Below are 70704 nucleotides of genomic sequence, written 5' to 3'. Positions count from 1 at the left end.
CAGGCTACCCATTGAGGCCAGGTGTTCCTGTATAAACCTGCCAAAACTGCTAATCTGCTTCTTGTGAGTAACCCACCAATTGTCACGACTGACCTGGGGGAGTCAACTTCAGGGAGGTAAATAGGGCAGAACTTAGGGAAGCACGATGAATAGAGGCATCCCTGTCCTGCCTCAGCAGTGCCGCCAACTGCCTGGAGGATCCTACCAATGGGTAGCGGAATGTGTGGTTGAACAGGCTCCTGCATGGAATCACTTACAAGATAACTCAAACTGCAAAAATTCTGGCCTTTAGTGTCTGGAATCGGGTTATTCTACATGTGCGATTTCCCTGTGAGGAATGATCGCAGAAGATATGGAGTCTGCCAGCCACCTAGAGCTTCACAAGACCAACTGTTGATGGCAGCACAGCCTCTACTGGATCACCTCATGAAGAGTTACGTGGCCTTTTGCAGTGCCTGCCATTGTCTTGAGGGACCCCTTTGCTGTGTGCTTTTCCAACCATGTCAATCATCAGCGAGCCATTCCAATGGATGGATATCATAGGTTGCCTTCCCAAGCCCAGTAGAACGCGTAAGAGGCAAATTGCACAATTCAACTGAATATTCTGCCGCTACATGAATGTTAAATTCTGGGACATATCCAATTAGCTGCGGGATTTCACCCATGGCTAATTGACAGGCAGAAGTCCTGCGATGCGGGGTTTAGCTATTCAATTAAATAGCTATTTCCCCACGTCATTAGACCGAGACTCTCGTGCGAGAACTGCGGAATCAGTGTGTAATGCCCTCTCGCGCGAGGCTGAATAGGAAAGCCTCATGCTGATTTTACCTCGCACCTACATGAGGTGCGAGGTAGTCAAACAGTGGGGTCTCGCGCGCGGGGTCTCAGTGACACCCGCGCGTGGAATCCCCGCTAATTGAATCCCGTACAGCGAATCCCGTACAGCGCGACAATTAGCCGCCGGGTAAACCCCGCGGCTAATTGGATATGCCCCTCTGTTGCACTATGGGTCCGATTCAGAGATGAACGCAACTGCAAATCGCGTGCAGATCAATCGATTGTTTGCCATTTCGCATGCTCATGCATCGCAGTGCGATCGCCATGCGTTCACGGAGGCCCATTGCAGTTTGATTGACAAGAATTGACCGTTTGGGGGTGTTGATAGGGGGTGGTTAGCGAAAACGCAGGAGTGCCTGGCCATTTAAACGCCGTTATGTGGGCGTGCGTAAATTAGCCACTACAATTGCATACGCAGCTCTGCGTAGCAGAAGAGCTCCCTGGACTGTGGCAGGTCAGACCTGCCGCAAGGGTAAAATGGTCCCAGATGAACTGCGATGTTTATGTAGGTATGCATAGTCGCAGATGAGAAGGCAGTAGTGGGCGACTTTATGCTCAGGTGATCTTTGCTAACAGCATATTTTTGAAACTGCATTGCGTATGGAAACACAGTTGCGAGCGCATTAACGTCCATCTCTGAATCAGACCCTATATCCCCCAATATAACGAAGGTCATAGCTCTGTCATCCGTTGATGTGAGCATATAGTGCAATCTCTCATAGACCTCTGTAGCAAGTTACAGAGGGAAATGCAGTCATACACATCTGTCACATTTCAAGAAAAAAAGGGCGAAAACTAGCGGGCTATTTAAAAGCTGACAGCTGCCTCCAAAGGAAGTGATAACTGTAACCTTCTAGAAGATAAATATTAAATAAAGATCGCTTGTCTGTCACAGTTTTATTTATAGCGAAATAGCTCAATGATCTCATTACATGGTCGGTGAGACCTAAAACCACATATACTACACAAAATACTAAAAATTCAAAATAGCCTATTGCTGCTCAGTCCAGCACTATATTATATTGCACGTGATAAAAGAAAAGTCCCGGACTATAAATAGTCTTTACCATTACAATTATATGGCACAATAAGTGGATTAGTATGTATTATTCTGCTCATACAGAACACTTGCAGTTGTCCCTTTAATTGGTACTTAAGTGTTAAAGGACTATAGGTAATGATGTAATCCACTCATGTCTGTTCCATTCAATAGCAGCTGGTTGGGTTAGTGTAGCATTGGTAAGCAGAATATCTCTGAAGCAAGAAGCGTTGTTTTTCCCGAAGTAATCTCCGCATTTGCTGTATTTCGATGCAGCAAATCAGGTTAATAGGTAGAATATCTCGGGGGCAGACAGCAAAGCTCATCCCAGCCAAATCCCACATATGCTGTATGCAGTTTATCTGGTTTTAAAGCAAGTAAAGTCTATCCAGACTACTGGTAATCCCTATAATGCAGTCATTGGGAGGGCTGCTCTTATCCTGGAGAATGTAAATGCAGTCCAGCATGGTATTGTAAGTCTCCCATTGGTAGCTCTCATCGAGCGAGTGTACTAACGCGTTTCTCCACCTCCAATACCCTTTTGGTGGCTTCCTCAGAAGTCGCTGAGTGTCAATAGGATATTTTGAATAGTTAGCAATGTTTTTGTGTAGTATATGTGGTTTTATGTCTCACCGGCCATGTGATAAGATTGTTAAACAATTTTATTTTTAGCAAAATAGCATATTACATTTCCACTTGTGGCTGAAGGGGGTAACTGGGCTGATACAGGGTGTTCTCATTTAGGCTAAATTGAGAGAGGGTACATGTTGACAGAATTGTGGTCTACACAGAGTGGTGTGCATGTGTAATTACGTCTGTTCTTTTGCAACAGCGATCGGGCTGGTGCAAGTGCTCACTGATGACAGTTATCAAACCAGGCGAACAGATAAGGGCAGTCTGGCCACAGTGATGTATACATCTCTGCATATGGTCAAATATATGCATTTAGTTCCGTACACGTAGTAAGGGAGCAATTACAGCCAACTTGCATTTAAATCTGTATAAGCCTTAGGCTGGGTACATGCAAAGATTTTCTGTCCAACCATCCAACTAGTTGATTGGTTGGAATGAAAATCTGGTAACGTATGGGAGTAACTGATGATCAGCAATTTGCTCCTAAATGCCAGAAAACAGATGAAAATGTTCGTTCAGACAAGTTTGTTAAATGTTTGATCTAAACAATTTGTTCAAACAAGTTTTTGTCCATTTTCCAGCATTTGGGAGCAAATTGCTGATTGTCATTTGCTTTCATACCAACCAATCAACTAGTTGGATGGTTGGACAGAAAATCTTTACGTGTATGCACCTTGAATGTAAGAGGTCCGTCAGTAACCTCTAGCAATTGCTGCTGGTATACATCCACTAGGAGAAGTCCCTGAGAAAGCTGTTCACACACCGAAACGTGCAGCAGCTATCTACCAAATCTCACCATTTGAGCTGTCATATGACTGTTGGGTATGAAGACTTCTAGACTTGGTCTGTAGGATAGACATAGAAAAGTTACGAGTGTGACATAAACAGCTAATTTATTTATTACCAGTTATTTATATAGCACACACATATTCCGCAGCGCTTTACAGAGAAATCTGTGCCTGGAGCTGATTCTCTCCAGCCTCTGGGTAGCGCAGAATCGCCACAAGTGGGGCTAAAATATTCAAACCTGGGGCTATGCATTGGCTCTAGTATATAAAGTTATGGTGCTGCCAGAAATAATAAACTATAATTTACCTGGGCCAGACCCCTTACCTGGTTGGTAACTGTGTACCTAACTTTGGCTTATCTCGTGACCTCCATTCTGTCTGGTAACTCCACTCTGCCTGATGACAGCATACAGAATTTTGTGTTCTCCTGACATCCGTCTGCTTAAAAACTATGTGCTAAACTGTTGCTTTCATCATGACCACTGCTTTAACTGCTGTGAGCTGAACTTTGCCTTACTTCCTGACCTCTGCTTGTTGATCATCATGCAATTGTCTCATTTTAAGTTTCTGAGTATTCTATGTAAGTATGGATCTAAGGCTCTTGCCTCAGTTTTGCATACTCTGCAAGTTTAAAAGTTGCATGAAAAAAATTGGGTTGACTGAGCACAATATCACTCCTTCCAGGCACAGTGTCGCCTGGGGTTTCAAATGTGTCCACGCTCATACAGGTCAGAACCTTTCAAGTATTTGGGGGGTGCATAGTTGATTTATGTCCAATGTCATACAGGAGACCTGCCCAGTTATAGATTGTGACCGAGTTTCATCAAATGAAAGATGATACGGACTGGATTATGGCAGCTATGGTGAAATTAAATATTAATTGATGGGAACAAATTGACATTCCATAGATTAACCAAACATGCAAGAAGACAGCATCAAACCAAACCTACTGTTAACTTGAATTATCCAAATTACACATTTGACCCTCAAGAATTCAAAATCCAATGTTGAACCCATGTTAGTGGTCAGAGAACCACTTACATCTCGAAAGAACAGATTAGCCTTTATTTCCCCGGAGCTGTGAACTTTTGTTTTAGAGATGTTTGTTATGGAGAGACAAAAGTAGCATTCTGAGACATTATTGGACCCATGTACCTTTCAAGGAGAGATTCTGCTTGGCACTGAAATTTTTCCCCACCAAATTAATCAACTGAGTTTTGTAGAAAACGTACCACTATACCAGTAACCCTTAGAGCTGGCCAATGTATTTCATGACATATACTCTGATACAGAATTAATAGAGAATTTCAAAGATATAACATTCTTTTTAAGTGACAGCGATTCCACTAGAATCTATTGAGGGCTCATTCAATGCAACCTGTCTATTGAATAAAGAAACCATTACATTTATGGTACGACTGTTAAAAGTACAGCTCAAAATATGAACCTTTGATGTTATCCAGTCCTCTAAGTTTCTTATAGTTCTGGGAACGCCCTGACTCTCTCTAAATAGCTCTTCCATAAAATGCAGACTAAGGTCTTATCTCGTACATCTTTTTGCAGTCACTACTACACTCACATCAAAGGAGAGACCATTTCAGCTATCCTCCAGATTGCAAGTTCAGAAGTTCCTTTATGACAAGCTGATACCCTAACACAGCATTGTCCCTATGATTGCCCAAGTGCTTAGAGCTTTTATTCCGTTTTGCTGAATTTACTCTTTGGGGTAAATTCACTAAGTTGCACTTTTCAAAGCCACCCCCTCTTTGGCTGCTGGTTTTAAAGGGGCAATGATGTTAAATACAACACCAGGTGTGTTTAGTACAGTGGTTCCCAAACTGTGCGCTGCGCCACCCGGGGGGGGGGGGCCTCGGGACACTTGCAGGGGTGCCTCAGGTTGGTGGTCCAGCACCAAATCAAATTCTTTATGGTCAATGTTATGTAAATATGTGGACAAACAGAAGAGCAAACCTGTCTCCATCACATAAGTAAACCTAAGAATGACAGGTAAGCACAATTTACTACATTTTTTTCTGAATTTCTCAATAACAAACATTTGGCTTAGGGGTGCTGTGAAAACAATGCTGATACACTAGGGCCCCGTGATTCAAAAATGTTTGGGAACCTCTGGTTTAGTATTTTGCATGATTTTGACTAGCATGCAGTAATCTATCTAGACAACATAATTTACTTTGAAACCCTGTCTGAAAACTGACATCACCTCCAAGTAGTCCTACAGTGTTCTCCCCAGCCTGTTGTTTGCAGGTGCACCACCCGGCAAGAAACAGCCTACCACCCGGCACTTTGAGAGCCTTCAAGTGGGGAAAGTATCGAGGAGCTGTATAAAAAGGAGCAGATTCTACAGACTTTGCAGCTTTTTCACCATCAGACGACTGGGCCTCTAATAAGAGAATATATAAAATGTTATTTCAAGTTTAAATAATTATAAGGTCAGGGTTTAAAACATTTTATTATTGCAAAGGCCCCCACCCGGCTAGTACTTGATGCCACCTGGCTGGAAAAAAATTCTGGGTAGAACACTGTCCTAGAGCATTTAGTAACTTGTGTTATACAGTCAGGTGCATAAATATTGGGACATTGACAGAATTTTCATATTTTGGCCTCTATTCACCACCACAATGGCTTTGAAATGAAACAAACAAGATGTGCTTTAACTGCAGACTTTCAGATTTAATTTGAGGGTAATTACATCCAAATCAGGTGAACGGTGTAGGGAATTACAATGGTTTCTATATGTGCCTCCCACTTTTTAAGGGGCCAAAAGTAATGGGACTATCAACTCAAAAGCCATTTCATGGACGGGTGTGGGCTATTCCCTCGTTATTTCATTATCAATTAAGCAGTTAAAAGGTCTGGAGTTGATTCTAGGTGTGACATTTGCATTTGGAATCAGTTGCTGTCGACTCTCAATATGAGATCCAAAGAGCTGTCACTATCAGTGAAGCAAGCCATCATTAGGCTGAAAAATCAAAACAAACCCATCAGAGAGATAGCAAAAACATTAGGTGTGGCCAAATCAACTGTTTGGAACATTCTTAAAAAGAAAGAACGCACCGGAGAGCTCAGCAACACCAAAAGACCCGGAAGACCACGGAAAACAACTGTGGTGGATGACAGAAGAATTATTTCCCTGGTGAAGAAAAACCCCTTCACAACTGTTGGCCAAATCAAGAACACTCTCCAGGAAGTAGGTGTATATGTGTCAAAGTCAACAATCAAGAGAAGACTTCACAAGAGTGAATATAGAGGGTTCACCACAAGATGTAAACCATTGGTGAGCCACAAAAACTGGAAGACCAGATTAGAGTTTGCCAAATAGCATCTAAAAAAATCCATTACAGTTCTGGAACAACATCCTATGGACAGATGAGACAAAGATCAACTTGTACCAGAGTGATGGGAAGAGTATGGAGAAGGAAATGCTCATGATGAAACATGGTGGTGGTAGTGTCATGGTGTGGGCATGTATGGCGCCAATGGAACTGGTTCCCTTGTATTTATTGATGATGTGACTGCTGACAAAAGCAGCAGAATGAATTCTGAAGTGTTACGGGCAATATTATATGCTCATATTCAGTCAAATGCTTCAGAACTCATTGGACGGTGCTTCACAGTGCAGATGGACAATGACCCGAAGCATACTGCAAAAGCAACCAAAGAGTTTTTTAAGGCTAAAAGTGGAATGTTATGCAATGGCCAAGTCAATCCCCTGACCTGAATCCGGTTGAGCATGCATTTCACTTGATGAAGACAAAACTGAAGGGAAAATGCTCCAAGAACAAGCAGGAACTGAAGATATTTGCAGTAGAGGCCTGGCAAAGCATCACCAGGGATGAAACCCAGTGTCTGATGATGTCTATGCGTTCCAGACTTCAGGCTGTAATTGCCTGCAAAGGATTTGCAACAAAGTATTAAAAAGTGAAAGCTAGATTTAGGATTGTTTAGTTTGTCCCATTACTTTTGGCCCCTTAAAAAGTGGGAGGCACATATAGAAACTGTTGTAATTCTTACACCGTTCACCTGATTTGGATGTAATTACCCTCAAATTAAATTCTGCAGTTAAAGCACATCTTGTTTGTTTCATTTCAAAGCCATTGTGGTGGTGAATAGAGGCCAAAATATGAAAATTCTGTCAATGTCCCAATATTTATGCACCTGACTGTATGTATACTAGTTCAAATTGAGTAATCTGTATTAAATTAAGAGACCATACAATGCTTTCTTACATACTTGCCAAAAGCAGAGAACATAGTTTGGTCACTTCTCTGCTGGCAGAGGAGTGAAGACCTTATGGCTTTGTGGCCAGGACAGTGCTCCAGGGAACATGGTCATCTCAAGCCAGGTACACACTAGACGATGTGTGTACCGAGCAATGGCCCATACACACTGCACGCTCTGGTGAACGACTACCTAGAATATCGTTCCCCGCATCCCGAGACATGGTGTCTGCCGCCAGATCACCTGCCGTGAATGAACATCAAATCAGAAGATGCGACGAACAACGCACAGGAGCGCCCAAACACACTGGGTGATGTAGCCGATATATTCCGATCCATGTCAAAACTATATATTGCTTAGTGTGTACGACACTTTACCCTTTTTAGGCTAGGTTTGAGTGTTGGGCTCCGTATGAGGTGAGTTTCCTGGCTTTTGTTAATAGTGTGATATGCATTGCACCTCTGTAAATTCAGACATGTCTCTTTTTGATATAAAAGTATTCTAACTTTTCAGTTGTTTGCCAAAGAGATTCTAAGCTTTTGGAGGTACCAGGTACTCTCAGGTGGCACTTTCCGGTTGTCATACAGCATTGACTGCGGAAAAATGGCTAAACAGAAGCCCGGGATCCAGAAAGTTTGCCACACCTGAAAAGTAGGCATGGTGCCCTCATGGCCTGGTTTTTTTTTTGGATAAGCTATCTCTGTGGCATCTGGACCCTGACTGCTCACTCCAATATCCAGGTGCTCAAGGCTAGATAGATGACCAGAGTTCCCGAACTTTGGGCCTAATTCAGAGATTACGCTATTTGCATTGTTGCTACGTCTTTGGATGCCAGAAGCGCTGCAAAAAATATGCTGTCACTGAAGGCATATGAAGACAAGGCACCTACTGCCAGCATTGCAGATCCGAAAATGTATCGAATAACTATCACGACCATCAGATGTGGCATGGGTCACAAGAATAAGTCTATTCAGAATGGCCTCATCAACGTAGTTGAGGCAAGTAAATATGCTTTGGAAGGCACAGGCACCGGCCTTGGTACTTCCACAAAACAGAGCCAATACACCTCCATTTTGGGAAACGGTCCTCGTCGCTGTCTCCTCCCCAAACGGCTGCAGTATGTCAATCATGCTGCGGCTTAGGGGGCACTGCGAGGGATCTCGTAGTACAAGATCTGCGCATGCGCAAATCAAAAACCAGCAGAGCTAAAAACAAGCCTTCAGGTTTGTGTACATCTCTGAAATTACCACTTTGCCAGTAAGATAGACTTGAGGAAACCTCATGCATCGGATTTGATGGTAAAGGAAAATCACTCCCAATCCAGGAGAATGATAGTCATCCATAATTGAAGATAGTCCTATTGCCATATGTGTGAAACCCATCATTGCAGGGAGGTGGAACACCCCAAGAGATAAACAGATGCAATCTGAAGATACCCGAAGAGTCCAGTTCCACAAATGGATACATTCATTTTGAAGGGAGTGAATGTCAAAGTGTAGTCAACCTGTAGCTTACAATGTTGATTTTGTTGCAAACTATTTTCATGAGTTATTATGGTATAGCACCAGTTGGTAAGAAGTGGATATATTAGCTCCTGTACAAAGCAAACTTTGTTCTAATCAGGAACACTCTCCGACAGACCACGTTGCAATTCTATCCTACACCAAACTTATGTGTGGAATTTTGTGGTACCACAAACAATAATATCTACTGGTTCATCACCGATAGTCAACATCGGCCATGGAGATCCAATATCAGATGGTGGCCGCGGTCTGCGCATTTGTTTAACCATCGATGGGTGTACACAGAAGTTCAACATCAGCCATGGAAGGCCAATGTCAGATTGTGGCCCCTGGTTGCGCTTGTTTTGCCATCGATGGGGGAATCACGGACAGTCAACATAGGTCCACTGTTGGATGGTGGCCGCATTCTGTGCGTTAGTTTGACCATTGATGGGCGTTCATCAGAACTCTGTATCGGCCATGGAGGTCCGATGTTGCATGGTGGCTGCGGTTGCGTATCCATTTGAGCATTGATGGGTGTTCACTGATAAGACAACATCTGCCATTGCGATTTGATGTCAGATGGTGGTCACGATCTACGAACATGTTTTCGGGGGTCGTCCATGGTTCAACCACCAAAGGTTTCCTCCAGATGGTTAGAAAAACCCCTCGACAATAATATAGACCAGTGGTTATGTGTTCATCCTCATCGTTGTAGACCTTGTATAGTCTCCAGCCCCTTCTCTGTATCCCATGCACATGAACATCCCTCAGAATAACGTGTAATCCGTTAGTAATTCGCTTAGAACTGTTCCCAGTATCATCTAATCCCAGACCCCTCATCATCTGTGTCACCTGGCGTTTAGCGCGGGAACTAGGTCGCGCGTAAGCCCCGCCCCACCGCTGCCGCCCATTTATCCGGCGCCGCCAATCAGGGAACGGGGGCGTTGCTCCGTTTCGAGCGTCGCCCTATCGGCAGGCGGGCTGAGAGACTGGGTGGAGCTCCGGCAGTGCGTTCCAAGCCTCTCTCTCCTCCCCCGTCACGGATTCTGATCGGGGAGTTTTCCCGCCGGACCGGAAGAGGAAAGAAATCAGTTTCCGTTTCCTGCGTCGCTCCCGCCCGTTGCCCACTGATCAGCGAGAGTGAGAGCGGAGGGCAGGTAAGAGGATTATGGTGGCGGTGACGGGAGCTGTTGTGGGTGGGTGTGCGTGCGTCACAGGGCCCGGAGGCTGGGGAAGCCTCTGTACCACCGTCACCCCCCCCCCCCCCGGGCCTGTGTGTTCTCCTGTGCAGTGGGTGTGACACCCACCCCTTAGTGCTGTATACACTGATGATGTGGATGTCCTAGATATACTATCTATGCCACCCTATAGGATTATGCCTACTGTATACCTACTTCTGCACCTCCCTCCTATTGGCAGCCCTTATAGATGGCATAGGTGGCAGTATAGGTCATTCCACAGGGTAGATAATTTTAGTAGTGTCTTTGGTTTATTAACCAGGCAGAACAGGATTGCGGGATATCACACGATTAGTGCAGCAAGTACGTATTACGATTACACAGCGCTCCTGCGATGTATGTTCCATATCCTTTCTGGAAAGTATAGGCGGACGCAGGTAGTGTGAGACTTATGAGAACATGTGTCTGTACATACAGTGCACATTGACACTATGGGTGGTATTCAGTTGTTTCTACCCCCTTTCGCGCCTGACGGAGCTATTCTTTTGTTGTTCCTGTCGGTTGCGATCAGCTGCTGGAGCACCACCCAGGGGTTGCGAGCTGAAATGGGCAAAAAGTGACCCATTTGGGTGCCCAAATGGCACGCTTTACGATCGCGCCCACCATTTTGGTCGGGGTGGCCGTTTTGCGCTGCTAAACCCAACCTCTTTGGGCACGGTCAGCACCATCAGTTAAATAGCGCCCGCGATCTCCTGTCACTTTAGATCGGACACTCTAGAACAATCGAATATCGCCCTATACATGTAGTGTTACGGTGGTGGTGATGCAGTGGATTAGTAGCGTCACCGGCCTCTAACACCGTCTCATGTATCGCTGAAGACGTGCTGTATAGCGGTGAGCAGTAAGATAACCAGGTATCCGGTTTAGGAACGCTTATCATCCTCATCTGATTCCCAATAGGCATCACAGAAAGCCTGTAGATCTACACTTCAGTTTTCTCAAACGTTAGTTTCAAGGAACTTGTGCTTTTCAGGTATCTCAGGATTCACACAACAATAATCCAACGCGCTCTTCCAGGATTGATAGCCAATTAGCTGACACGACTGACTGCATGCGTGATGTCTGGATGTGTATCAATGCTTGCATACATTAAAATTCCACTCGCACTTTGATAAAAGCAATTACTGTAATTTCCTCCTTCACTGCCTCTGAAGTTGGACACAATCGTATGAGGATATCTAAAGCTTTGTCAATTGGTGTCCGGACTGGTTTAACATCTTCCATGCCAAATTTGTTGAGTATTCAAGATTTTCTTGATTCTCAGACCTAGTAGTTAATATGCTGGTCCAATAATTTTTTAGTTTGAATTTGTTGAAGTTTGATGTACCCGCAGTGGCCACTTTGTTTTAGCCCAAATGGTGCATACACACAGTCAGATTTAGCTGGTCTATATAAACGATAACGAGATTGTTTATATCGTCCATTTTGGAGCCGTTTCCAACCCCCAAACGACGGACGATGCGCGGACACGGATGGTCGATAACGATAATGACCATCGCCCGTGCGTGCAGTCCAACCTTGTCGATATCGATCAGGTTATTATAGGGACCCACGATTGTTGATTGCAGCTTGTTTAGTCGTTTGGGGGTTGGTGCTTTGCTGGATGTTCGATAACGATTATCCAGCACTTACAGGACGACCAGACAATGATATTTTTATCGTTGTCTGATCTGACCGTGTGTATGCACCAATACAATGATTTCTTTAGTAAGCATTTTTCCTCTAGAAATGTATTTACGTTATAACAATCCGGTGGCTCCATATAAATCTCCTCAGCTAGCTCACCGTTTAAAAAGCCTGAATCAAAGTCCAATTGGTATAGCAGTGAATCATACCTAGCAGATGTAGGAATGACCATATGCAATGTATTGTACCTTGCAACAGGTGAGAGGTTGTCAATGTCAAAACGACTGATTTCTGGGTTTAACCCTTGACGATAAATCGGACTTAGTAGCAAGCAAGACTTCAGTCTGTGTTTAGTTCCTTGCAGAAGACCCACTGCTCAGCCTGTCCATAATGCTCCACGTGCTTGCTGTCTAAGGACATAATCTCATTGTCTGTAGCTGATTTCCACTCTGTCCAGTTATTGCTTGACTTTGCTTCTTGTATAGTTTCAGTTTAACAGTAAACAAAGTTGGCCAACTTCTTGTTATACCTCTTATTTTGCGTACACACGGTACGATTTTAATGAACAATAATTATATCGTTAATTTTCTTTGTGCCTTCCAATCCTCAAACGACCAGCGATGCTCGGGCACGTATGGACGATAAATATACCGTCCATCGGCCATGCATGCAGGCCAACCTGGACGATATTGTCCAGGTTGCATAGGGATCGCGGGTCGCTGGCCCATCGTTGGTGGTGTGCTGGATGAACGATTTCGATCACCAACACACCGGGAAGGTGCAGGGAGATGAGTCAGCAATATCGCCGACCGTCCCATGTGTACGCACCATTAGGTGGTCTACCTTTGTTACACCTGCTCTCTGGTTGATCACTTGCATCTATCTGTAGTCTCAGTTTCTGACACACTTCCAGCTGTTGGCATGTCCAGCATCAAAAGTCCTTGTGGTGTTGCAACATTCAGGTTACTTTTGATTGAAGCTGTCTCACGAAAGACTACGTCTCTTGACTTTTGAACTTGTGATTAACAATGTTCCACAAACTGTGTCCTTTGCTTCGTTGACCATATCCAAACATAATACATGAGATAAACTTGGGATCTGATTTGCGTCTTTTCTTCTTTAGGAATATGGGCATATGCTTTACATTCAAATATACGGAGATGGTTGACACGTCTGTGTGCACTTGGAAATGGGCAATGTGTTTGCTTACCCTTCATGCAACGATCACATTCTGGTCTGTTAGTATTGTTCACTGACGACATCTAGAAATTTTTGTATAATGCCATTGTTAGGTGACCCAGAGATCTATTTACTAAGCCTTGGAAGGAGATAAAGTACCAGCCATTCAGCTCCTAACTGCCTTGTCCCAGACTGTATGTGAATAATGATAGTAGCTGGTTGGCTGTTACTTTATCTCTGTCCACTTTATCTCTGTCCAAGGCTTAGTAAAGAGACCCTCCAGTCTCCTCTGCCATAGTTCCATAGAGTGCTTGGAATCTGAAACTGCCATCGCACAGCACTCCTCATTGTCTATGATATACAGTTGTCGGCATCCGGTTGCCGTTGCAATTATAATCCTTATTTTATTGTACACAACGCACTGTTCCTCTGCAAACTGAGCCTTGTATCACTTCTCAAGTACACTGATAGCAATCAGATTGGTTCCTAGATTTGGTGCCGATAGTACGTTTTCTATGTCTGACAACTTTCACCTTTAATTCTCACGTGCACAGTAATTGTCCTAACTTTCGTGGCATTTAGGTCTTTATCGCCTAATCTTTTGACGTTCACAGGATTACATGACTTAAGTCGTTTGAACCAACTCTCGTTACATCTGAAGTGCCTTGTGGCTCCTGATTCCATTTACCAGTATTCTTTGCGGAGACTGCTTAGTTTAAAGCTGACCCATTCTTTCTATCACTTTTACATGATGAAATACCACTTGGTTCACGTGCTATATATTCTAAGGCATTGTGTTCCATTTTTGTGACACTTGAAGCATTTGTACTTTTAGGTTTTGTATAGTCTCTGTTGATATCTTGGTAGTGCATGACTAAAAAGTTACTGGGCAAGGCTGGAAGTCGTGCCTCTAGTATTCTGGGATCCTATTTCCGGACAGAGACATCACAGGGTGCTGACTCCCTGAACCTCCCTTGGGCTCCACTGAACACTGTGTCCTAAACAAACTGTATGCACTGTACAGTACTTCCTAAATTTATTTACTCTCCTAGTGTTCACTCTAGGTCCGGCAGCAGGCAGGGCGCCGGACCTAGCGCTAGGGCACTTCTGCACGCGCCGAAATAGGGGGCGTGGCCAAAGAAAAGGGGACGTCTCTTTATGACGAGTCCCCTGTTCGTCACTCCTGGGGGCGTGCCTGGCACTTATGGACATGCTGGGCAGCCCCCAAGCGCTGCTGTCACAGTGAATAGATGCCGGGCGGCATCCATTCACCGCCGGTGACCGCTGCGCTGGAGTTTTGACCACCCACGGGACACTGATCCGCGGGTGGAGACAGAATCTGCAGGCTTGCTCAGCAGGGCGCCGCGCTGGAGGGTAGGGTGCAGCGTACCGCTAAAACAGCCTAGCGGGAACGCTACTGTCCCCTCTGCTCCCTAATTATACTGTGTATGCTGTGCCCTAAACATGCTGTAAGTGTTGCTTCCTTCCACTGTGTGCGGTTTCCTAAATCTGTTCACACTTCTTCCTTCTGCTGTAACCTGTACCTTACTGTGTGTGCAGATTCCGTCCACAGTACATTCCCTAAATATACTGTATTTGCTGCTACTTCCTGCTTTGCTATTACCTATACACCTCTATACTGCTCCCTTTTGCTGTACCCATTTCTTTAAATATACAGAGTGTTTAGGCGCAAGAACAGGCATTCTCCGACTAAACTTCCCGGCGTGATGCTGTTTTCCCGGCGCTAATGGCAGAAAACAGCATCGCGCCTGGACTTTTGTCGGATTTCTGCTCGCATTCCCGGAGGGATGTGAGAAGGAATTCTAGTCGGGCTTAGCAGCGCATGTGAATTGAAATGCTCCAGGAGCTGATTCCGGGCGCTATTGACTTCACGTTGAATAGAATCGTGCCCTAAACACACTATTTATGCTACTCCCTTCCACTGTGCCTTAAGATTACATTTTACTCTTCTCCCTTCTGTGTGCTGTGTAATAAACATACTATATATGTTGCTGCCTTTCCTACCACTGTGTGCTGCTCTTTTGTACCATACACACCCCGCCCCTCCACTCTATGCTGGCCCCTAAGCCTAATCTACATTAGATGCTACGTCCTACCATTGTGTACTTTTCCCTAAGCATTATCATACTACGCTATTCCTTAAACTATATACACTGCTCCCGTCCTTAGTGTTCACTCTAGCTCCAGTGGCAGGCAGGGCGCCGAAGCTAGAGAGGGCACTTCCATGTGTGCCCCCGATAAGGGGGCGTGGCCATTGAAAAGGGGGCGTGTCTATAAGACACGTCCCCTTTTCGTCACTCTTGGGGGCATGCCCGGCACTTATGGACACGTCGGGCAGCCCCCAAGCGCTGCCGACAGGGAGAATAGATCCCGGGCGCCCGGCATCTATTCTCCAACGGTGACCCGGTCACCGCACATTTCCCCACCAGCAGGACACTGTGACCTGCGGGTGAAGACGGCACCCGCAGGCTGTGAGGGCAGGGAGCTTTCTGCCCTCCTTCTGGAGGGCAGGGTGCTTTTTGCCCTCCAGTAGGGAGTGCAGGGCGCCGCGTCCCGCTAAAACAGCCTAGCGGGAAATCTACGTTCTCTCTACGCTGTTCTATAAAAAGTTATACCCTGCTCCTTTTCTGAATACACTACCCCTTTATCATACTGTATGCGCTACATTCTTACACTGTCTCCGCTGCTTCTCATACATATTAGCGTTCCCGCTAGGCTGTTTTAGCGGGGCGCGGCGCCCTGCCCTCCTTCTGGAGGGCAAAAAGCACCCTGCCCTCCAGGAGGAGGGCAAAAAGCGCCCTGCCCTCACAGCCTGCGGGAGCCGTTCTCACCCGCGGGACGCAGTGTCCCGCGGGTGGAGAAACATGCGGTGACCCGGTCACCGCCGGAGAATAGACGCCGGGCGCATGCGCCCGGCATCTATTCTCCCTGTCTGCAGGGCTTGGGGGCTGCCCGGCGTGTCCGTAAGTGCCGGGCACGTTCCCAAGAGTGACGAAAAGGGGACGCGTCTTATAGACACGCCCCCTTTTCCGATGACCACGCCCCCTTCTCGGTCGCGCGCGCACAGGCATGCCCTCTCTAGCTCCGGCACCCTGCCTCCCGCCGGTGCTAGAGGGAACACTACATATTGATGTGTTGCTCCCCTCCACCGTATGTTGCTACTTATAATATACTGTATATGCTGTTATTTTCAATTGTATGTTGCTCCCTAAATTTAGTGTATGCACTGCTTCCTTCTTACAGCACTTCCTAAACAGTTGTCCCTATATGAGCTGCTCCCTAAACCTTTTATATGCACTAATCCCTACCACAGTATATTGCTCCCTAAACATTCTGTATGTGCTGATCCCTACCATTGTCTGCAGCTCACTAAAGCCACTGTATGCTTGCTGATCCCTACCGCTGTATGCTGCTTCCTAAACATACTATATTAGTGTTCCTTCTAGCTTCTTGAATCGGGCAGGGCGCCAATCCAGAAGCAGGGCACATATGCGAGTGCCGAAGGCCTCTTGGGGAGGTGCGTGACCGGGCCCCCCCCGTTTCCATCATTATAGGGGGCATGCATCTGCCAAGAGGCAACTAATGTATTTGTGTTTTTATCTATTTCACTATTTTATTATAGATGCTTCCTGGGAAAACTCCCATGTTCACAAATGATATATTGATGAAAACTGAGAATTTATGTAATGTTCATATTTACTGTGTAGTTGAATATCTACGATTTTATGCACATGGAGAATTGTTGCGTTGTCTTTCAGTCTATTTATTTCTATTATTAAAATGTTTTTTTCAGGAAGAACATTGAGGGTTACTTCGTACTGGGTACATTATTAAGTCGTTTGCCGTGGATTACTGGGCGAACTGCGTGTGTTTTGGCTTTTCTGGATACCCAGATTCATGTGTCAAAATCTTGACTTGTAGGTGAATCTAGAATCCAATAGTTAATGTATCAGAAACGCAGACATACTAATAGCCTTTTAATTTTATATATCGTGATACAATTACATTTCTTAATAGTCCGTGTAATTAGATTTATGAATGGCATTTGGCTGCAGAGGAGGTTTAGATATAAGTTTTCCAAAGAAACATTGTGAAAGTGAAGGAGAGGATTATATAATTAGAGGTATGATTAGATCCTGGCTAACCTATTTTCTTTTATTACTTTTCAACTGCTGTTTTAGGAAATAGTAAATATATATTAGGAAGTAAGGTGTAAACATTTGCAGGGGTTGTCCTCAATGTAGATATTTATTCTTCTGTATTATTTTTATGACCTTGATACAAAGATAGTATCTGTATACATTGGACTGGACGCTGTTTTACACACTGGGCAAGTCCTTGTCCTGAATATTTTGCCCCTTTCATTAATTTGTGTGGAAGGCTTTTCTCACTTTTTTATATTCTTTGCAAATCTGTATATTCCATAGAAGTTACGCAGATTTATCTGTTGCATGTTTCATAAATTAGCATTTTACTTTGCTACACAGTTACTTGTTCCAATGCGTGATGTCCGGATTATTCCAGTGAAATGCGTTGTGTTTCTACTTCAGGGTCCATAGGGGGTCCACAGGGTTGACCTTGGGGTATAGCTGGATCTGGATCCATGGGCACCACGCAGTTAAAGCTTTAGTTGCTCCCAGGATGCACTTGGGTCCGTCCTCCTCTATACCCCGCCCCCGGCCACAGCACCTTTGAGTTGGTGCCCGGCCGGAGTCGGGTCACCTGCGCAGGGGGGCTGCAGGAGCAGCCCCCAAAAGCTTTCTATTTTTATTTAAAAAAAAAAAAGAGCCTGTTAGATTTTTATTTTAAAACAGAGGCTCTAGTGTGGCAGCGACAGGCTGTCTATGCAGACGCACACGCTGCCGCTCTCCTTCCCCGCTGGCGCCGCGACGCCAGTACTGCACTGGGGATCGCGGCGGGAGGCCAGAGTCCGTACTAGCCGGACTCTGGGTCCCTCCCTGGACTGCTGCCGGAGTCGCCGGGGACAAGGTAAGCCGCGAGTCGCCGATTAGCGGCGGCTCGCGGGTTTTGCCTGCAGATGCAGTCCTTTGCCCCCGGTCCTAGGGGACAGACCGGGGACCGCTAGCGGTGGCGGCGGGCTCCCCCTCTGAGGAGGAATAACCCGTGGGACCACTAGACCACCAGGGATATATGGCAAGCGGGATGCCGGCAAGCCCTGGGGTTAATATGCTAGCCAGGGGAGGAAGCCTTCCCTCAGCGGCTCCTCCCCTCAGCTCAGCGCGCCTTTCAGCACGGAGTCTGGCGTCGCTGAGCTGCAGCTACTCGGCCACTCCTCCTCTGAGGTCTCCAGCGGCCATTTTCTCACAGTGGCAGCGCAGATATTCAGGGAGCACGCGGACCGGTCCCCCTGTGTACCTCTCCCCTGATTAAGGACAGCGTACACAGCACTATAGCCCTCCCAGACACTGAATCTGGGCAGGTTGATTGTAGTGGAAAGGTGCAGTGAGTATATCTTCCTGCATGGTATGTGACTTTTGCTAGTGCTGCCTGTCTGTGCTTTTTTTCTACTTACTGTCAGCTTATACCTATCCCTTTACTTCTCCTATAAGCCCTACAGGTGTGTGGGGGAGGGGCGTTTCTACTGACCTCACTTATATAGATCACGTATTTGTGAGGTCCGTCACATACAGTTGTGTGCTACTCAGTGCCATATTGTGGGCTGTTGTTCAGCACACCGGTGAGTGCGTTTTACTTCTACCCTGGTGCCAGATATATAATATATTCTGTCATGTCAGACGAGGAGGTTGAGCGCTCAGTGGCTCCGGTGTTGGCCTCCTGCGGACGCTGTTCTGCAGGAGTAGATAGGGAGGATTTGTCACAGGATGGCCTGTGTAGTCGATGCCAGGTGGCTCCTGGCCCATCCAGACCTTCTCTGGCGCAGGAACCACCGTGGGCGATGTTTTCTCAAGTGCTGGTGTCTATTGCGGACCGTCTGTCGGTCCCGACTGCTCTCCCTACTAGGTCGTTGTCCCAGCCGACCATCCCCCATTCCCCGGGTGTCCCGCAGTTATTGCGGAGTCCTCCTGGGTCTCAGTCGGTGGGTCCCTATGCGGGGTTGCCTATGTATATACAGGCTTCCCCTGTGCCGCAGCAGCCTGTGGTACCTTTTCAGGCCCCTATGGTGACTCCTCCACCCTGGGTGGATGTGCTCTACAACTCCGTGCAAAATTTGGCGGCCGCTTCCTCAGCTTTTCAGTCAATGTTGCAGACTGACATGCCTTCTAGGATTTCAAAACGCCCACTCATGACACGGGCTGCTCAGGTATCGGACTCAGAGGGTTCCTCAGATGATGGGGAGGTCCCTGATGACACTGACTCGGACGCCTCGGTCCAGGAAATGGATACCAAGTCGTCCATTAATGTGCGAGCACTAGTTAGGGCGGTGCGAGCTATTCTTCTTATAGAGGATGAGGCACCGGTTCCTAAGTCGAAGTTTCCTAGTTTCAAAAAAACTAAGGTGGCTTCTGCGGTGTTTCCCCTGTCGGATCAGTTGACGGATCATATGGCGGTAGCTTGGCAGGCGCCCAGTAAGAGATTCCTTCCTCAGAAGCGGTTGGCTTCTAATTACCCCTTCCCTGAGGCACATTGTAAAAAATGGGAAACTCCACCGGCGGTGGATTCCCATGTCACCCGTTTAACTCGGGGCGCCACCTTACCATTACCGTCGATATCCTCGCTGAAGGATCCCACGGACAGGAAAGTTGAGACTTGCTTAAAGTCTATTTACTCCCTCTCCGGGGCGGTGGCCCGACCGTCCATGGCCATCTCCTGGGTGGCCAAGGCCATTGAGGGGTGGGCCAATGCATTGGAAGATACCTTCCCGGACGACGCTCCGGATGTCCAGCGGGCGTTGTTGGGACAAATGAGGGACGCTGCTTCTTACATTGGAGAAGCTTCTTTAGATGCTAGTCTGCTGACCTCGCGGGTATCGGCTGCAGCGGTGTCTGCCCGCCGATCCTTATGGTTGCGGTCCTGGAGAGCGGACTCTGATTCAAAGAAAGGTCTGGAGGCCTTACCTTTCAATGGGGAATTACTATTTGGTCCGGACTTGGACAAAATAGTGGACACCCTGGCTAAATCCAAGTCGGCCTTCCTCCCTTCGGCGGCACTGCCTGCTAAGGTTCGGAGTTCGGCTTTTCGTTCCTTTCGGGTTCAGGGTAAGGCGAAAGGTCAGTCCTTCCCGAGACAGTCTGCGAGTAAGACGGCCTCTAAACCCAAGAAGCAAGCCTGGAGTGCTTGGCGCCCTTTTTCCAAGCAGGAAGATAAACCTGCGGCCTGATGGGACGGGCCTCCCTCTGGGGGACCACAGAGTGGGAGGCCGACTTCTTCTATTTGCCCAGTGCTGGCACAATACCACCACGGATGCCTGGGTTCGAGAAGTGGTCTCCCAGGGGTACGCCCTGTCTTTTCGGCACAGACCACCCCACCAGTTTTTCTGCACAAGTCCTTCTCAGGACAAGACCAAGGCGTTACAGGTTCAGGAGGCTATAGAGTCCTTGCTGAAAGCAGGGGTCATTGTTCCCGTTCCTCTATCACAAAGAGGGACGGGGTATTATTCGTCTCTGTTTCTGGTGCAGAAACCCAATGGTTCTCATCGCCCTATCCTCAACTTGAAGTCTCTGAACAAATTCCTCAGAGTTCCCAAGTTCAGGATGGAAACGTTACGTTCCATCATTCTGGCGATGGAACCGGGGGATTACATGGTGTCCCTGGACATCCAGGACGCCTACCTCCATGTTCCGATAGCATCTTCACATCAGCGGTATCTGAGGTTCGCTATCCTTCAACACCACTATCAGTTCCGGGCGCTACCCTTTGGTCTCTCCACGGCACCGAGGGTGTTCACGAAGATTATGGCGGTCATGGCCGCACATCTTCGGAACCAGAATGTACGGCTGCTGCCGTACCTGGACGACCTCCTGTTGCTGGCGAGCTCCCCGGAGGTACTGGTTCAACATCTCCACCTGACGATCGCTTGCCTGCAAGCACACGGGTGGTTGATAAATTGGAAAAAGTCCTCCCTGATTCCATCACAGCGGATGGTTCATTTGGGAGCCCTGCTGGATTCGCGTCAGCAAAGGATCTTCCTGACTCCGGAGAAGGTCGCCTCCCTACAGCTGCGGATACGCAGTTGCCTGAGCAGTTGCCGCCTGTCGGTCCATTCGGCTATGAGAGTTCTGGGGTCCATGGTGTCGACATTCGACATGGTGGAATTTGCCCAGTTCCATTCCCGGCCCCTGCAGGGGCTGATTCTATCAGAATGGAACGGGTTACCTCACCGGATCCGCTCTCAGGTGCTGGGGTTGTCTCCGGACGTTCGGCTATCTTTGGCTTGGTGGCTTCAGACAGCTCATCTGGTCGAGGGGCGCCCATTTTGGATCCCGGACTGGGTCCTGCTCACGACGGATGCCAGTCTCCGGGGTTGGGGGGCAGTGACCGGCTCTTTGTCGCTTCAGGGTCGTTGGTCAGCGGAAGAAGCACTTCTCCCCATCAACATCCTGGAACTGCGGGCAGTATACAGGGCCCTGCAGTCATCCGGCCCCGCTCTTCACGGAAGGGCGGTACAGGTGCAGTCCGACAACGCCACCACGGTGGCGTATATCAATCACCAAGGCGGAACTCGCAGTCAGGCAGCGATGTCGGAGGTGTCTCGTATCCTGACTTGGGCGGAGGGTCACATTCCAGCGATCTCGGCGGTCTTCATCCCCGGAGTCCTCAATTGGGAGGCGGACTTCCTCAGCCGTCACGATGTGCATCCCGGGGAATGGTCGCTTCACCCAGAGGTGTTTCAGCTACTCGTGGACAGGTGGGGACTGCCGGAGCTGGACTTGATGGCCTCCCGTCACAATCACAAGTTGCCCGTTTACGGGTCAAGGACAAGAGACGCAGGTGCAAGTCTGGTGGACGCGCTGTCGGTGAAATGGACGTTTCACCTGGCGTATCTGTTTCCTCCGATATCCCTGCTTCCTCGGGTTCTGCGGAAATTCAAGCAGGACGGCGGCATGCTCGTGCTGGTAGCTCCGGCGTGGCCCAGACGTCCTTGGTACTCCGATCTCAGGAGCCTCTACATCGACGCTCCGTACCTTCTTCCTCAGCGTCGGGACCTGTTGTCTCAGGGGCCCTGCCTTTACCCGGATCTGGGTCGGCTGTCTTTGACGGCGTGGCTCTTGAGACAGCCGTCTTGAGGTCTCGGGGCTTCTCCAGTTCGGTTATTGGTACCATGCTCAGGGCACGCAAGCCTGCTTCAGCACGGATTTATCACAGAGTGTGGCACACTTACTTTCAGTGGTGTGAGTCCAGACATTATGATCCTCAGGTGTTCCGAGTTTCTAGGATCTTGGAATTTCTTCAGTCAGGATTGGATCTCGGCTTACGCCTTGCATCTCTGAAGGTTCATGTGTCCGCCTTGTCCGTGTGGTTTCAACGGCGGATTGCAATACTACCAGACGTTCACACCTTTTTCCAAGGTGTTCTCAGGATCCAGCCTCCCTTTGTGCCTCCTGTGGCTCCTTGGGACTTGGCGGTGGTGCTACGGGTCCTGCAGGGTCCTCCGTTTGAGCCTCTTGAGGCGGTGGAGCTCAAGTGGCTGACATTTAAGACGGTTTTTCTCCTGGCAATTGCTTCGGCCAGGAGGGTGTCTGAATTGGGGGCGCTTTCCTGTCGCCCTCCTTTCCTGATTTTTCACCAGGACAGAGCGGTGCTCCGCACTCGTCCTGAGTTTTTGCCCAAAGTGGTCTCGAAGTTCCATATTAATCAGGAACTTGTTGTGCCAGCTTTTCAGTCCCCTGATCTTTCAGCTGGTGAGACTTCCTTAGATGTGGTCCGGGCGCTTAGAATTTATGTAGACCGGACGGCTTCGGTTAGGAAGTCTGATTCCTTGTTTATCCTCTTTGGTTTTCACAAGAGGGGTTGGCCTGCCAACAAACAAACGTTAGCCCGTTGGCTTCGTTCCGTTATTTGTGAGGCTTATGCACAGGAGGGCTTACCTGTGCCAGCCTCTGTTAAGGCTCATTCCACTCGTTCTGTGGGTCCCTCTTGGGCTGCTAGACGTGGCGCTTCTGCTGTTCAGCTGTGTAAGGCGGCCACTTGGTCTTCAATTCAAACGTTTTTGAGGTTCTATGCGTTTGACACCTTTGCCTCTCAGGATGCATCCTTTGGGCGCCGGGTACTCCTTTCAGCACAGGAGCGTCCCCGCCCTTAGTTGTACTGCTTTGGGACATCCCCAAGGTCAACCCTGTGGACCCCCTATGGACCCTGAAGTAGAAAACAAGAGATATGGTAAGAACTTACCTTTGTTATCTCTGTTTCTACGAAGTCCATAGGGTCCACAGGGCGCCCGCCCTGACGCACCTGGCTTCAAATGGGCTGTGTGGCTGGTCACCGGTTTTCCGTCTCCCATTTCTGTGAGTATGGTTTCTTGTGTGTTCCAGTCTTCCTTCTCTCTGTTTAGTCTCCTCCTCCGGCCTTGGCTGCTTACCAACTGAGGTGCTGTGGCCGGGGGCGGGGTATAGAGGAGGACGGACCCAAGTGCATCCTGGGAGCAGCTAAAGCTTTAACTGCGTGGTGCCCATGGATCCAGATCCAGCTATACCCCAAGGTCAACCCTGTGGACCCTATGGACTTCGTAGAAACAGAGATAACAAAGGTAAGTTCTTACCATATCTCTTGTTTTTTCAGTACATACCATTTTAAAATACAAACAAACATAAATTGGGTGCTGGATATGTATGAATTGAACAGCTCCGGGAGCTGACTCCCGGCGCTATTCACTTCGCGTTGAATAGAATCGTGCCCTTAGTGTTCATTCTAGCACCCTGCACCGGTGACAACCTGTGCAATTACTTTTACCTCTCTGGGGTGCTACTCTTTATGCTCTGGTGCTTCTAGCACACTCAGCTAATGTAACAAACCGTTGAGATGCAGACCAGAGTGTACTAGAAGCATCAGCGCAGAGAGCGACACCCCAGGCAGGAAAGAGGAACTGCACAGGTTGTGACACATGCAGGGTGCTAGAGTGAACACTAAAGACTGATCCCTTGACAGCACGTGTGTAATTTTTTTGCTTATGGTTTTTTTTTTATTATTGTACAAATTTATTATTTAAAATTAGTTTTCAAATTTAAACTGATAACGCACCAAAGTCTGACCCAAGCGTCAGGCCTGCCAAGAGGTCTGAAGAAGCTTTGCTAGCATCCTAAAACACTGCTTTATCAAAGTCTGTTTTTAACTCGGAATTTCACAAGTCAGATGTTTAATGACTGTTGTCTCTGACACTGATGTTTTGTCTGTCACTTGGTCTAGTTGTAGTCTCAAAAATGCTAGTTATAGAGCCGATATTAGGTGATAGGAAAGCGAGAGCTTTGATCGGCGTGCGCTGATTTCCCACCAGTAGGATGTCGTCCAGAGAGGGCCAAGCCGCAATACCATGATTCCCGAGGGCAGCCATTATTTTAGCACCTTGAAGTATGAGAGGCCAAACGGCAATCATGTAACCTGGAAATGATTTCCAGGCAGAAGGTGGTAATGGCACGATGGCGAGGCGGTGCCACTTGGATGTGCAGATAGGCATTCTGTGTATAGACGGAAGGAAATCTTTCTCTGTTGCATTGAGTTTACGGACTCCATGCGGGAACGCCTCGCATACAGAGACGGAGTCTCCTCAGTTTGAGAATCGTTCGTTGAAAACCTTCTGACTCCTTTTCTGCCAGACAGTTAAGCTGCCCATCCACTAGGCGATTAAACCTAGCAATTGAGTGATAACGACCGTCGTTATTGCTCAATCGCTTGCTAATCGCCCGCAAATTGGGCAGTTTAATGTAAAAAACGACCAGCGATGCGCGTGCCCGCTGGTCGTTCTTTGCCATCTATCATTGCCAGTACATGCTGGTCAACCTGACGATCACGTCCAGGTTCAGCATGTACGGGGGGATGATGGGTGTGCATACACTGAATGACTGAATGTTCAGTGTGGGCACATCAGACATAGAAACGACAGCACGATTACATGTCGTGTACTGGATGGGCAGCATTAGGCGTAGAATCCGTTTCTTTCTTGAGACCGATACCGAAATTACTCGCTCTTACGACAGCATCTGTACACTAATGTGTAATGGTGGCAGTCAGAGAGATTATAAAATAAAAGTTCTCGCGAGCAACACTGAACATTATCCTGTTTGTGTCATTTATAATATCTTGCACCCAGTAATCTTGTCTGCAGCCTGTCCAGGCTTTCGCTTACTTGTCAATTTTGACACCCAGCAAACTGAGGCCACAGAAGCCAGGAGTCATTGTGAATTCTTTTGATCGTCGTCCTCTGCTGGGACAAATGGGCGGTTTAGATGCAGTTCCCATATACTGTTAATTTCCTAGATAATGGGTACGAGCTTCTTTGAACTGTTGTGTTGAGGAAGCCAAGAAAGTTTTCCTTTCCTCTTATGGAATAAGAGGAACTTGCATTCAGTTGTGTGTTTTTTTTTGTTGTTTTTTTAAGCTGGGCTCATTAATGGGCGCCCAATGTAGCAATTCAATTGTTTTGGGCGCCCATTAATTATCACGCTTGTCGCAGCCGAATTGGATCGGGTTTAGCCGCATAAAACGACTAAACCAGTCTAAAGTCCAGGTTAGGTCCTCCAAACCACTGACTTATCGCACATTTCTGCTTGCCACCTCAGGAGGCAGCAAGCAGAAATACCGGCGCCTATCGCGCCCGAAGGACGCAACAGTTAAATTGCTCCGTTGGGCACCCATTAGTCAAAGCTGCCAGAGAAATCAATTGAATTGCCCCCTGGGAGTTTTAAATCCCTGTGTGCAATTGCCTTCTAAACAAAATATCCTCCAAGGTGGGAAGTGTAGGTAAACGATTATGAAGCCTGCCCGAGTATGCAGCCAAAGGGCGCTCTCCTATCCGCTAGTGTTGAAGCTGTGATTGTAGCCGAAAACCCGACAGTATCTAGCGATACCTCACAGGGAACAATTCAGCGCCTTGCTTCACTATTTCCTTGCTCTTCAGTAAGTTTTCCCGACTTATTTTCACCTTATCTTGTTACGTATGGAGATCTGTTCCAGATTTTATCACACAATAGTGTTCCTGCCAGGCTGTGTTTAGCGAGGCGCCGCACCCTGGCCTTTTAGCGGCACCCCGCTAAAAGCAGCCTGCCCTGTGCCTTTACCATCCGCGGGCTGCGGTGTCCTGCGCGTGGCAAAACTAGTGTTGACCGATCGCCTGATCACCCTGAGGGCAGAGCTTGAGGGAAGCTCAGCACCTCCATAAGTGACGGGCACCCCCCCAAAGCGTGACAAATTGGGGGCGTGTCCCCTCCCCGGTTGGCCACGCCCCTTTTCCAACTGATCCCATTCTATTTGTGCCTATATCGCTATGAGGGATGAATCGCAGGAGCGGGCCGTAGGGGAAAGTGAATTACAGGAGGTGATCGTAGAGAAATAAAATCAGGTGATAGTAGGAAATGAGTGTTGGGGGGGGGGGGGGGCTCGCTGTAAGTGTTGCTAGGAATCAAATACAAGAGAGGGTGGAGGGGGACATTTCGGGGTCAGTCACACAGGCCCTATACCCATTTTAATATGCCCGCAAATGTGTGTTATTGGCCGCAGGTCCGGGAACCGTGGGTATCTACAGCCTCTCAGTCTTGAGAACTCTGGGCCTGATTCAGAGACGCTCGCTATTTGCGGTCGTTCGTTCAAAAACAAGGGGTGGCTATTCAAATGAACCGTTCGCTCATTGCGGTCTGTTCACGCCTCTAAGTCTGAACGAGCGAGCAAAACTTGCGGTTGTAATTTTGAAAAATACGCCCCCTGGCCGCACGCACCATACGTCATGTCCGCTATTTATTAGATTAATCGAGTACATCGAACAGCGTTTGAACTGCTCGCTATTCTTGTGGTTGGTTTTTCCTACCACTATATTGCGAGCAGTTCTGACTATAAAATAACCCAGTGACGTGGTCAGTGACGCTGCTGTTTTAATTATGCACACCCATAAAACGCCCGTTTTGACCTTTAAGCACGCCTGCGTTCTTAATTCCACTCCCCGTTTTCAAGCTCCTTCCCCTGTTACCACCCACATACGCCTCCTCCTGTCACTCAAAATAGCAGGCATTCGCTATATAGCGAACAAACGATTTTCGGCGGCACTGACTGGTTCGCGCATGCGTATTACAGTCCGTACGCATGCGCAGATGTGCGAACATCGGTCAGAACGAACGAGCGGACGCTTACGAGCGGCTCTGAATCAGGGCCCCTGTACATGAAACTATTAGGCACGTTGGTCTTGTGTCGGAGAACCATTGTCTTGCCAGATGTTTCACTGTTTGCAGCCGTGCAGTGACCAAGATTGATGACTTCACTGCTCTCCACAGGAAGGACATTTACTCCCTCTCCCATCCGTTTATAAATCCAGGTTATTGGAATCCCCTGCCTGCTGTGTTCTGTGCGTCTCTGCACGTGTGCATTCTCTACGCTGGAGCAGATGCTCACGATTGGTTGCTGGAGCAGTTTTACTTTTTGTAGCTGCCTATCCCTGCAGAGTGAGTGCAGCAAATAGGACGCTTAACATGGCCTTCAGAATCCCCTGTGTGTGCAGGCAATGTCGTGTGCTGGTGCATGAACGGCATGGATTGACCCCGGGGGGGGGGGGGGGGGGGGGATGGAAGAGAGAGGCTGCCTGCTGGTGTCATTTCTCTGCTTTAGATGTCAGCGCATTGCAGGGTGTTCCCTGCCTGCTGCACTTCCTCCCACAGCAGTCTGTCTCGTGGGCCGGGATACAAGGAATGTAATGAGTCACAGATTCTAGCCCAGGGTAGACGAAAAAGAGCATCCATGTGCGTCCCCGATGTGACTGTGCCCCCCGCACATTACGGCAGCTGCTCCAGGCTCTGTGACAAATCTACCCTCTGCTCCTGTTTCAGTTCCAGGCATTTCCCGTCGCCATGACCGAATGCTGGTACGACTGGCCTATTCTGGGCCCCGGCTGGAAACGACGGACGGTAACCCGTAAATCGGGAGCATCATGTGGTCTCTCGGACACGTACTACCAGAGGTAATGCTGGACGGAATCTTTATTTTGTTGTTCCTTTGTTTATGGATTTTATCGCCTAGCAGCTTACCTAGAATTGTCAGCCAATAGGATCATTTGCTGTCGTTTGTCGCTGTCATTTGTGAGCAGGATAGGCCGGAGCATAGCTTATGGATGAGATGAGGATGTTGTGCTCAAATGTAACTGTGGCCGCTTTATGTTGTTAGCCCCACTGGAAAACGCTTCCGAAGCAAGACGGAGATGTCAAAGTACGTAGGGGATTCCATCGACCTGTCTTTCTTTGACTTTAAGAACGGTACCGTGTATCCACATGGGAAGGTAAGACCCGTCTTCGTTCACTGGCAGAGTAACGTGCGCAGTTCTGTCCAGTCTGGCACACTGGGGGGTGTTTATGAAAACTGTTCCACGGGGAACACTGTATAAAAGATGGCGATGAACTTGGCAACCAATCTGAAGTTTGTCTTACTTTTTTTTTTTTTTTTTTTTTTTTTAAACTGCCCTGAAAATATGACCGCTAGATCCTGGTCACGATGGCCAACACCTCTTTTTTTACACAATCACTTGCAGATTTTTTTTTTATCGTCTCATGTTGTCTTATTTCAGCGGAGACCTCCTAGGAAGCCTTGCTCGTCCCCCAAATCTGCCACTGAATCCCCAGCCAAAAAGCAGCATTTGTCCTTTCCACTGACTCCCACCCAAATCCAGGAGAATAACCAGGAGAAGGAGCCAGTGGACATGTAAGTTCAGTAAGGCCTGGGAGAAAAAGACCCTTTAGAGCAATATTGCAGGAGAGGGATCACTATAGAAGTACAGCGGAGGGGCAGGTGGTCCAGATGCGATAAGAGAGCAGCATTATCGGGTGGAATGATGGCAAAGAGGATCAGGGTTTATGTATGAGTAGTATATGGTGGAATGGTGCAGTAAGAAGGGGGTATATAGTAAGAAGCAGGAATTGGTATAGGGTGGAATGATGCAGTAAGAAGAGCGTATATGGTAAGAAGCAGGAATTGGTATAGGGTGGAATGATGCAGTAAGAAGAGCGTATATAGTAAGAGAAGCAGGCTTAGCAGGAATTAGTATAGGGTGGAATGATGCAGTAAGAAGGGGGTATATAGTAAGAAGCAGGAATTGGTATAGGGTGGAATGATGTAGTAAGAAGGGGGTAATATAGTAAGAGAAAGCAGGCTTAGCAGGAATTGGTATAGGGTGGAATGATGCAGTAAGAAGGGCGTGTATAGTAAGAAGCAGGAATTGGTATAGGGTGGAATGATGCATTAAGAAGGGGGTATATAGTAAGAAGCAGGAATTGGTATAGGGTGGAATGATGCAGTAAGAAGGGGGTATATAGTAAGAGAAGCAGGCTTAGCAGGAATTGGTATAGGGTGGAATGATGCAGTAAGAAGGGCTTGTACAGTAAGAGAAGCAGGCTTAGCAGGAATTGGTATAGGGTGGAATGATGCAGTAAGAAGAGCGTATATAGTAAGAGAAGCAGGCTTAGCAGGAATTGGTATAGGGTGGAATGATGCAGTAAGAAGAGCGTATATAGTAAGAGAAGCAGGCTTAGCAGGAATTGGTATAGGGTGGAATGATGCAGTAAGAAGGGGGTATATAGTTAGAGAAGCAGGCTTAGCAGGAATTGGTATAGGGTGGAATGATGCAGTAAGAAGGGCTTGTACAGTAAGAGAAGCAGGCTTAGCAGGAATTAGTATAGGGTGGAATGATGCAGTAAGAAGGGGGTATATAGCAAGAGAAGCAGGCTTAGCAGGAATTGGTATAGGGTGGAATGATGCAGTAAGAAGAGCGTATATAGTAAGAGAAGCAGGCTTAGCAGGAATTGGTATAGGGTGGAATGATGCAGTAAGAAGGGCGTGTATAGTAAGAAGCAGGAATTGTTATAGGGTGGAATGATGCATTAAGAAGAGCGTATATAGTAAGAGAAGCAGGCTTAGCAGGAATTGGTATAGGGTGGAATGATGCAGTAAGAAGGGCGTATATAGTAAGAAGCAGGAATTGGTATAGGGTGGAATGATGCAGTAAGAAGGGCTTGTACAGTAAGAGAAGCAGGCTTAGCAGGAATTGGTATAGGGTGGAATGATGCAGTAAGAAGGGCGTGTATAGTAAGAAGCAGGAATTGGTATAGGGTGGAATGATGCAGTAAGAAGAGCGTATATAGTAAGAGAAGCAGGCTTAGCAGGAATTAGTATAGGGTGGAATGATGCAGTAAGAAGGGGGTATATAGTAAGAGAAGCAGGCTTAGCAGGAATTGGTATAGGGTGGAATGATGCAGTAAGAAGGGCGTATATAGTAAGAGAAGCACTCTTAGCAGGAATTAGTATAGGGTGGAATGATGCAGTAAGAAGGGGGTAATATAGTAAGAGAAGCAGGCTTAGCAGGAATTAGTATAGGGTGGAATGATGCAGTAAGAAGGGCGTATATAGTAAGAGAAGCAGGCTTAGCAGGAATTGGTATAGGGTGGAATGATGCAGTAAGAATGGGGGTATATAGTAAGAGAAGCAGGCTTAGCAGGAATTGGTATAGGGTGGAATGATGCAGTAAGAAGGGGGTATGTAGTAAGAGAAGCAGGCTTAGCAGGAATTGGTATAGGGTGGAATGATGCAGTAAGAAGGGGGTATATAGTAAGAGAAGCAGGCTTAGCAGGAATTGGTATAGGGTGGAATGATGCAGTAAGAAGGGGGTATATAGTAAGAGAAGCAGGCTTAGCAGGAATTGGTATAGGGTGGAATGGTGCAGTAAGAAGGGGGTAATATAGTAAGAGAAGCAGGCTTAGCAGGAATTAGTATAGGGTGGAATGATGCAGTAAGAAGGGGGTATATAGTAAGAGAAGCAGGCTTAGCAGGAATTGGTATAGGGTGGAATGATGCAGTAAGAAGGGGGTATATAGTAAGAGAAGCAGGCTTAGCAGGAATTGGTATAGGGTGGAATGGTGCAGTAAGAAGGGGGTATATAGCAAGAGAAGCAGGCTTAGCAGGAATTGGTATAGGGTGGAATGATGCAGTAAGAAGGGGGTATATACTATGAGAAGCAGCCTTATCAGGAATTAGTATAGGGTGAAATGGTGCAGTAAGAGAAACAGGTTACCTAGCGATGTGGAGGTTATGTAACCAGGACTAGGTAATAGCGGGACATGCACATTTAATGATCTCTCTCTCTCTCTCTCTCTCTCTCTCTCTCTCTAGCTGTTGCACTGGTTGCAACATCTGGTTTACCGTTGAGTTTGGTAAAGTAAAGCACACGGTGTGGTACTGTTCTGACTGCAGAGGTGAGTGGTCACTACAGAGTAACAAGTAATATAACCTGCTTTGTACAGTTTGTTTATTTGGAGGGTGATGTGTTTGCAGATATCCTCTTCATACTGCATTCTTGATGTTGCTGGGGTAATTGTAGGCCCAGAAATACACAGAAGATGTTACAGGGGTGGATGGAGACCCGTATGGGCCTAGGGTAGTATACAGGAATGACCTGCTGGATGTAATCACTCCTCTGTTACCCGATAAGGGGGGACTGCAGTAGTCTCTGTATATTTAGTCATAGCGTTAGACAGTGGCCTTGAAAGTTGGGGCTATAGAGTCATTGCTGTGACTAATGTTCCAAGCTGTGTGATGGGAAGTGACTGGGGGATAGCAGCATCCGAATTGCCCCCCACGCTGGGATTTATATCGCCGTGCTTCCATTCAAAGCAAACAATGCCTGTGCTCTGCTGCTGTCAGGTGGGGGGAGGCGATGAGCCTGAAAGGACATTGCCAGAAGATAGAGAGAGAGGTCGCAGTACAGGCTCCCGAGTCCCTGTCCCCAAATATAGTTAAAAAAAAAAAAAAAAATGGAGCAATTTGCACCATAGTAAATCCATGTTGCACTGCAGGCGGAGCAGAGCTTTATAAGGGGTATATTTACTAAATTGCGGGTTTTTAGAAGTGGAGATGTTGCCCATAGCAACCAATCTCAGATCTAGCTATTATCTTCTAGAAGGTGCTAGATAAATGATAAGTAGAAGCTGATTGGTTGCTATGGTCAACATTTCTAAAAACCAGTGCTTTCGTAAATGTCCCTTTCCTAACTAGGGGGTATGTGTCCTAGCCTATAGCTAAAATACAGTTTGCTACATGCAAAAGCTGCCGGTATTTTCCCTGCATGCAAAAAAATAAAGGCATTTGCACCCCCCCCCCCCCCCCCCGCATTACAACAGATTGCGCCTCTTTCTTTTTAATTTGCTCCTAACTGTGTGTTCATTTTTACGGCAAGGTGCAGGCTACATCCAACCTGCAGAGAGAGCGTCTTCCTAGTTTGGTCTCATCAGTGCAGGGCGGGTTATCCTTACCGTGGTTCATTTTATGCCGGTGACCATATATTATACTTCTTATTTTCAGCTTCCAGAAGAGCTTTAAAGAAACATCAGAAGCTTTTAAAGGTTTGTACACTTTACATTGTGGTTCATAGCTGTATTAGAAAGGACAGTGCTTACATTAGGTGTCTGTTGGCTTTTAATATGGAATGGTTTGTGTTTGGGAAGTGACGAATGCCGCAATAAGGTTTTGTATTTAAATCGTCCATAAGTATCGGTATCTGGCAACCGGTACGCCTCCCACTGTTACGTAGACTTTTCAGTAATATACACCAAGCCGCCATAACATTCAAACCACTGACGGGTGAAGAGAATAACATTGATTATCTCGTTACAGTGGCACATGTCAAGGAGGTGGAATATATTATGCAGCAAGTGAACCCTCAGTTCTTGAAGTTGATGTGTAAAGGCCCCCATACATCAGCAATTGATTGCAGCAATCGTGCAATCTGCAATCGATTGTGTCTAAAAAGGGAAAGATTTTTTTATACACAATCGATTGCAAATTGCACGATTGCTGCAATCAATTGCTGATGTATGGGGGCCTTTAAAAGCAGGAAAATTGGACAAATGTAAGGATCTGAGTGACTTTGACAAGGGCCAGATTGTGATGGGTAAGAGCATCTCCAAAACGTCAGGTCTTGTGTGGTGTTCCCGGTATGCAGTGGTTAATGCCTACCAAAGTGGTCCAAGGAAGGACAACCAAACCAGCGACAGGGTGCCCAAGGCTCATTGATGAGTATGGGGAGGGATGGCTAGCCCGTCTGGTCCGATCCCACAGAAGAGCTGCTGTAGCACAAATTGCAGAATAAGTTAATGCTGTCTATGGTAGAAAGGTGGCAGAACACACAGCGCATCGCAGCTTGCCGCAGACCGGGCAGAGTGCCCTTTCAGACCCCTGTCCACCGAAAGCACCGACAATTGGCACATAAGCGTCAGAGCTGGACCATGTGGCTATGAAAGAAGGTTCCCCGGTCTGATGAATCGCACTTCCTTTTACATCATGTGGACGGCCGTGTGCATGTGCGTCATTACCTGGGGAAGAGATGGCACAAGAATGCACAGCGATTTCTTAAACTTAACATGTCTAAGACTGAGCTGATCATCCTCCCACCCTCCCGCATTACCTCGCTTCCCACAATCTAATTATCTATTAACGGCACAACTATCTCCTCTAGACCCCAAGTGCGCTGTCTTGGAGTTATCCTTTATTCCTCTCCCTCCTTCAAAACACATTCAGCACCCATCACAGTCCTGCCGCTTCCATCTCAAAAATATTTCCAGGATCAGACCCTTTCTCACCTTGGAGGCAACTAAGACCCTCATCCACTCACTAGTCCTCTCCAGAATGGACTATTGTAACCTCTTATCTGGCCTCCCTGACTCCCATCTCTCTCCTCTCCAGTCTGTCCTCAATGCTGCTGCTCGGCTTATCTTCCTCACCAAACGCTCTACATCTGCCTCCCCTCTCCTACAAGCCCTACACTGGCTCCCCTTCCCCTTCAGAAATCTATTCAAGCATCTTACGCTCACCTACAAGGCCCTCACCCAATCCTCTCCCATTTACATCTCTGATCTCCTATCACTCCACACTCCTGCACACACACTTTGCTCAACAAAAGCACGCCGCTTCTCCTGCCAACTGATTACTTCCTCCCACTCCTGCCTCCAAGATTTTGCCCGTGCTGCTCCCTACCTCTGGAACTCTCTACCTCTCCCTATCTGAGACTCTCCACCTCTCTACAAATCTTCAAATGGGCCCTCAAAACCCACTACTTCGTCAAGGCCTTCCAGCTCTCCTCCTAACCTGCTGCTCCATGCTACCCCATCTGTGTCACCCCTGTTGTCTGCACCTCCCCTTTAGAATGTAAGCTCTAACGAGCAGGTCCCCTCACATTCTTCTCCTTTCCTCACTCATACGATCATCTACTTCAAACTCCCCACGAGGGCACTTGGTAGCTGATGCCCTGCTGCTTATTTTTGTATTATGACTGCTATTGCAGCAATGTATATAAACTATATCCATGGCCAGCATTGTTTTGTAATAGAATAATAAGAGTGTGTGCTCTGCACTTTGTAAGAATGTATATAGCTGCTCGGTATTATACATAGGTAACTAAATACAAATCTTTAAACCAAGCACTCCTAAAAAAGCATATAGAAAAGACAAACTCTAAACACATCCCAAAACAAACCATATATGTAGTTTTTCTATAGATGTAAAAAAGTGCTTGTGCTTATTGTGTATAGCAGCTCAAGGTCAATAGTAATAATAGATTTGGGCGCTATATAAAATACTAATAATCATATAAGCATCTTTATCACATTTATTATAAATGTAATGTTTATAGTCTTTTTTTCAGACCAATTATAGGAGTGGGTAGTAAAAGCAGCAATGTCCAGATGGTATCCTGCACCTGTCAATAGTCCGTGGTGCCAGACCCTAACTGTCCCTACCTTCCTACCGGTAATGGTTTCCTCCTCTCAGTGTATCTCCGGCAGCGCGTGGGAAGCCGCGGCGTGTGGTGGTGTCATCAGCCGCCGAACGGCTCACGCAGACCTGGCAGGAGACCTCTGAATACTTTCTCCCTCTGGGGATTCCTCTTCTCGTCACGGCTCCAACAGCATGTGGAGACCGCGACGCTTGATGGTGACGTCAGATGCCGAGCGGCTCACTCGGACCTGGTGGTAGACTTGCTGTTTAGGTTCCCTCTATTCTCCTTTAAACTCCAACGCGTTCCGAACCTAAGGCGGTTCTTTTTCAAGGATAAGTGTGGTACTATAAGTCGCTGCTTTTGTGTTTGCTCACTTGTTTATGCACTTTGTGAGGCGCTGCGGAACCCTTGTGCCGCCATATAAAGGATGATGATGATACTACATGGGAACAAGGAAAGCCGGCAGAGGCAGTGTGGCTTGAATGTTATGGCTAATGGGTGTATATCTGACCTGAGTTCTTTTACTGTTGCTGTGACTGTTGTCATGTTTCGGCGGTAGATCAGGCAGACCGTACGGGCCTGTTTGGTAGCAGGCTATAATGCCCTATAAATGTAGGGGCTCTGCTGTCAGCCCGGTCTGCCAGTGTAGCTTGCACAACCTCCTCTCACTGCTTTCCCTCCTGCGCAGAACACCGGCTGCGGGACCTGCTCCGCCTGCAAGTTGTCCGAGAACTGCGGCTACTGCACAGTGTGTCTCCTCCGCTCCCACAACCCAGAATACGGCAGCTCCTGGAAGTGCGTGAAAAGACGGTGCCTGCAGGTAATCCGCAAGGTTAGACGGCTCGGAGAAGTGACCACCTCTGTCTGCACATGGCAATGACCTGTAGAAACCTGAAGAAAGCTCAGACCCGGGTGACCGGCTACTCCCATATGGTTACCAGGCTTTCTGTGTAGCAACTTGGGGACAGTAAGACCAATTATGATAACTAAAGTGCTTTTTCCATATTATTTTAGAGTGTAAAAAGAGATATGTAAATAAAGTGCTGCAGCATACAATACATGGGGGGGAGGGGGGGTGGACTTTCTCAGAATTATGGCAGCCTGCAGTGTACAACTGTTTCTCCTTCATCCACTAGGGGACACTGGAGTTCAAGACAGTGGGGTATAGACGGTGGTAGAGTAGAGCCTGGCACTTTAAATAATTTAGAAGTGTGACTGGCTCCTCCCCCTCTATGCCCCATCAGCCCCAGTTTTTAGAATGTGCCCGAGAGAGCCGGTAGCACATCAGGCTGTCTCCAGCCTTTCCATAAATTTTTATCTTTTTCTTTTGTTTTATAAACAAGCATTGAGGACAGGCAGACTGCTTGCTGTGGCAGTCTGCCTGCTACGGGGGAGCCGCCGGGAGGGTACCGCCACGGCTACTGCAGCCTGTGTCCGGTGACCCTGAGAAGGGGGCTTACAGATGGTGTCATCAGACACTGCGAGGACCCGCCACAGCTGACACTGGCTCGTGTCCGGGTTTCCTCGCCGCCCCCTCAGCCCAGCATCCCGGCCGCAACAGCTTGTAAGTATAACCACTGCTCTGCATTAGCAGGAGCAGTGGATGAATAGCTGGGCTCAGTGACATGCTGTTACTGTTAGCAGAACCCTTGACTACCTCCCCACCCGAATTCTCCACAGAGGGTGGTTTTTAAAGAAACGGGTGGCGGATTAATTGGCGCGTCCTGCACACCAGCGGCGCTATTTTAGTAAGGGCTCTCCCTCTCTGCACTCCCTTACAGAAGTTGTTTGGGAGAGTATATGACAGCGCGGTGCTGTCGTGCTGAACCCTTTTTGGTCGGGGCTTCACTCCTGTACGCTCCTTTATACGGAGACTGGATCGCCTTCCCGGCCCACCTCTTATAAAGTAGGTGACTGCTCTGGAGGCATTAACTTGGCCTGGGCACAGCTCTGCATTCTAATGCAGGAAATGCCCTTTGTACCTTCCAGCAGCTCTTCTCTAATACAAAGGAGAAGACGCCGCGTCCCTCTGTACTTACAGCGGGAGCGCTGTGCATCGCTCTGGTACGAGCTGCAGGCGCACGCTCTTAGCATGGGGAGGGACGCTAAAGTGCTCCCTTACATAGCGGTGTATTCCCACCTTTCCAGCTGGTGCTGAGGCGGGCAGCTAAAGCACAGCAGGGTGAAACAAAGGGCGCCAAGCGACCAGCCAGCGCTACAGCAATAGACCGGCTGGGATTATGGAGACTGGGGGCGGGGCTTAGCGATAGCGCAGCTCTCCCAATATACCAGCGCGGGGACCAGATGCTTACACTGTAGAGCTCCCGATATCCGCGGGTCAGCCCTGAAGCAATTGTTATAAAGCTACTATATTCACATTCCTTGTATGACTATTTGCTAATAATTGGGAAAACCTGTTTGTAGCCCTAACTGGGGTTATCACTGCAGATATATCCCTTCTTTACTTGGGGATAACTAATGCATTCTATGTCTATATACAGCTACCCTTCTCAGTATAGATTCCGGTACGCCATATTATTGTCTTGTAATGAGCCTCTACAGTGTCCCCTAGGTACATTCCTATCATTACATAGGGAATCCAGGTTCTATTCCTTCCTCAGGGCTTAATTTGTTACATTACAACAGACTGCAGATACTACTCCTAAGCCTAAACGCCAAGGGCCATCCGCTGATATAGGCAGGGTGAGGCCTGGGTTGTATTAGAGGTTCAAATTTAATCCCTCTCGTTGTGACCACTATAAATGTCAGGGTCACTGGTGGGGGTCCATCATCATCAAATATGTGATATTTCTATGTGTATCTTGACCGGTAAAGGGTCTTAATTAATTTCTTTTGCTATCCTACCTCTTGGCTAATGAGCATTTTACCATTATAAGTGTTAATGTAAGGATACTTGCACTAGGTATATGTATAATCTATATATGGATGCACATCCCTAATGGAGTCCTGTTGTACGACCTTCTTGTCTCCGCTAACATTCTGCTAGTCTCTACAGTATTTTCTTCTGCAACATATCCAGACTGAAATCTGCGCTGTAGAGCATTGGTTCGTAGCCACTGAAGCTACTCGCTATACCTGACAAGGTGGGTTGATGCGAGATGGAAAAGGTCAGTGACTTTCTACATAGCATCCAGAGGGCTTCTGCTCACTCACAGGTGAGTGGACTTACTCCTCTAAAGCCTCGGAAGATGCTCCTATTTCATGCAACCTCCCATTGCATAGTGTTTTCTCCCTTCCGCACCCTAGCGGCTGTCCTTGCAGCCTTCAGTCATATCTACACTTTAGAGCTTTCCTGGCATGTGGGTGCATAGTTCCAACATTGAGATAAGTTACTCTATTCTCCTAGAATCTGTTAGGAAAGTAAATCTATGGGCCATTGCACATCTTTACAGTAAAGTGTGACAGTCACTATATTCCACGCAGTTGGTCTAGTTTTTCCTGTTCAGTATCTGATATTTTCATTACACTGACGGATACCTATGTGGTTGACCTAGTTCTCTAGCTTCCCTATATTGGTAACTCTCCTTGGGGGGCTGTTGCATCCGTCCTCTGTTCGGGCCAGCAGTTGGTACTGACTACTCGCTTCCATCATGTTGGAAGTGGTCTGTTGTCTGGGGTTTGTTGCTGTGGGTCTCTTTTCAGCTGCAGGGTTTTAGTTGCTGTTTTATCCCTCTGTTTCCAGAATGGGTTGTGCTGCTTTCTGACACCCTGAAAGAAATTGTAGTCTCAATCCTTTCGGAGCTGCCTCTTCCTCATGCCCAGTAAGTTCTCAACTCGTTTAAAACTTCTATGGTCTAACCCTTCTGCTGGTTGACAGCCTTGTAATAGTTGGACCTCATGAATGGTTCATCGCGACTGTTCAGTCTTGGCTTTTGCCTCCCTGTATACTCTTTGTTCGGAGTCTGTGGACAGGATCAGCTCTGTATCTGTAGATTGCTTTCGTTATACATACATACATACACACACACACACATATATATATATATCTATATATCTATCCAGCAGTGCTGGGATTCTGCTGTCTGCGACTGTTGCAGCTTCCTGTTTTAAGCTCTGGTACGGTTTTCTCGAGATTTGTCCTCGTGTTACTGCCCTTCTATGGATTCTGGTTGGGGCTGTCTGCTACCAACAGTCTGGCTTAGTGTTTTCAGCTGAGCTTACGGTGTTTTGTTGATTCTCATCTGCGGGTGTTCTCTCTCTAGCCATTTTATTCCATTCGACTTGCGCTGTATGTTGTGGAATTTCTGTGGCTGTTCATCAAGGAGTTCTGATTGTCTTCTGTGCTCTACGACACTTGTTCCTCAGCTCTTGCCTTTACATTGGGCCTACGGTTCTTGGCAGTCCCTGTTTCGGTTTTGCAGCGGGATCGGCAAGTTCTCCGCGCTTCCCACCCGGGAGGTTGGCTTTGGGACGTCCCCACTGTCTTGAACTCCAGTGTCCCCTAGTGGATGAAGGAGAAAATAGGATTTTGGTACTTACCGATAAATCCCTTTCTCCGATTCCACAGGGGACACTGGACGCCCGCCCAGCACTGCGTACCTGCCGTTTTTTCTTTGGTTCCTTATATGGTTGTGTGACTGCATGTGTTCCCTGCAGTGGGTTCCTCTGTGCTCCTTCAGTCGGTCTTGTTCCGTTCTGTGGTCGTCTCCTCCTCTTTTTCCTGTTGTCCTCCGTCTCCTCTCGGGCTCCGTTCTTAAACTGGGGCTGATGGGGCATAGAGGGGGAGGAGCCAGTCACACTTCTAAATTATTTAAAGTGCCAGGCTCTACTCTACCACCGTCTATACCCCACTGTCTTGAACTCCAGTGTCCCCTGTGGAATCGGAGAAAGGGATTTATCGGTAAGTACCAAAATCCTATTTTTTGAATGAACTGAACGGGTGTGACTTTGCAGAAGCAAGACAGCACAGTTTAGTCCTCTGCAACATGTCCGTATCCTGAGCCCATTGTTCCTATGTGATTGCAGTGGAATAAAAGTTGTGCGTTCTGTATTCACAGGGCACCGATCGCTGCGATTGTCAGGGCTGCTGTGCGACGGAGGACTGCACGGCCTGTTCTGTGTGTCTACTGAGGCAGCAGAACCCCAGCAGCGAGGTCCAAGAGAAGTGTCTGAAGCGCAGGTGTCTAAATAAGGTGACCAATAACGTAGATCTACCAGCCGAGCGGCGCTGCAGAAAGCCTTGCTCTCACTGCACGCTCACTGCTGTTGTTTTGTGTGTGTCCAGAAGCCGAAGATCCAGTTGATGGAGAAAAAAGTCTTTAAAAAGAAGGGGAACATAGTAAGTGTGGTTTGGGACCTCTGGAAGGGTTTGATGGCAGCAGTGCAGACACAAAGGGCGGTTTCATTAATTGTCCTGGTTCTCGTCCTCCCTACAGAAATGGAAACCATTGTCGGAGCGAGATTCCGCCTCGTTTACATCCAAACACAAGGTGTGTAAGACGCTCGGTTGCTGTGTCTGTATGAGTGCTCGATGGGAGATGATGCGTTCCCTACACTGTGACTGCACCATTCACTCCCAGCCTGTGTCCTGCTCTAATCCGCACATGTGCCTGCATGTCTGGTTACCCACTGCCACACTCCAGGTCTGCATGCTTGTGACTGCCTATCCTCCCAGCCTGTGCTTACAGCTCTTCTGTCCCCCTCTGTAAACTGAGCTAGCTTGTGGCATTTAAATGGAAAGCTAATCCCCCTGTTCCCTGTCCCCGACATAAGGCGTGGTTGTCTGTTCCCCTCATTCACAAGCCTGTGTGTGTCTCCTGCACCCCCCCACCTGCACATGAGGCCATGTCACCTGTGTGAATCCCCTTCTCACCTGCACATGAGACCATCTCACCTGTGTGAATCCCCTTCTCACCTGCACATGAGGCCATCTCACCTGTGTGAATCCCCTTCTCATCTGCACGAGACCATCTCACCTGTGTGAATCCCCTTCTCACCTGCACATGAGACCATCTCACCTTGTGTGAACCCCCTTCTCACCTGCACATGAGGCCATCTCACCATTGTGAACCCCCTTCTCACCTGCACATGAGGCCGTCTCACCTGTGTGAACCCCCTTCTCACCTGCACATGAGGCCGTCTCACCTGTGTGAACCCCCTTCTCACCTGCACATGAGGCCGTCTCACCTGTTTGAATCCCCTTCTCACCTGCACGAGGCCATCTCACCTGTGTGAACCCCCTTCTCACCTGCACATGAGGCCATCTCACCTGTGTGAATCCCCTTCTCACCTGCACATGAGGCCGTCTCACCTGTGTGAATCCCCTTCTCACCTGCACATGAGGCCATCTCACCTGTGTGAACCCCCCTCACCTGCACATGAGGCCATCTCACCTGTATGAATCCCCTTCTCACCTGCACATGAGGCCATCTTACCTGTGTGAACCCATCTCACCTGTGTGAATCCCATTCTCACCTGCACATGAGACCATCTCACCTGTGTGAATCCCCTTCTCACCTGCACATGAGGCCATCTCACCTGTGTGAATCCCCTTCTCACCTGCACATGAGGCCATCTCACCTTGTGTGAACCCCCTTCTCACCTGCACATGAGGCCATCTCACCTTGTGTGAACCCCCTTCTCACCTGCACATGAGGCCATCTCACCTGTGTGAATCCCCTTCTCACCTGCACATGAGGCCATCTCACCTGTGTGAACCCCCTTCTCACCTGCACATGAAGCCATCTCACCTGTGTGAATCCCCTTCTCACCTGCACATGAGGCCGTCTCACCTGTGTGAATCCCCTTCTCACCTGCACATGAGGCCATCTCACCTGTGTGAATGCCCTTCTCACCTGCACATGAGGCCATCTCACCTGTGTGAATGCCCTTCTCACCTGCACATGAGGCCATCTCACCTGCACATGAGGCCATCTCACCTGTGTGAACCCCCTTCTCACCTGCACATGAGGCCATCTCACCATTGTGAACCCCCTTCTCACCTGCACATGAGGCCGTCTCACCTGTGTGAACCCCCTTCTCACCTGCACATGAGGCCGTCTCACCTGTGTGAACCCCCTTCTCACCTGCACATGAGGCCGTCTCACCTGTGTGAACCCCCTTCTCACCTGCACATGAGGCCGTCTCACCTGTGTGAATCCCCTTCTCACCTGCACATGAGGCCATCTCACCTGTGTGAATCCCCTTCTCACCTGCACATGAGGCCATCTCACCTGTGTGAACCCCCTTCTCACCTGCACATGAGGCCATCTCACCAGTGTGAAACCCCTTCTCACCTGCACATGAGGCCATCTCACCTGTGTGAACCCTCTTCTCACCTGCACATGAGGCCACCTCACCTGTGTGAACCCCCTTCTCACCTGCACATGAGGCCGTCTCACCTGTGTGAATCCCCTTCTCACCTGCACATGAGACCATCTCACCTGTATGAATCCCCTTCTCACCTGCACACGAGGCCATCTCACCTGTGTGAACCCCCCTCACCTGCACATGAGGCCATCTCACCTGTGTGAACCCCCCTCACCTGCACATGAGACCATCTCACCTGTGTGAATCTGTGGTTCCTCTAGTGTGTGATGCTTATTTCTGATTTATCTTTACCCCCTCCCAGAAAAAAGCCTATTTTAACAAAGTGAAGCAGATAGTTGAGAAAAAGAGAACGCAGGTTAGTAACTTGTGAAGGCCCACATTTTCTCTAACCTTTGGGGCAGGGGTTGGTGATATTTTAGCTCTTTTGCTCCCGCTGCTTATGTTGTGGTGCAATACTCAGGTTTATTTGCATCAGTTCATCTTTCAGACATGTCCTGTGCATCCTTCTCCTGCTCCCGTCTGCAGAGCTTCATTGCTCATTTCCTCTCATCTTGCTTGCAAGCATCTTCATGCAACCTTTCCTCCTCCTATCCTGCATGGATTCTCCACCTAGCCCACCCTCCTCCCTTTTGCATCCGCTCTATCTTGCAGAGATTACTAATGTATCCGCTGCTCCAGCTTGCAGAGCTTATCCCATCCATAACCTCCCCCCAGCCCAGGCCTCTCTTTTCTCCAGCACACAGTTTAGCATCATATTATGACTGGTGGAGGTAGTGCTCCTCATCTCTCTCCCTTGTCCCTCCCCCCTATATTCCACAGCGACTGGCAGGCCGCCGCAAGAACCGGAAATGTGGCGAGTGCGAGGCCTGCCTACAGAAGTTGGACTGTGGCGAGTGTGACTTCTGCCAGGACAAACCCAAATTCGGTGGCCGTAACCTAAAACGGCAGAAGTGCCGGTGGCGCCAGTGCCTACGTTTTGCCGTGGTGGGTTCTAGGGCTTAATAATCTGGTCTGAACTGGGAGAGCTATAATTAAGGACCTCTCCGACTCTAATCTTCTTTTGCTCTTGTCTACACTAAGCTGTCTCTTGTGCAGTACTGGCTTCTGCGTGACACTCCCATCCCGGATGTCAAAAGACCTTTGTGCCTAGATAGAAGCCCAGTACCTGAACCAAATATTTGCGTTGCATTCAAGGTTTAGGCCAAAATTGTCCCCTAAAGGTCTGCGAATCCTCATGTATGTCTGGTATTTCCAGAGTAGCATCATTAGGTTTTTGTGTTTTTTTAAATTTTTTTTAAATTTTAATACTCCAACCTATAAATGCCTTGGCGGTGCCCAGCATTCTTAGGCATGAAAAGAAGCCATTTGTGATTGCCACTCATAAAGTCGCTGAGAAGTGCTCCTTATTTAAGGAGGAAAAGAGATTTCTCTGTTTCAAATTATAACCTGCCGACTAACGGTGCTTAAATCCCCCAACGGACCTCCTACATGGCCGACCCCCCTCCCATTCCATGCTGTTTGCTTTGGTTTCTTTTGCTAGATGGTAGTATGGAGCTTCCTCTCTGAATAACAAGTCCTGTTTAGCTTGTGTTTTGATTACTTCTCTCATGGTATGTTTCTTAGGAGAAGAACATCCCATTGTACCTAAAGTCCACCAATCACCCAGTGCTGCTGGAGCGCATAAAGAAAGAGGCCGCTGAGAGCATGGAAGCACTGGTCAGTCTCCCAGCCTTGGGGTCTTGTTTACAACGATTACTGCGAAGCGTTGAAGATAATGGTCACAAGAAATAGCTGTTGGCATTTTCGTCACATGGGTTTCTCTCTATCTCCCTCTAGAGGCAAGATGAGGAAATGCAGTCACACTACACGCTACCAGTCATTAAACTGGAACGGCTGGAGCAGTTAAATGGCGGATATGGGTCTTCAGATGTAAGACTTTTTTGCCCACACTCCGTTACAAATAAATTATATTATATACATACATACATACATACTATAAGCTTAAATGACAATATTGGCTTTCAAATTAAACTTTATTACCAGTGTTCTGAAATAACATTTCCCCCTATTCATCCCGGAGAGAGACGCTGCATGTGTTAAACAGTATACATGGCCAGTGCTTATTGGTTTACATTTATCCTTTATTTACAGGAAACACACAGTAATTGGGCTGTAGGAAGCATGGATCCCAAAGAGATGAAACAGGAGATCATTGAATGTAAAATTGACGACGACGGACAAGACCGCCCTCTGGTATGTAGCAGCCTCCTTGTGAGGTCTATTACACATCCCGCAGTGTCCTCGCCGATCCCCCACCACTGATTATCCCCCCCACTCTTCTCGCCACCGCTGCAGGATCTCCATTGCGCAGTGAAGACTGACGAGTTTATCACAGAGAATGACGATGTGGAGGAGGCTGATGAGAGCACGCCAGTGGTGAGAGAGCGGACATTGTGTCTCTGGTTGCATTTGCGCTGGCTGTGCTTGGATACTGAAATTCTCATCAGACGACCAGCAAGGCCTCAACGATGTTTCGTATATAGATGCAGTGCTGGATTTCTTCTAGTAGCTGAACCAAAATGGTCGCCCTGCGTTGCCTCTGCAATGTATACTATATATTATTTTATTTTCCGGGTCCAATGGACCACACAGTCCTTCCTACTGACCTCCTTACAGGCACATAGAGGACCTGATTCTGAGTTGCGCTCAGGGCCGGTTTTCATGGAGTTGAGCGACTTATGTTATGTGCGTCTAAGCTGCTTAAAGGTCGCATGGTGCATGCGCCCCACAGTGTTGTACGCACGTGTGCATAGACGTACAGAAAACGCGCTGGGAGGTGATGCACGATAATGGTCTCTCTTATGGGAGTGTCGTGGGTGCGTCGCTGAACTGGTTTTGAACTGAACGCTTTCACATTGGAGGCCGTACTCTGACGGAGAGTCTGCGCCCAGTATGGGGTTGGTGCAACCATTGGTGGCTTTGAAAGTCGCCCTAAGTGGTATTTCAAAGTGGACTTCTCAGTCCTTGCACAGATGTACGCCCAGGACTGGCGGGATACATTCAGTATCCCGGCAAAGGGGATGCCGGCGGACAGAATGCTGATGCTGGAATCCTGACATTTGTCGGAATCCTGGCGCCAGCTTTCCGACCACCGCCATCCCGAAGGTAAGTAGCGGGGTTAGGCACTACGGGTAGGGTTAGACACCAAGGGGGGAGGTTTAGGTTGCGGGGAGGGGGAGGTCAGGTTTCGGCACTAAGGGAGAGGGGTAGGGAGAGGGGACGGGTAAGGATACCAACCGACAGGTGTCAAACCTGTCAGTTTGCCGGCATCTGGTTTCTGACTGCTGGGATCCCGTGCGCCGGCATTGCGTACCCAACCCGTGACTGGCTTTATAGCAGCATTAGCATAAAATCACAGAAGCAAAAGAGACGCACACGAGCGCTGCAGCGTCCGACAGAGTTCTGTTGGACCATATATTATGCCGTGTCTCTGCTAAGCCCCTCCCCCACTCCAGTCATCTTATATCCTTCACATTAACTTCATGCTCTTCCCCATGTCATCGGTGCCCTGCCCATCACCTATTGCTGTCCGGTGATTGGCTGAGACGCCTGCCTGTCACGTCAGATCAAGTCAAGTAATGGCAGCTGGTGGAGACCTGCAGAGGCTGGCTGTGACTGCTAGAGGGTCATGGCAGCTGGTGGAGACCTGCAGAGGTGGCTGTGACTGCTAGAGAGTAATGGCAGCTGGTGGAGACCTGCAGAGGCTGGCTGTGACTGCTAGAGAGTAATGGCAGCTGGTGGAGACCTGCAGAGGTGGCTGTGACTGCTAGAGAGTAATGGCAGCTGGTGGAGACCTGCAGAGGCTGGCTGTGACTGCTAGAGAGTGATGGCAGCTGGTGGAGACCTGCAGAGGTGGCTGTGACTGCTAGAGAGTGATGGCAGCTGGTGGAGACCTGCAGAGGTGGCTGTGACTGCTAGAGAGTAATGGCAGCTGGTGGAGACCTGCAGAGGCTGGCTGTGACTGCTAGAGAGTAATGGCAGCTGGTGGAGGCCTGCAGAGGTGGCTGTGACTGCTAGAGAGTAATGGCAGCTGGTGGAGACCTGCAGAGGTGGCTGTGACTGCTAGAGAGCAATGGCAGCTGGTGGAGACCTGCAGAGGTGGCTGTGACTGCTAGAGAGTGATGGCAGCTGGTGGAGACCTGCAGAGGTGGCCGTGACTGCTAGAGAGTAATGGCAGCTGGTGGAGACCTGCAGAGGTGGCTGTGACTGCTAGAGAGTAATGGCAGCTGGTGGAGACCTGCAGAGGTGGCTGTGACTGCTAGAGAGTAATGGCAGCTGGTGGAGACCTGCAGAGGTGGCTGTGACTGCTAGAGAGTAATGGCAGCTGGTGGAGACCTGCAGAGGTGGCTGTGACTGCTAGAGAGTAATGGCAGCTGGTGGAGACCTGCAGAGGTGGCTGTGACTGCTAGAGAGTAATGGCAGCTGGTGGAGACCTGCAGAGGTGGCTGTGACTGCTAGAGAGTAATGGCAGCTGATGGAGACCTGCAGAGGTGGCTGTGACTGCTAGAGAGTAATGGCAGCTGGTGGAGACCTGCAGAGGTGGCTGTGACTGCTAGAGAGTAATGGCAGCTGGTGGAGACCTGTAGAGGCTGGCTGTGACTGCTAGAGAGTAATGGCAGCTGGTGGAGACCTGCAGAGGTGGCTGTGGGAAGCTGGGCTGCAGCACTCGTATATATTATTACATAGGGGCTACATGCGCTGCGCACATTAGTTCGGGCTGCACGTAAACGTGATGACATATAAAAATCAGCGTCCAGTTTTGTAACAGTAGATATAAAGTGAGAGCGGTCAATCCCATTAGGTGCAATTTCCTTTGCAGTCCAGTTCCAAACTTGCATCGCTTTTTCAGAGGAAATTTGAATATTTTTTTTGTGTGCGCCCCCTGTGCAGGTAGGGAAAATATTGGGACACAGTGCAAAACCTCTAGGGAGCCACTCCCCATGAATAATCACACACTTGGAGGGGTTTAACTAGCATAATTTGGCCAATAAAGAAATGTCAGTATTCACGTGAAATTCTCTAAAAAGCTCAATAAAGGGTTAAATGATGTGGGACACGTATGTGTAAATGATGGGCGACAGTTTATGTGGAGGTGTAGATGACATGGGACAGGCATATGAAGGTGTAAATCACGTGGGACAGGTATGTGGAGGTGTACATGATGCTGTGTGAATCTCCTTCTCACCTGCACATGAGGCCATCTCACCTGTGTGAATCCCCTTCACCTGCACATAAAACCATCTCACCTGTGAATCTCCTTCTCACCTGCACATGAGACCATCTCACCTGTGTGAACCCCCTTCTCACCTGCACATGAGGCCTTCTCACCTGTGTAAATCCCCTGCTCACCTGCACATGAGGCCATCTCACCTGTGTGAATCCCCTTCTGACCTGCACATGAGGCCATCTCACCTGTGTGAATCCCCTTCTCACCTGCACATGAGACCATCTCACGTGTGTGAATCCCCTTCTCACCTGCACATGAGGCCATCTCACCTGTGTGAATCCCCTTCTCACCTGCACATGAGACCATCTCACCTGTGTGAATCCCCTTCTCACCTGCACATGAGACCATCTCACCTGTGTGAATCCCCCTCACCTGCACGAGACCATCTCACCTGTGTGAACCCCCTTCTCACCTGCACATGAGGCCATCTCACCTGTGTGAATCCCCCTCACCTGGAGATGAGACCATCTCACCTGTGTGAACCCTCTTCTCACCTGCAGACAAGGCCATCTCACCTGTGTGAATCCCCCTCACCTGCACACGAGGCCATCTCACCTGTGTGAACCCCCTTCTCACCTGCACATGAGACCATCTCACCTGTGTCAACCCCCCTCGCCTGCACATGAGACCATCTCACTTGTATGAATCTGTGGTTCCTCTCTTGTGTGTGATGCTTACTTCCGATTTATCTTTACCCCCTCCCAGAAAAAAACCTATTTTAACAAAGTGAAGCAGATAGTTGAGAAAAAGAGAACGCAGGTTAGTAACTTGTGAAGGCCACATTTCCTCTATCCTTTGGGGCAGGGGTTGGTGATATTTTAGCTCTTTTGCTCCCGCTGCTTATATTGTAATGCAATGCAATGTTTATTTGCATCAGTTCATCTTTCAGACATGTCCTGTGCATCCTTCTCCTGCTCCCGTCTGCAGAGCTTCATTGCTCATTTCCTCTCATCTTGCTTGCAAGCATCTTCATGCAACCTTTCCTCCTCCTATCCTGCATGGATTCTCCACCTAGCCCACCCTCCTCCCTTTTGCATCCGCTCTATCTTGCAGAGATTACTAATGTATCCGCTGTTCCAGCTTGCAGAGCTTATCCCGTCCATAACCTCCCCCCAGCCCAGGCCTCTCTTTTCTCCAGCACACAGTTTAGCATCATATTATGACTGGTGGAGGTAGTTCTCCTCATCTCTCTCCCTTGTCCCTCCCCCCTATATTCCACAGCGACTGGCAGGCCGCCGCAAGAACCGGAAATGTGGCGAGTGCGAGGCCTGCCTACAGAAGTTGGACTGTGGCGAGTGTGACTTCTGCCAGGACAAACCCAAATTCGGTGGCCGTAACCTAAAACGGCAGAAGTGCCGATGGCGCCAGTGCCTACCTTTTTGCCCTGGTGGGTTCTAGGGTTTAATAATCTGGTCTGAACTAGGAGAGCTATAATTAAGGACCTATCAGACTCTAATCTTCTTTTGCTCTTGTCTACACTAAGCTGTCTCTTGTACAGTACTGGCTTCAGCGTAACACTCCCATCCCGGATGTCAAAAGACCTTTGTGCCTAGATAGAAGCCCAGTACCTGAACCAAATATTTGCGTTGCATTCAAGGGAGTGTCGTGGGTGCGTCGCTGAACTGTTTTTGAACGCTTAACGCTTTCACATTGGAGGCCGTACTCTGACGGAGAGTCTGCGCCCAGTATGGGGTTGGTGCAACAATTGCTGGCATTGAAAGACGCCCTAAGCGGTATTTCAAAGTGGACTTCTCAGTCCTTGCACATTCAGGCACAGATAAACGCCCGGGACTGACTGGACACATTCAGTATCCCGGCAAAGGGGATGCCGGCGGACAGAATGCTGACACTTGTCGGAATCCCGGCGCCAGCATTCCGACCGCCGGCATCCCGAAGGTAAGTAGCGGGGTTAGGGGTTAGGCACTAGGGATAGGGTTAGACAGCAAGGTGGAGGTTTAGGTTGCGGGGAAGGGGTAGGGAGAGGGGAAGGTTTGGGATATCAACTGACAGGTGTCACATCAGTCGGGTTGCCGGCATCGGGTTTCTGACTGCTGGGATGCCGAGCACCGGCAATCGCGTACCCAACCCGTGACTGGCTTTTATAGCAGCATTAGCATAAAGTCACAGAAGCAGAAGAGAAGCACACGAGCGCTGCAGCCTCCGCCAGAGTCAGCGCCAGAGATCTGTTGGACCATATATTATTCCGTGTCTCTGCTAAGCCCCTCCCCCACTCCAGTAATCTTGTTTCCTTCACATAAACCTCATGCTCTTCCCCATGTCATCGGTGCCCTGCCCACCTATTGCTGTCCGGTGATTGGCTGAGATGCCTGCCTGTCACATCAGATCGCCACTACTACCCCCCCCCACCCACTCAGCCACTGGCGTTCCCAGAGGCTGGCTGTGACTGCTAGAGAGTAATGGCAGCTGGTGGAGACCTGCAGAGGTGGCTGTGACTGCTAGAGAGTAATGGCAGCTGGTGGAGACCTGCAGAGGTGGCTGTGACTGCTAGAGACTAATGGCAGCTGGTGGAGACCTGCAGAGGCTGGCTGTGACTGCTAGAGAATAATGGCAGCTGGTGGAGACCTGCAGAGGTGGCTGTGACTGCTAGAGACTAATGGCAGCTGGTGGAGACCTGCAGAGGTGGCTGTGACTGCTAGAGAGTAATGGCAGCTGATGGAGACCTGCAGAGGTGGCTGTGACTGCTAGAGAGTAATGGCAGCTGGTGGAGACCTGCAGAGGCTGGCTGTGACTGCTAGAGAGTAATGGCAGCTGGTGGAAACCTGCAGAGGTGGCTGTGACTGCTAGAGAGTAATGGCAGCTGGTGGAGACCTGCACAGATGGCTGTGACTGCTAGAGAGTAATGGCAGCTGGTGGAGACCTGCAGAGGCTGGCTGAGACTGCTAGAGAATAATGGCAGCTGGTGGAGACCTGCAGAGGTGGCTGTGACTGCTAGAGAATAATGGCAGCTGGTGGAGACCTGCAGAGGTGGCTGTGACTGCTAGAGAGTAATGGCAGCTGGTGGAGACCTGCAGAGGCTGGCTGTGACTGCTAGAGAGTAATGGCAGCTGGTGGAGACCTGCAGAGGTGGCTGTGACTGCTAGAGAATAATGGCAGCTGGTGGAGACCTGCAGAGGTGGCTGTGACTGCTAGAGAGTAATAGCAGCTGGTGGAGACCTGCAGAGGTGGCTGTGACTGCTAGAGAGTGATGGCAGCTGGTGGAGACCTGCAGAGGTGGCTGTGACTGCTAGAGAGTGATGCCAGCTGGTGGAGACCTGCAGAGGTGGCTGTGACTGCTAGAGAGTAATGGCAGCTGGTGGAGACCTGCAGAGGCTGGCTGTGACTGCTAGAGAGTAATGGCAGCTGGTGGAGACCTGCAGAGGCTGGCTGTGACTGCTAGAGAGTAATGGCAGCTGGTGGAGACCTGCAGAGGTGGCTGTGACTGCTAGAGAGTAATGGCAGCTGGTGGAGACCTGCAGAGGTGGCTGTGACTGCTAGAGAGTAATGGCAGCTGGTGGAGACCTGCAGAGGCTGGCTGTGACTGCTAGAGAGTAATGGCAGCTGGTGGAGACCTGCAGAGGTGGCTGTGACTGCTAGAGAGTAATGGCAGCTGGTGGAGACCTGCAGAGGTGGCTGTGACTGCTAGAGAGTGATGGCAGCTGGTGGAGACCTGCAGAGGCTGGCTGTGACTGCTAGAGAGTAATGGCAGCTGGTGGAGACCTGCAGAGGCTGGCTGTGACTGCTAGAGAGTAATGGCAGCTGGTGGAGACCTGCAGAGGTGGCTGTGACTGCTAGAGAGTAATGTCAGCTGGTAGAGACCTGCAGAGGTGGCTGTGACTGCGAGAGAGTGATGGCAGCTGGTGGAGACCTGCAGAGGTGGCTGTGACTGCTAGAGAGTAATGGCAGCTGGTGGAGACCTGCAGAGGTGGCTGTGACTGCTAGAGAGTAATGGCAGCTGGTGGAGACCTGCAGAGGTGGCTGTGACTGCTAGAGAGTAATGGTAGCTGGTGGAGACCTGCAGAGGTGGCTGTGACTGCTAGAGAGTAATGGCAGCTGGTGGAGACCTGCAGAGGTGGCTGTGACTGCTAGAGAGTAATGGCAGCTGGTGGAGACCTGCAGAGGTGGCTGTGGGAAGCTGGGCTGCAGCACTCGTATATATTATTACATAGGGGCTACATGCGCTGCGCACATTAGTTCGGGCTGCACGTAAACGTGATGACATAAAAATCAGGGTCCAGTTTTGTAACAGTAGATATAAAGTGAGAGCGGTCAATCCCATTAGGTGCAATTTCCTTTGCAGTCCAGTTCCAAACTTGCATCGCTTTTTAAGAGGAAATTTGAATATTTTTTGTGTGCGCACCCTGTGCAGATAGGGAAAATATTGGGACACAGGACCTGATTCAGACCCGCTCGCAAGCGGGTCGATGGTGGCCCAGTGCGCATGCCCTGGAGCGAGCGCAAAAAGCACTCGCTCTGTGGCTCACTACAAAAGGGGCGGCTGTCGATGTTGATCGACCGCTCGCCCCGTTTTGTAGGCGTGGCCGGGGGGTTGCTTCACAAATGGAGGCGTTCCCAAGCGGCCCCATTGACATCACCAGTGATGTCAGTGAGAGAGCTTCCGGCTCTATTAGAGCCAGAAGCTCTCTAGGGCTTGCGGCCACGAGACCCTACCACAAGGGTCTCGTCGCAAACCATCGCGACCATCATCCTGGCCGCTCGCAATAGCTGTGGGTGGTCACCCACAGCTATGCGAGCGGCCAGGAGGCCGCAACTAAAAAAACCAGCGCCCGCCCTGATTCAGAGCGAGCGCTCGCTTTTTGCGAGCGCCTCTGAATCATGCCCACAGTGCATATCCTCTAGGGAGCCCCTCCCCATGAATAATCACACACTTGCAGGGGTTTAACTAGCATAATTTGGCCAATAAAGAACTGTCAGTTTTTAATTGAAATTCGCTAAAAAGCGCAATAAAGGGTTAAATGACGTGAGACATGTATGTTGAGGTGTAAATCCCGTTGGACAGGTATGTTGAGGTGTAAATCCCGTGGGACAGGTATGTAGGGGTGTAAATGATGTAGGACAGGTATGTGGAGGTGTAAATGACGTGGGACAGGTATGTGGAGGTGTAAATGACGTGGGACAGGCATGTGGAGGTGTAAATGACGTGGGACAGGCATGTGGAGGTGTAAATGACGTGGGACAGGCATGTGGAGGTGTAAATGACGTGGGACAGGCATGTGGAGGTGTAAATGACGTGGGACAGGCATGTGGAGGTGTAAATATTGTGGGGACAGGTATGTGGAGGTGTAAATGACGTGGGACAGGCATGTGGAGGTGTAAATGACGTGGGACAGGCATGTGGCGGTGTAAATGACGTGGGACAGGTTCTGTGGAGGTGTAAATGACGTAGGACAGGTTATGTGGAGGTGTAAATGACGTAGGACAGGTTATGTGGAGGTGTAAATGACGTAGGACAGGTTATGTGGAGGTGCTGGGAGATGGGAGAGAGGGTTTTTGAACTGCAAGATCGGAGCTAAGTGTATTTTTTCCGACTGTTTACTAACATGTATAAAAACACTGCAAAAGTCACTGTACATGCATGTTTTCCTGTACCCTAAAATTGCTTTAATTAGATGAAAATCACTTGCTGGCTATCATTTTTCAAACATTCTTAAATAGTACAAAAAATAGATATTTAACACCTTTTTAGAACATCCAGTACTTAACCTGTGGCCACTAACAGCTTTCTATATGTTCCTGCTATCTCAGTTGCCAACTTTTGGGGCTTGAGGATGGTTTCACCACTTTTTTCCTTGCTCTTCACCCAGTTTGCTTTTTGTGCAAAATTTGTGCAACCTTGCTGCAAATAGTGCGAATTGTCCTTTCTAATTGGATCTTGCGTTTCTCGGGAGCGTGCATTAGTGCGAAGTGTGCGTATGTTTCATGAAACAAACTCACCTAATTGGATTGAGCCCAAACTGAGCTACAGACCTGATCCCATGTTGTTGACTGTTGATCTTACTCTTATGTCTCTTCCTAGTGTTCACCCTAGGGGTGCTGGAACTAGAAAGGGGCACTCGTGTGCGCGCCTGAAACCGGGGCGTAGCCATGAGAAAAAGGGTGTGTCTTTAAGACATGCCCCCTTTTCATCACTCTTGGGAGCGTGCCCCCAAGCTCTCCTGTCACTGTGAATTAAGGCCCGGGGGGTGATCGCTTCACTGCAGTTTTTCCCGCCCGCGGGACACCGAGGTCCGCAGGTGGGGACAACACCCACCATGTTTTTTTTAGCGGGTGGGTTAAGGGCGCATTCTGCCCTTTTGAAATCGGGCAGGGTGCGTCACCTGGCTAAAACAAACTGTCGGGAACGCTATCTTCCTAATTTTAGGGGCTGTCACAAGGGCGCCCTCAATGATAGTGATTTACCTGCTTGCATACAGAGCTTTGATCATACTAGTGTGACCATGGAGTAGCCTTCCCTCCTCACTCAATGTGTCACCACCAGAGTGATTGACTGCTTTTGAATCCTAGACCTTTTTTTAGTACATGAAGGAGCTTGCGTCCGTGGTACCCGTGACACCTTGATTCCAGGATTTAAAGGGAAAGTCCAGCTCAAGTCTCCTGACGAATTGTCGGTCTCATTTCTGTGCATAGGAAACGATTGTATCCACTCAGCTGATCTGTTGTTGTGTCTCTCGGGCTATGAAAATAATTGTCTCCCAACAGTGAAGGATTTATTCTGTAAAAATTTAACTTTTTAAGACCTGTCTTTTTTAAAAAAAAACCTGGTAACTGCTTCTTGTACCAGAGTCATGTTGGTGGTCCCTTTCCCTGGTCAGTCATGACCTCTGTTTTTATTTTTTTTTCTTGTTCCTTTGCAGATCATGGAGATTTTCAGCCTGGGGTCCTACCACGCAGTAAACCGCCTAGACCGCGTTCTGCAAGAATTCATGGCGGAGTTGCACGAGATCCCGCTGCCAGCTCATTGGGAAGTATTGTCTGACGCTGGCCCTAACTTACAGTTAGTCCAGAGGTCCAGCCACTCCACCATGGCGGAGACCATCATTCACATTCAGCCGCGACTGCAGTTTTATATTGTGGTGAGAGAATACACTGTCCCTTCCTTCCACGAACTTTACAACAAACACCCAAGTCGGCTCACCACCGTGGACGAAGTCGTGGAGCTAATCTGCGACCTGGAGGCGTATCAGCCTTGCGCGAGTCTTCCAAAAAAAGGGCCGCGTTCTCCAAACTGTCGCGTCCTGGTGTATGAGGAGAGGTGCCCAGAATGTTGCATAAACCCCTGGCCGTCGGGCAGTGACCTCTGAAGGCGGGGAGAGGGGGGGTGAGCCAGCGCTCAGGGACATAGAGGACTAGCTCGTCAGACTTCAAGCAGTGAAGTGGTTGGATTACGCGCCTGGGATAAGGGAACATGGAACGTTGGAGGACCTTCATCTGTAAAGAACCTGTGTATTAAGTAGCAGTTTCTCAGCTTGTGGATCGTTACTTCTCCCTTTACCACCACAGAAGACTCCATTGTCATACCACGATGAAGTCTCTATGCATAGGTAGATGGTAATGGGTGAAATCCTAGTTGCCTAGTAGGTAGTTTGGGTTCCTGATGCTAAATGAAGAACAGAATTAGAGGAAAGCAGAATTGTTCTAGTGAACGGTCAGTAGGAACCTCCAACCAGACCTAGGAGATGATGCAATGTCCATCCCAGTTTCAGTAAAGTGGACCAAATAAAAGCCATGTCTCTCTTATGAGTGGTATGCAAAGGGTGTCATTTGCTGCAGGGGTAACCTAGCCAGTGTAAGGCGAGCTCATAGGGGAACGTGGACTTGTGCTAGGAGCCCTAGTGAAAGACATGTCCCTCAACTTCAGGTATTGTGAGCAGCACCTCAGAGGTGCGTGTATCAGGGGGGGGAGGGTGGGGGGGGGGATTTGGCGGGTGCGTTGCGCTGTACCGGCGATGTGAGCAGATAAGCGGTGTCAGGATAATATTCAAGATATAGTCTATTTGAACAGCTTTGGGTTACAGATGATAGATTGTAATTTTTTTTTTTTTCTACACTGGAATAAACCGAGGCTGTGCCGCAGGTATAACGTTTATTGAGATGTTCTGCAGAGCTCTCACCATGAATCCCGTTCAGGTTGTGGGTTTATTATTATTATTTTTTTTTTTTTGATTATTTTTCTTTTGTTTTATTACCGTTCTAGTGGTCACTGGACGCATGTAAAGGTCTATTTTAAACTAATGTATTACTCTAGTCTTCCGGTCGGCCTCTGCCCTGCACAGGGGTTGGACATCTTTCTCCTGCCTGCACGCAGAGTAGAAGCCGACCCCCTCTTCTCCCGATAGCTCTCATCAGAACGTTGCTGCTTTTTAAATAAAGAAGAATAATCTTTATATTTGTTATATTGTATAGAACTGTCTGTTTTATGCATCACACCGACCCTCAAGTTCTAGTGGACGCTGTATAGTAGATGTGAAAAAGGCTGTCAGCGGTGGCCCCCGGACCATCTGGATGGTGGTCCTTTTGACTATATTTTTTGGGGTTACAGAAAATATTCTTTGTTTTTTTTTTTCTTTAATTTCAGATTTTCCAAAGGATGGCGCTAACTTAGACTTGATCAATGGGGGGGGGGGGGGTGATTCAATTCAGCATGACGTTGAATTAGCCCTGGGAAGCAGTTCCCAGAGCTATTCAATTCGCCGGACTAAGTTCGTCTAGAACAGTGTTGGCTAACCTTGACACTCCAGCTGTTATGGAACTACATAACCCAGCATGCACTGCTACAGTTTTGCTATTAGGGCATGCTAAAACTGTGGCAGGGCATGCTGGGATATATAGTTCCACAACAGCTGGAGTGTCAAGGTTAGCCAACACTGGTCTAGAACCATCTTAAGTTGAAGAATGATGGTTACCGCGTCTTTTGCTGGGTGTTTGGTCGCGGTAACCGGCATTCTCCACTAAAGTGCCGGCCACGAGACTGTTAGCTGCGCGCTAAGCCAGAAAACAGAATTGCGTTCTGCGCTTAAGTCTGATTTCTACTCTCACCTCTGGAGGATGCGAGAAGAAAACCTGTAAGTGGACTAAACAGCGCGGTCAATTGAATAGCTCCGAGAACTCGTTCCGGGGGCTATTCAGCGTCGCGCTGAATTGAATCAACCCCAAAATTACTGGACTGCTTCTCTATTCTGGTGGTGTTATTTTCCCCCAATTGGTTGCTAAATGTGTTAATTGACTCAAACTCTACATTATTTTGTGCATCAATATCCACAGATAACTATTCTGGTTATCAAGAAGTGTCATATATACGATGAAAGACTGCGCAAAGCTATCGCCATGACCAGCTCCAATCTAGGGGGCAGGGGTGTGTGTGAGATTCTTATGAGTTCCAAGTCTTGTCTGCTGCCCCCAGATACAGCATCGTCCTAACTGATGCATTAACTTATTTTAAAAAAATTTCCAAGATCCATCCCCGAGCAGGTTTCGCACGCGAGCGCGCACCGCATTGCTTACTAGCATATACCCTCGTCTTAATGTGAACGCAGCGGAAGCCGTGGATTTAAGCTCCCCCAAGTTTAAAAGCCATCAAGTTTTTATTTTTGGTCAGCCATAAATATAACTGGTTCACTCCTCTAAGGGAGGTGCTTGTTTCTTTAATAAATTTTATTTTGTTTATATGATCAACTTGATTTTTTTTGTTTGTTTCTATTGTCTGTTTTCAATATTTATTTATTTCTTCATTTCAATAGGAAAAGTTGTTTGAATACAGTTGTTTCACTGTACTTGGGAGGTAAGTTATCAGGTAAAACAAATGCCACCTGGTGCGGAGGAATAAAGGGAGAGAGTTATAAGTACCTCCTTATACCTGTCCTGATTTTCCGAACGCCTAGCCAGGCTGGTTAGGACCTGAGGGTTTACCGTAACCATGTCTGATTTAAATTGCACACACACACAGACATCCTAAACCCGAAGTCCTTCATATCTTAGTATAATATGCCTAAAAGGGTTGACAAGAGGAAAAAGCCTTGAACCATGAACTCTAGGTAACAAGGTTGGTTAATGTAGACTGGGATCATAAATCGCATACAGTGTTTGACTGAAATATAATTAATTTAAAAAAGTAAAATTTTTAACATGGTCAGGGCTGGCAGTGTACAAATTAAAGTATGACAGTGTGCTGTATAATGTGTTGTGAAAAAGCACAATAACTTCTTTAGTTTTATACAATGAATCAAGAAACCTGACAGACCGGCTCCCGACATCAGCAATGAGGCACGGCGTTTGTCTGTCCTGACGGGGCGATGTCTTGCAGCACATGCTGTGTGTACAGGCATCGTCTGACCAACTGCATGCTGAAAACATCACCCCAGCGATCCTTAGGGAAATACATCGTTCTTTATAGGACCGATGATTGTGCAGTGTGTATACAGAAAATCTGATGATCTCTGAATCATCAGGGAGGGGGGGAAAAAAAAACGTGGAATGTTCCTCTGATCTTCGTGGTGCGTACCTAGCTTTAGACCGTGATAAGATTCCGGGAAAGAAGGGGCTGGCAGAAGTCCCGTCAGCCAAAAAAACAATCTAATTCAGAGATGAATGCAATGGCACGATTTTTACTCTGTTCGAGTGATCGTTTGCTTATGAGCATGTGCAAACGCCGTACAGCGCAGCGATTGCATTGCAATTACTCATGCAAAGTGACAGGTAGACAGTGTTTGGGGGGGAGGTAAGGGACGCAGGTGTGCCTGACCATTTAAACACCGGTTCATGAGCGTATGCAATCCTCCTTTGCAGCATGAGAGATCTCTGCGTGGCAGGAGAGCTGCGAGTCTGCGGTTGGTAAGATTTGCTGCAGATAATGCACGGTTGACCGTTGATGTTACCGATGTTGACGCTGTTGCACGTCGGACGGATATGAGAAGGCAGCAGGGAAAGCACTAGCATATTAGCAACTGCGATCCGTTAGAGTATGCCGTTGGGTATGCGTTACCATCCGTGTCTGAATCAGACACGCTGATCTTAATTCGCTCTACCATCATTTTGAGATTCTGCGCCCGTTCCCTAAAAACACTTCGTCTTCACCCCATTTACACGAGGGGTCTTTACACCATTGCATTTTACTGCTGACATCCACAATATCTGAGCTGCTTCTGGATGGCGAGGAATGGCGACTACACTAACCAGGAAAGCATTGCTTTGACACCTTGTGAGTTACCCTCAGCTAAAGGTGTGAATGGCCGTTTGTTTGGTCGCATCTTCCCATCGGATGTGGTGCTCATCATATGGGCCGATGCGGTTCCCTAACATCAGTGCTGTAATGATACATTAAACAAAATGACAATGCTGACACACTCATGTGAACAGACCATCATACAGTGCCCTCCATTGGTCCGTCGTCGCAACTGGACTGCGCATAAATGCAATAATCTTCAACTACACTCGTTCAGCGACTCTGCTAAATTATATTCTCTCATTTACTCTACTGCATTTTTGTGGGGGGGATTCTGAAACACACGGACACGAGTAGGGAGGACAATCCTGGGCTGTTTTTTCAATCCCGGGGTTGGCCTTGTTCTTTTAAACAATCCCCCCCCCCCCCCCCCGCCCAGCCTCCACAGTTACTTACCGGGCGGCGGGGATTTGGAGCGGTTTACGGGGCTCCCGACTTTCAATAAAACCCACACAGGATGGGGGTGGGTGGGACCACCCTCCAACCGCCGCTGCACAGTGTGACCCGTCCTCACGTCACGCTGTGCAGTGCAAGCCGGGGGAAGGGGGAGCTGGCAGCGTCTGAGCACACTGCAGGAGTTGCTCAGCGCTGTCCGCCATGTAAAAAAAAAAAGAAGCTATTTATGGCCAATCCTGGGGTTGGAAGCTTGCAATCCTGGGTTTAAATCCCGCCCATTTTTAGGCCAAAATACCATTATGGCGCCGATCCCGGGATTGGCCTCCCTAGACACTAGGATTCGGTTAGTGTGATCCAGTCTGTAATCTGTCCCGGTGGAATAAGTATTATTGTTACATGCTTGAATAAAATAAGTAGCACATTTTTAGCATATGTACTCAAATTCTTACTATAGGCCCTACTAACGAGGATGTGAAAGTGTCATGTTTTTTTGCAGTGTATTTCCCCCATCTAATTTATATATCGCACTTTTCTCCCAATAGGACTGAAGGTGTTTAAGAGATAGTATGTACACACTACATAGGTTTACACTTTTAAACAATACCGAATCCATCAATTTAATACATAGGTGCGGCAGCCATTTTGCGTCCTCAGTTCCAAGGATTATTCATCGTATCCACAAAGAATCCAGGTGAGGCAGCCATTTTAGGTGCACTACATAGGATTACACTGGGCAGAATAAGCAATGAATGCCTGGAATTGATAACAAATACTGGGCGAGATGCTTGCAAAAATCATCGGAACCATGCATTGTTCATTCTACACAACAGAGCACCCCAGGCAGCCATGTTGGGCGCACTACTATGGTTACAATGTGGGATAATCAACACATGGAAATAAGGCATACAATGGTGTAAGTAAGTGAATTACAAGATATCCCCTGCAATGCAACGGCTTGTTCATTTTGCCCCTGAAAGTGCCAGGTGAGGCAGCTGGGAAGCCGACGGACGAAATACCGACCGCCGGCTTCCTGACTGGTAATCCCGGCAAGACACTGACAGGCGTCGTAATCCCGACGCCTGTCATTAGACCTGCGCCGGGAGCCCGACACCCGGCTTACCGATCGAAGGTAAGCCGGGTGCCGGCAGACTCGGGAGGTTAGGGTTAGAGGATTAGGGAGGGTTAGGTTTAGGCAGCGGGGAGGGGGAGGGTTAGGCACTTGGGGAGGTTAGGGTGTAGAATAGGTTAATACTTACCTTTTGGAGCTTCGGGGTCTTCACCCCTGCTGGGTTTCTGCTGTCCGTGGTAAATCATACTGATTCCAGGCAGCAATCTAGGGGGCACTACATAGGTTTCAGTGGGCAGGATGAGCCATTCATAGAAGTGTAACATGCAGTGAGGAATTAGAGAGAAAAGAGAAGAGTAGGTTGAAGTGGGCAGAGATCCTGGGTAAGTGGGATTGGAAGAAGGACTGAGGAGGGATGGTAGAATAGGGAGTCCATGGAGTGGCAGTAAGGAGTCATGCGAAGCAGTCCTTACATTGCACATTAAAGTACACGGTATAATGTATGAATAACAGATGCCATACTTCAAAATGTGTAGTGACAGAATGCAGTAATGATACTAGTCCATATTAAGCAACAATATGACAAATTACCTTGTGAGGTTACAGGACATGGAATTTAGTAGTATACGGGGTTGCATTACTTGAGAACATGCAGTATGTTTAAAGATTAGCACGCGGGGTAAAGTCCAGTCCAAATACACTTTAAACTCCAGTTATAACTCTGTGAGGGGTTATTCAATATGAAACGTAAACCTCGCTGTCGAAGTTTTCGCCGCACATCGGAGCTTTTGCCGGCGAAAAAGTATCGCGCGCGCCCCCGATTATACCCGTATTCAATATGAAAACGGCACCCGGCGAATGTGAAATCAGCGAAAACTTCGCTGATTTTTGGGGAAATCACCCTAACACCCCCAAAAAGATGCTCTGACATGGGGGATCACTCTGGATACCCCCGATTAGCCCTGCAGAATGTTTTTGGGGTCTTTAAACGGGCTCAATAGCTGCTATTTTGGGGATTTGGGACGGTGGTGAAGAATAGTATTTAGAAGTTTTTTTGGCTGAAAATACGTCGTCCCAGCAAATTTGGGGACTTGAAAATGGGGGGGAGCATATTTAAAAGTTGCTAAAGTGAAGTTTTAAAAAACGGGAAAAATCCACCTGGGCCATACTTGGGGACCCCCCTAGATTGTAGTTCGCTAGTTTTTAACTTTGTACTCCTCCAAAAAAATTTTCGCCCTCAAAATAAAAGTGCTTTTTTTGGGGTCCTCTGAGGTATTTTTTTTTTATTTTTTGACACAGTTTACCTTTGGGGGACTGTCTGAAGGTTGCAGGGTGGTTTCCGAAATGTTGCACCACAAAACCCCAATTCTGCATTTTTTTTCGCCACCCATTCCTTGGTGATACTTTACGCAGGGTCGACTGCAATATACTTTACGCAATGGCGAAAAGTTTTCAAATTGAATATGGTGTAAAAGTAAAAATGGCGAAAATGACATCATCCGAGCGAAAACATTGCAGAAACTGCGTTTTCGCTCCATAGTGAATACCCCTATGTATCCTTGGAATTACATCCTTAGAAATGCAGCCCTCACAGAGGCAGACAAATGCTTAATTGCCCTTCTTGAAATTCAATCTAATAATTTATGCTTTAGTGTCTCGTTATATTTAGTAATACAATAGCAACAGACAGTTCTTGCAACTTATTTTGTATTTTATTGATTAAACCAGAGCTCCTTAAGCTCTGTCCTCAAGGCGTGCTAGCAGTTCAGGGTTTAGGGTTATCCATGCTTGATCACAGGTGACTTAATTAGTACCTCAGTCAATTTGCTTTAACCACCTGTGCTCAACCATGTATATCTCTAAAACTTGAGCTGTTGGGATGCTTTGAGGACCACATTTGGGAACCTCTGGGTTAAATGGTGTACTCGGTCTTCGTCTCTGATATAGACCCCCCCCCCCCAAATATCTATTGTTCTGATCAATAAATTATTCAAACCTACCTCCGAAGACCTGGCTTGATAATAAATCCGGTATATTATCCTTTAGAACGAAGGATATTGTATGACTAGGGTCCAAGATCTCCGAGACGTGACCAATTACCATAATTTACAAGAATATTTATGTGACTGGTCCTTTGACCTTTTTGGGGAACTGCTTGTGAAAGAGCTTCTTCAGGGCTGTCTTAATTTGCTGATTCCTTAGGCCATAAATGAAGGGATTGAGAAGAGGCGTAAGAACCGAATACACCACAGACACAGAGCGGTTTTCCTCCACTGATCCAGGTGAGGACGGACGGAAATACGTGAAAAATATGGTTCCAAAAAAAAGTCCTACAGACGTAAGGTGAGAGGAACAAGTGGAGAAAGCTTGGTATCTTCCTGAGGAAGAGCGGATCATTAAGATGATTTTGAGGATCCGGCAGTAGGAGACCACCACGAAGACAAAAGGGCTCATTGTTACCAGAGAACCTTCTGTGAATACCAGAAGATCATAACTCGAGGTATCTGAGCAAGACAAGGCTAGCAAGGGCTGGAGGTCACAGAAATACTCACGGATCTTGTTTGGACCACAGAATTTCAAAGAAGAAACCATGCATATGTGGAGAAGTGAATGGAGAGAGGTAAATGACCACGAGAAGGCTATAAGTGCCACGCAGGTCTTCCTGTCCATGATGGATAAGTAGCGTAGAGGATTGCTGATGGCAACCAGTCGGTCGTAAGCCATGACTGCCAATACAAAGCACTCCATGCTGGCGGTACAAAACAGGAAGAACAGCTGGCTCATGCACCCTTTAAAGGAGATTGTCTTCTCCTGGAGAAGATTGGCCAACATGAGTGGGGCCGTCACTGAGCTAAAGCAAATGTCGATAAAGGAAAGGTTCCCAAGGAAGAAGTACATTGGAGACTGCAGCCTGTGATCACTGGTGATTGCAGCCACAATTAGACAATTGCCCAAAAGAGTCACAAAATATGTCATGAAAAAAAGTGCAAAGAGCGGGATCTGTTGGTCCTGGTTCCGAGACAGGCCCAGGAGGTAGAACTCAGTCACCTTCGACACATTCACATCATCCATTGGAACCTGACAGCTGAAAACACCAGACAGGTTTTATTTGTCATGCCTGTTGACCACTCATCTTTTATCGTTGGCTAACGCAGAATTACCTGGAAAACCATTTTTAATGTGTTCTGCAGAATCGTGACTTGTATTTCATTGGGCCGGGGACCCCACTTTGGGGGGGGGGGGGGGGGGGTCCAGGCTTTCTGAAAGAATCCAGCTCTAGGCAGACCAGTTTGGGGCTGATTAATGGTATAGCTGGGTTACCCCACACTGTCTCCTCCTGCTATAGCATTATCCCCCTGGCTGGTTCAGCCCGGTGCTGGCTATAGAAAAATAGGGAGACCCGCGCAGTTTTTTCCCCTATTTTCCAACACCAGACCAGGCTCAGAGGTCCAGGGCTGGTTATTAATTGAAGGGGCAATTTTTTTTTTTTTTAATCTTAAAATTAACTATTTCTACACTTTTAAACATCTTGAAGCCTGCACAGATCATAGTGATCTATGCAGTGCTTCTCCCAAACTCGCCTGCCACAGGTAGGTCTATTGTTTGGGTGGGTTTTTACAGTGGTTTTCAAAACTCCTACTTGATAAATCCGGGGTTTCTGTTCTACTCTTTCTATGGTTTAAAAGATTGATTGCGCTTTACTATTCAATTCTGTTCTCATTGTATTCTACAGTGTGCTTTCTCAGAAGTAAATTGGCAGGTTGCAAAACCAACAGGATTTAAAACGTGCTGCTTAGTCAATTTTGCACTAGGGGGATACAACAGCTTTTAAATATATTCATTTATCTTACAGTTGTGTCTGCAATCAAGCTATGCAACCTAGTATATGTGAAATGAATTTGTCTGTATTATTCATTTCTCGGTTTTACATGTGTGAATGAATAGCTTCTGCACTGAGGGCCTGATTCAGAGCCGGACGCTATTTGCGGACGCTCGTTCAGAAAAAGGGGCCGGCAATTTAAATTAAGCGCTCGCTCTTTGCTGTCTGTTGATGCCTCTGTCTGAACGAGCGAACTAAACATGCGCTCACTATTTTGGAAAAAACGCCCCCTGGCCGCTCGCATCATACGTCATCTCCGCTATTTATTTGATTAATCGAGTACATCGAAAGGCGTATAAACTGCTCGCAGTGCTTGTGGTAGGATTTTCCTACCGCAATCATGCGAACAGTTCAGGCTAAGAAACAACCAAGTGACGTGGTCAATGACGCTGCTTTGTTAATTATGCACACCCTTAAAACGCCCGTTTTGACCGTTTGGCACGCCTGCGTTCGGATCCCCACTCCCCGTTTTCAAGCACTTTCCCCTGTTACCACCCACAAACGCCTCATCCTGTCACTGAAATTAGCAGGCATTCGCTATTTTGCGAGCACACGATTTTCGACCGCACTGACTGCTTCGCGCATGCGTACTAAAACCCATCCGCATGCGCAGATGTGCGAACATCGCTCGGGGCGAACGAGCGGCCGCTTACGAGCGGCTCTGAATCAGGCCCTGAGTTTTAAAAACAATTAGTTAATTTTTTTGGAGGGGGGTTTAATTCCATTTGAAATTTGGAGGGTGTCTTTTTTTTTTTTTTTCCCCACTCCCCCTAAGCTTTCCTGAACGGGTGAGGCAACTTCAAAAATGTACTGTGGTCTGTCCTGTAAAGCAATAAAACTTATCTTATGATCAGAAAGGATACTTTTCCAGTTCTTGTCCTTTTATTTTAAGCACCTTGGGCCAAAGTAATAGGATGAGCATTTAGAAGAGAGTTTAGCAATAAACTTGAGTCTTATTATGGAGCATACACACGGTCAGATTTGTCAGATGAACGACTGAACGATTTGAACGATTTTACCAAAGTTTTGAACGATTTGAACGATTTTTGACTGCATTAAAATGAATGGAATTGTCCAAGTCTGACTGCAAACCCATCAGATGTCAGATATCGTTATCTGACAAACGGGAACGCGCATCGTTGATCGTCCATCGTTCAGGCATGTCAGATATGAACGACTGAACGATTTTTAAATCGTTATCGTTCAGATCTGAAGGAAAAATCTGATCGTGTGTATGCACCATTAGAAGGTGCAAACTCTCATGTTTTACACTCAAAAAACTCACGATTTAAACTCTCATCCAGATGTTTTCCCATTTGAAGATAAGCCGAATTCAATTAGGCGCAAAAAGTCGGAAACTTTTCGCCTATTGTACTTTCCGCTGCATTCGCCTGTATGATACGCAAAGTTGCGGCATGCGCATCCCCACGATTCGCCGTATTCAATTGCAGAACAGGCAAAAACGCAAATAGGCGAATCCGTTCTGAATAGATTGGGGGAATCAGTCTGTAGCCCAAAATAAGACGCACGGACACTGGAAATCATTACAGATGTGTACTATTAGCCCTAATAAATGTACTTTGTGTCCTTAAGTTGTGTTAAAAGCTTTCTAGACGCATATTTGTGGTGAAGAATTATAGAAAATAGTATTTTTGGTTGAAAATAAATAGTCCTGTCAAATTTGGGGAACTTGAAAACGGGTGCTAACATATTGTTGTGTCTCTAAAGTGCACTTTTTAAAAATGTGAAAAATCCACCTGCTGCATGCACCTGCAATCCTAAAAACACCTGCCCCATCCATATAGCCCCCAAGAAACCTATTTCGCTACTTTTTAGCCTTGTCCCCCCACTTTTTACATTTTCACCCCAAAAATTACATGTCTCTTTTTGGGTGTTCTAAGTTTTTTTTGTTTGTCTGATTAGTCCTTTGGGGGGGGTCCAAAGGGTTCTGAATTAATTCCCCACATTTGCAGCTCAAAATACAGATTTTGCACTTTTTTTTTCCATTCAGTGGAGAAACTTTTCCGCCTGTTTTCAGTGCATTGAGTTTCCGCTTAGGCGAATTGGCCTCGGAATTGACTTTGGAGATAGGACGCAAACAGGCGAAAAGTGTCAATATGTTTAGAAATGGGAAATGTGAAAAGCGCTCAACAAGATGTTTATTGTTTTAGGGGGCTGCTTGGTACTGGAGATGTCCTGTCTCCAACAAAATTATACCGATAAAAATAGATTTTGTACCATGCGCTCACCTTGTCTATATATCATATTATAGAAAATGTAGCTAAGGTAAAAAATGTGGAGATGACAACAGATCTAATGAATGTTATAAACAATCTTTTATTTATATAGACACCATATACCAATGCGTCTGGTGATATGGATGGCTATTTTAGACTCTTATATGTCTCCTTTCTGGTAGTAGGAGTATGATGGTAAAATAATCTAATAAAAATTAAATATGATGATTAAGTCCTATATGGAAGGATCAAGGTATGTCTGGGTGGCAGGTGTGCCCTTTGAGGGGGTTACCTTTCCGTAAATATATACGGTACCCTTATGTTATAATATCAGCTCAGTATTTGTCCATACCGACTAGTAGCCAAGAAAAAGTCAGCCAATAGGACTGATCCCAAGTGGGTAAATAATGTCCGGGTGGTAGGTGTGCCCTTTGAGGGGGTTACCTTCCCGTAAATATATACGGTACCCTATGTCTAAAAAGACAAGTATGTGTATGTCCCTTTGGCTACTTGCAATGTGCTAGGGAAGTGAGGGTAACCTTATGTAGAAAGGTAGCTCTCCGTTTCATTAGATCTGTTGTCATCTCCACATTTTTTACCTTAGCTACATTTTCTATAATATGATATATAGACAAGGTGAGCGCATGGTCCAAAATCTATTTTTATCGAAAAGTGTCAATAGGCAGAACTTTTTTGCCTTATCGCGTCTAATTGAATTCAGCCCATAAAATTTTGTTCCCTTAGCTGCGTCCTTGTGACGGCAACGGATGGCTTGCGGTTTAGGGGGCCCAGCGATCTTCGTCCAACCCCCTTCTGGATTGATTGTCACCTCCATATAAATATTGTTAGAAGAATTATGCAGCTAGCTGAATGCATACGTCTGACATTCATCGTAAAGCCACCTGCTGACAGACTTACCACCAGAACCACACGAGCAGGCCTTCAGAGAATGCGGAAATACACACTAATCTCAAATGTTTTCATAGTACTATTTTATATCAAGCCACCGAGCGTGGCGCATCTGTTTAACGAACGGGGAAGCTCCTGTCGGCTCCTGGGGCCTCTTATGGCTCATACAGATTTGTCTTGTCCCCAATGTCTCGTTTACGAGCCAGATCTGTAACTTGGGAATATTTGTTGAAATCGGATGGGGAATAATTTGGAATGTACAGTGATAACCCTTGAGGTATTAATGTACATTTTATTTTGATTGACTTTGTTACTTTTATATACGGTTGTGTAGCAGGTGTTTGATTTAAAAATAAAATATACAATGTTTCGTTGCCGCTAATGTCCAGTACTTATTGCTATTAATATCTATTACTATTGATGATCCCCAGAAATTTACCCGTGTCTCTAAGCCATTGTATGTATAAGATCTAAAATATTTGGTCAGATGCTTAACCCTAGTGCAATGCTAAAACGTGAGTGTAATATACTGTATATCTATATTTATCATGTGAGAAGTCGTCCACCGAATACTGAATGTAATACCACTATGGCATACAGGGCTTCAGCAGGGCCGCAACTAGGGGGGGGCTGGAGGTGCACGTGCACCGGGTGAGCCGCTGTACCTGGTGCCAGTGACCTCCAGCCCGGCGCTGCAGAGAGGCTCCAAGCCGGACGTCCGCTGGTAATATTTATTACCAGTGGGCGCCCGGCTCCTTCTCTGCAGCGACGCGGTGTAGCCGGAGCCGGAGGCTGGAGTTCTCTCCCGAACTCCAGCTTCCGGCTCTCCCCACGGGCACTATGGGGGAGACGTCATGACATCTCCCCCATAGTTCCAAGGAGCAGCCGGCGGACCGGACGCGACGCTGGATGCAGGAGCGGGGTTCAATGTAAGTATTTTTTTTTTTAATAAGCTGCACTACAGGGGCATTATTATGGGGGCAGGGGCATTACCACAGGGGCATTACTATGGGGGCATAGGCAATAAGGGGCATTACTAATGGGGCATGAGCACTACAGGGGCATTACTATTGGGGCATGGGCACTACAGGGGCATTACTATGAGAGCATGGGCACTACAGGGGCATTACTATGAAAGCATGGGCACTACAGGGGCATTAATATGGGAGCATGGGCACTACAGGGGCATTACTGTATGGTGGGCACTACAGGGGCATTACTATGGGGGTATTAACATATGGGCATTACTATGGGGGCATTACAATATGGGCACTACTGCAGGGGGAATTACATGGGGGGCGGCAAATTACTGTCTTGCCCCTGGTGACAAAAATCCTAGTTTCGGCCCTGGCTTCAGCATGACCTGTTTGTACAACAGGTGCGGTGATGAATATCATATAGGTAAATCAACCTTTAGTTGTTTATGATTAACAAAACATGCATTCAAAACGCTATAAGTGACAAAATAATCTCCATATGAAGAAGTAAATAGACAAGTTCCCAGATGAGCATATTTTATCAGTCCTCGGTGGTGACAATCCGTCATTCAACAGTGAACAAAACGTGGGTGATATGTGAAAAAGAGACAAGTATATAATATTAGGGTAAAATTAGATTTAATGCCATGACTGAACAGGTAGACCTTTAAAAAAGCCTCATGCCAGCGATAATCATTAAATATACCTATCTGTATTGGTGTCTTTGTTGACCTACTCCGGCAAAGTTCTTACACAATTACTATGGCACACGTGGTATATAGATATAATTAAATACACATAATAGTATAGTAATTTAAAAAACATCAACTTCTCATTAAACTACTCTTGGATGCACACTTTTAAGTCAGGAGTTTAGAGAATCAGGTGAGCAGACCAATAAAAGGCTGTCCATGATAGCAAGTCACCCACGCGTTTCATCCAATGAGCACTTCATCAGGTGGATTTGAGATAGAAATAAATCCTGACTAATGAGGGCTAATGTGTGTATATATAGACAGATATACAGTGCTTTCTCTACGCTGTATTCAGTTCTTGCACCTTAGGTGGGGAAACCTGTTGGGTGTAGCAGATGCTTTGTGCGATATGCTGATCAGTGCAGGCCATTATATATTGGACCTATCCAGATAATTGTTCTGTATCACAGTGAACAAAACGTGGGTGATATGTGAAAAAGAGACAAGTATATAATATTAGGGTAAAATTAGATTTAATGCCATGACTGAACAGGTAGACCTTTAAAAAAGCCTCATGCCAGCGATAATCATTAAATATACCTATCTGTATTGGTGTCTTTGTTGACCTACTCCGGCAAAGTTCTTACACAATTACTATGGCACACGTGGTATATAGATATAATTAAATACACATAATAGTATAGTAATTTAAAAAACATCAACTTCTCATTAAACTACTCTTGGATGCACACTTTTAAGTCAGGAGTTTAGAGAATCAGGTGAGCAGACCAATAAAAGGCTGTCCATGATAGCAAGTCACCCACGCGTTTCATCCAATGAGCACTTCATCAGGTGGATTTGAGATAGAAATAAATCCTGACTAATGAGGGCTAATGTGTGTATATATAGACAGATATACAGTGCTTTCTCTACGCTATATTCAGTTCTTGCACCTTAGGTGGGGAAACCTGTTGGGTGTAGCAGATGCTTTGTGCGATATGCTGATCAGTGCAGGCCATTATATATTGGACCTATCCAGATAATTGTTCTGTATCACAGTGAACAAAACGTGGGTGATATGTGAAAAAGAGACAAGTATATAATATTAGGGTAAAATTAGATTTAATGCCATGACTGAACAGGTAGACCTTTAAAAAAGCCTCATGCCAGCGATAATCATTAAATATACCTATCTGTATTGGTGTCTTTGTTGACCTACTCCGGCAAAGTTCTTACACAATTACTATGGCACACGTGGTATATAGATATAATTAAATACACATAATAGTATAGTAATTTAAAAAACATCAACTTCTCATTAAACTACTCTTGGATGCACACTTTTAAGTCAGGAGTTTAGAGAATCAGGTGAGCAGACCAATAAAAGGCTGTCCATGATAGCAAGTCACCCACGCGTTTCATCCAATGAGCACTTCATCAGGTGGATTTGAGATAGAAATAAATCCTGACTAATGAGGGCTAATGTGTGTATATATAGACAGATATACAGTGCTTTCTCTACGCTGTATTCAGTTCTTGCACCTTAGGTGGGGAAACCTGTTGGGTGTAGCAGATGCTTTGTGCGATATGCTGATCAGTGCAGGCCATTATATATTGGACCTATCCAGATAATTGTTCTGTATCACAGTGAACAAAACGTGGGTGATATGTGAAAAAGAGACAAGTATATAATATTAGGGTAAAATTAGATTTAATGCCATGACTGAACAGGTAGACCTTTAAAAAAGCCTCATGCCAGCG

The 70704-nt window shown here is 47.4% G+C and overlaps 2 protein-coding genes across 6 annotated transcripts; one reads left to right on the top strand and one right to left on the bottom strand.

Moving 5' to 3' along the window:
• The first annotated feature begins 10045 nt into the window (after positions 1–10045).
• LOC148542320 (methyl-CpG-binding domain protein 1-like) lies at positions 10046–55455 on the top strand. Of its 5 annotated transcripts, XM_088470097.1 has the most exons (19): positions 10120–10198; positions 28048–28178; positions 28382–28493; positions 28779–28912; positions 31373–31455; positions 32561–32601; positions 35659–35802; positions 39989–40123; positions 40216–40269; positions 40367–40420; positions 42562–42615; positions 43080–43244; positions 43884–43976; positions 44097–44189; positions 44412–44513; positions 44616–44696; positions 48253–48306; positions 48769–48934; positions 54420–54633. In XM_088470097.1, exons 2-19 carry the CDS (start codon positions 28069–28071, stop codon positions 54539–54541), a joined length of 1797 nt encoding a protein of 598 aa, XP_088326223.1. In that variant the 5' UTR covers positions 10120–10198; positions 28048–28068; the 3' UTR covers positions 54542–54633. The 5 variants fall into 5 exon arrangements, with proteins under 5 accessions (XP_088326242.1, XP_088326223.1, XP_088326208.1 ...); XM_088470116.1 differs by lacking the exons at positions 48253–48306; positions 48769–48934 and having other exon boundaries at positions 10046–10198; positions 54420–55455; XM_088470082.1 differs by lacking the exons at positions 48253–48306; positions 48769–48934 and having other exon boundaries at positions 35659–35790; positions 54420–55455.
• Positions 55456–62363: 6908 nt separating this feature from the next.
• On the bottom strand, positions 62364–63317 carry LOC148542319 (olfactory receptor 1f45-like). Its single transcript, XM_088469504.1, has one exon. It carries the CDS (start codon positions 63315–63317, stop codon positions 62364–62366), a length of 954 nt encoding a protein of 317 aa, XP_088325630.1.
• Positions 63318–70704: the final 7387 nt, after the last annotated feature.

The sequence above is a fragment of the Taudactylus pleione genome, unplaced genomic scaffold (assembly GCF_031769625.1).
Source record: "Taudactylus pleione unplaced genomic scaffold, aTauple2 ptg000013l, whole genome shotgun sequence".
In the NCBI taxonomy this organism is placed as follows: domain Eukaryota; kingdom Metazoa; phylum Chordata; class Amphibia; order Anura; family Myobatrachidae; genus Taudactylus; species Taudactylus pleione.
The sequence above is the reverse complement of the archived record's forward strand: the minus strand, read 5'-3'. Positions and strand labels throughout refer to the sequence as shown.

Excerpts from the sequence above, each read along its gene's own strand:
- LOC148542320 (XM_088470116.1), top strand. The coding sequence starts at position 28,069 with ATGACCGAATGCTGGTACGACTGGCCTATTCTGGGCCCCGGCTGGAAA. Across the intron at positions 28,494-28,778 it reads CCGTGTATCCACATGGGAAG|CGGAGACCTCCTAGGAAGCC; the intron begins GTAAGACCCGTC and ends GTCTTATTTCAG. Across the intron at positions 32,602-35,658 it reads AACATCAGAAGCTTTTAAAG|AACACCGGCTGCGGGACCTG; the intron begins GTTTGTACACTT and ends CCTCCTGCGCAG.
- LOC148542319 (XM_088469504.1), bottom strand. The coding sequence starts at position 63,317 with ATGGATGATGTGAATGTGTCGAAGGTGACTGAGTTCTACCTCCTGGGC.